Source organism: Pinus tabuliformis, chromosome 7, assembly GCF_031772625.1.
Source record: "Pinus tabuliformis cultivar Carrire ecotype Pingquan chromosome 7, CPIR1, whole genome shotgun sequence".
NCBI classification, from domain to species: domain Eukaryota; kingdom Viridiplantae; phylum Streptophyta; class Pinopsida; order Pinales; family Pinaceae; genus Pinus; species Pinus tabuliformis.
The window spans coordinates 1,869,672,248-1,869,744,336 of NC_142293.1; the positions used below are offsets into that span (position 1 = coordinate 1,869,672,248).

Here is a 72,089-nt window from a genome sequence, read left to right on the forward strand (position 1 = left end):
GAGGAAGCTTATCAGATAGCGCTGAAAGCTGAGGAAAAACTCATGAGGAAGCAGTCTGCCAAAGGGAGAGGGACTTTCAGAGGAAAAGGAAGTCAAGGTGGTAGAGGAAGATCTACAACACCTAGAGATGGAGCTAGCAGTAGCTCAACCCAGCATGCACCCAGAGAAGGTGATGCAAGAGGCAGAGGGAGTTTTTCCAGAGGAAGAGGAGGCAGAGGAAGAGGCAGAGAATTAAGATGTTACAGATGTAACAAGCTGGGACACAGAGCTTTTGAGTGCCCAGAGAATGCAGACATAAAGCAAAGGAATGCAATTTTTGCTCTAGCTGAAGAAGAAGCACCAGCGACAGCGGTAGCAGAAGAAGAAAATACACCAGAAAGAGGAGAATCTCTAGTGGTTAATAAAGTCTTACTTAAGCCAATGAAGGAGGTGGTTGTTGAACCTCCACAAAGGAAAACTTTATTCAGGACAGTGTGCAAAGTCCAAGGGAAATGTTGCCAGATGATCATTGATAGTGGCAGCACTGATAATTTGGTCTCTACAGAAGTAGTGGAGAAATTGAAGCTGAAGACAATAAAGCATCCAACACCTTATAAGGTGTCATGGTTACAAAAGGGACATCAACTGTTGGTAAGTGAACAGTGTGAAGTGGAATTTCAAATGGGCAAGTACAAAGATAAAATTGTTTGTGATGTGATGCCAATGGACGTATGTCACATATTTCTTGGAAGACCTTGGCAATATGACAAAGGAGCCATACATGATGGGAAGAGAAACACCTACAAGTTTGGAAAGGATGGTGTTAATCATACATTGTTGCCTTTGCAAGAAGAAGAGGCGCCAGGGCAGAAGACTACTCCAAAAACTCTTTTGCTTAGAGGGAAGGAATACTTGAAGCAGATTGAAGAAAATGAGGTAAACTTTGCTGTAATTTGCAAGCCCAAGGTAATATTGACTTCTACTAAAATTTCTGAATTACCCATTGAAATTCAAGAAATGTTGGAGAATTATTGTGATATTATTGTTGATGATTTTCCTAATGAATTACCGCCAATTTGAAAAATCAGTCATAATATAGATTTGTTTCCTGGAGCAAGCTTACCTAACAAAGCAGCATATAGAATAACTCCTGCAGAAAACAAAGAAGTTAAGAAATAGGTGCAAGAATTACTTGACAAGGGGTTGATCAAAGAAAGCCTGAGTCCTTGTGCAGTGCCAACAGTGCTGAGCCCGAAGAAAGATGGAGGCTGGAGAATGTGTACAGATTCAAAATATTTTTCAAAGTTAGATCTTAAAAGTGGCTATCATCAGATAAGGATAAGAGAAGGGGATGAACGGAAAACCGCTTTTAAGACCAATTAAGGATTATATGAGTGGAGAGTGATGCCTTTTGGGTTGTCCAATGCACCAAGTACATTCATGAGGCTTATGAATGAAGTTCTTAAATAATTCATTGGTAAATTTGTAATAGTATATCTGGACGATATATTAGTCTATAGCAGGTCCAAGGAGGAGCACTTGAGGCATTTACATTATGTCTTACAGAAGCTACAGCAAGAAAAATTATTGTTGAATTTGAAGAAATGTTTATTCATGAAAGAGGAGTTGGTGTACTTGGGATTTGTTATCTCAGCTGAAGGATTAAAGATGGATCCAGAAAAGATCAAAGCAATTGTGGAGTGGCCTTCACCGAAGAGTATTTTTGAGGTAAGGAGTTTTCATGGTCTTGCTAGTTTTTACAGAAAATTCATTAAGAATTTTAGTAAGATTAATGCACCTATTATTGAGACCATAAAGAAGGATAAACAACCATTTAAGTGGACTGCTGAAGCAGAGAGAAATTTTCAGCTGTTAAAGAGGAAAATAACTGAAAAGCCTGTTTTGGTTCTTCCTGATTTTAACAAAACTTTTCAAGTTAAGTGTGATGCCAGCGCAGAAGCAATTGGAGGGGTTTTAAGCCAAGAAGATAGACCAATAGCTTATTTCAGTGAAAAGCTAAATGATGCCAGAAGGAAGTATTCTTCTTATGATAAGGAGTTTTATGCAGTTGTGTAGGCACTAAAGAAGTGGAGGCATTATTTAATGTCGAAGGAATTTATCCTTTATTCAGATAACCATGCATTGCAGTTTATAATGCAGCAGCCAAAACTCAGCCAGAGACATGCTAAATGGGTAGAGTATCTTCAAGGCTTTCATTTTGTGTTGAAGCATATAACTGGACAATCAAACAAAGTCGCAGATGCCTTAAGTAGGAGAAGTGTATTGCTGCAAGAAAGTCAAATCCAAGTGTTGGGTTTTGATTTTCTTAAAGAATTATATGAGACCGATTCAGATTTTAAAGAGGCATTTGAGGCTTGTAAGAATCCTGTTTTGGCGGACAGGAGCAAGTGACTGGATTATTTTATACAAGAGGGACTGTTATTTAAAAAAATCAGTTGTGCATACCCAATTGTTCAATGAGAGAGAATTTAATCAAAGAGAAGCATAGTGGAGGACTTGCAGGACATTTTGGTAGAGAGAAAACCTTTGAACAGCTCAACAGATTTTACTTCTAGCCGAAAATGAAATCTGAAGTAGAGAAGTATGTAAGAAATTGTAAAGTCTGCCAGTATGCAAAAGGAAGGAGCCAGAACACAGGGTTGTATATTCCATTGCCAATTCCAGATAGGCCTTGGGATATGGTAAGTATGGATTTTGTGCTAGGATTGCCAAAGACTCAAAGAGGCTATGATTCAATTTTTGTGGTAGTGGACATATTTTCAAAAATGGCACACTTTATTCCATGTTATAAAACTAGTGATGCTTCTCACATTGCTAACTTGTTTTTTAAAGAAATTGTAAGATTACATGGATTGCCCAAAAGTATCGTTTCAGACAGGGACTCAAAATTCGTTGGAAATTTCTGGAGAACACTATTTAAGAAGCTGGGAACTAAATTAAATTTCAGTTCTGCCTATCATCCACAAACTGATGGACAGACTGAATTTGTAAATAGAAGTTTAGGCAATCTTTTAAGGAGCTTTACTGCAAAACATCCAAAGCAATGGGATCAAGTGTTACCACAAGTTGAATATGCATATAATGATTCACCCAACAAGAGCACAAGATAGAGCCCATTCCATATTGTTTATGGAATGCACCCAAGGGGAATATCTGAATTAAGGAATTTGGGAAAAGAAGAAGTGAGAAGTGCAGAAGGTGAAGACTTTGCTTCAAGAATGCAGACGATACATGAACAGGTGAAACAACAGCTACAAGACAGCAACATTCAATATAAAACTAGAGCAGACACGAGGAGAAGAGAAGTGAACTTTGAAGTTGGAGACTTGGTTTTAGCACACCTCAGAAAGGAGAGATTTCCAAAGGGAGAGTATAATAAGTTAAAATCCAAGAAAATTGGACCATGTAGAATACTGAGGAAATTCTCTGCAAATGCTTATGAAATTGAAGTACCACCTGGTGTGGGAATATCACCAATTTTTAATGTTGCAGACTTGTACAAATATGAGAATGAAGCTGCAGATAATACAGCACAGGATCAAACGAATCCGGAGATTGACTGGGTAAAACAGTTACCCACAGCCAAGGATTTACAGCCAGAAAGAATTCTGGATAAGAAAGTGTATAAGAAGACAAGGGCACGAGAGTATTTCCAGTATCTGGTGAAATGGAAGGGACAGCCGATCGCTGAAGCTACTTGGGTTACAAAAGACATTCTACAGAAATTGGGCAAATCTGTAGATGAGCTCATGGACAGGAGCCCATGAAGAATTTTGTCCTCAAGAGTCTGATGCAGGAGCATGTGACTCAGAGGGGAAAAGTCTTCCAAATTATTCAAAAAAATCCAAAAAATCTACAGGCAAGGGAGTGGGGTCCTTTAGCCTGCAATTTCTACGTTTTTTAGTTAAAAGATAGAATAGAATCTAGCAATAAAACATGCTATTTATGCTCAGCTGTAAGAAAGCTTTTCAAGCTTTAAATCATTCTGTAAAGCATGCTTTTCTTTGTATCGGATAAGGACCGAGAAGGCCTATCCTTAGTTATAAATAAAGAGGCAGCGAAGCTCTCAAGGAGGAGAGAAGAGAGGAGCGAGTGCCAAGCATTATTATTGAAACTTTTCTCTCGGCGTTCTTAATCCAATGGGTTCTGGTAATATGTATGCATAATTTATCACTTTGTGTATTGACAGTGTGAAATTGTTTTACTGTTTCCGCTTGATACACCTGCTGTGTAAACTGGCATTTGGTCGTTTTCCTTTTCATTTATGTGTCCACAGGCCCTTAATTACATTTTATAAGTTTCGCATATATTTCAGTTTACTTTAAAGATTCATACATTAAGCGGCACTGTAGTGGACGTCAACTACTATTCATATTGGTTCATAACCCATCGGGTCCGAACCAAATATTGTGTCGGAAGGAGAGGCCTTAACATTGCGAAAACTCCGATATCCCGGAGCCGATTTGTTATAGAGTTTTGTTTATAATCCTTTCGGGTCCGAAAGGAACCCTCGACATAGTTAAGTTGGCGAGCTCCGAAATACGGAGCCGAAATATAATATATCACAGTTAAATGGTTTCGGTGGGTCCGTAAGGTCCATTGTGTTAACAACCACTGACGGAAATCGCCAAAAAGGCCGGACTCGAAATTCCTATAGAACGGCTCAGAAAGGGGTCGTTGGGTCTGTCAATTCGGAGGTGGAAGGGCTATCAATTGTGGCGATCGCCGATAACTGGACCTGGCGAAGTTATTAAAGACTGCATATAAATTATCGGGTCTGCAAGCTTTGCTTTAGCGATCGCGATACATATCAGACCTGAATTCAATATAGAGACAGTAGAATAAGGACATCGAGTCCGTAGCATATTGAGCATTGCTCCATATAATCTGCCAATATACCAAAGGGATAGCGAGCGCCGATATAAGGAAGAGGGGAAATATAAAAGCGCGACTGTGTGTGTGTTAAAGTAATTCTTTAGAATTACTGCCCGATAGATTATATTATGTAAGGCCTCCATTTGCAAAGCGATCGCCGATAGTGTTGGGGGTATAACCCTTCTTATAAGACCTCCGATATTGTGTTGGCATAATTCTTTGAGAATTACTGCCGATACAGATAAAGCCACTGTTTTGCCAATTTGGAATTGGAGGGACAATGAGACTATCAGTTAATGACTGATACTAAAGAGGGACCAGAAATAGAAGTTGATCAAGACATAGAAGAACTTGCTGGCAGATTAGGGAGATTGTCTCTAACACCTGCAACCCAGAGCCATCCAATGACATTGAATTGAATCTCACGAGCGGAAGAAGGATGGCTTTCAGAGTTGGAAGAGGACGAGGACGTGGTGGAAGAGGGCGGCCTGTTTCAAATGCTGAACTGATGGAAACAGTAGAAGAGCTGCGAGCTAGAGTGGACGCATTAACTTCAGATAGAATTATAGATGTTGGAGATGTCAGTGAGCCCGAAATCGAAGCTACTGAAGAGGAGGAAGCTGTACAGGTTACTCCTGAGATGAGGTTCTTTCAGTCAGTGTTAAAATCTACAGCCAGGCCATGGAACCAGTTAGTACCGGTATACCAAGGAGGATTAAACCCAGAAGAATTGATCGACTGGATTAACAGCATGGAGAAATTCTTTGATTACGAAGAAACAGAAGATGAGAAGAAAGTAAAGTTTGTTGTCACCAAGTTAAAAGGCCATGCAGCACTCTGGTGGGATGGTGTACAGGCGGAAAGGAAGAGACTTGGTAAGCAGCCAATCAAGAACTGGAGCCGAATGGTAGCAAAGTTAAGAGGTAAGTTCTTGCCAAGTAATTATCAGCAAACATTGTTTAGACAAATGCAAAATCTTAGACAGAGAGCTTTAACAGTAAAAGAATATACAGAAGAGTTTTATAAAGTAAGCATAAGAGCTGGAGAAGCTCAAGACACAGATGAGAAGGTGGCTAGATATATGAATGGCTTCAGGATGGACATTCAGGATGAGATAAGTTTGTTGTCTCCTAAAACAGTAGAGGAAGCTTATCAGATAGCGCTGAAAGCTGAGGAAAAACGCATGAGGAAGTAGTCTGCCAAAGGGAGAGGGACTTTCAGAGGAAAAGGAAGTCAAGGTGGTAGAGGAAGATCTACAGCACCTAGAGATGGAGCTAGCAGTAGCTCAACCCAGCATGCACCCAGAGAAGGTGATGCAAGAGGCAGAGGGAGTTTTTCCAGAGGAAGAGGAGGCAGAGGAAGAGGCAGAGAATTAAGATGTTACAGATGTAACAAGCTGGGACATAGAGCTTTTGAGTGCCCAGAGAATGCAGACATAAAGCAGAGGAATGCAATTGTTGCTCCAGCTGAAGAAGAAGCACCAGCGACAGCGGTAACAGAAGAAGAAAATACACTAGAAAGAGGAGAATCTCTGGTGGTTAATAAAGTCTTACTTAAGCCAATGAAGGAGGTGGCTGCTGAACGCCACAAAGGAAAACTTTATTCTGGACAGTGTGCAAAGTCCAAGGAAAATGTTGCCAGATGATCATTGATAGTGGCAGCACTGATAATTTGGTCTCTACGGAAGTAGTGGAGAAATTGAAGATGAAGACAATAAAACATCCAACACCTTATAAGGTGTCATGGTTACAAAAGGGACATCAACTATTGGTAAGTGAACAGTGTGAAGTGGAATTTCAAGTGGGCAAGTACAAAGATAAAATTGTTTGTGATGTGATGCCAATGGACGTGTGCCACATATTTCCTGGAAGACCTTGGAAATATGACAGAGGAGCCATACATGATCGGAAGAGAAACACCTACAAGTTTGGAAAGGATGGTTTTAATCATACATTGTTGCCTTTGCAAGAAGAAGAGGCGCCGAGGCAGAAGACTAGTCCAAAAACTCTGTTGCTTGGAGGGAAGGAATAATTGAAGCAGATTGAAGAAAATGAGGTAAACTTTGTTGTAATTTGCAAGCCCAAGGTAATATTGACTTCTACTAAAATTTCTGAATTGCCCATTGAAATTCAAGAAATGTTGGAGAATTATTGTGATATTATTGTTGATGATTTGCCTAATGAATTACCGCCAATTCAAAAAATCAGTCATCATATAGATTTGATTCCTGGAGCAAGCTTACCTAACAAAGCAGCATATAGAATGACTCCTGCAGAAAATGAAGAAGTTAAGAAACAGGTGCAAGAATTGCTTGACAAGGGGTTGATCAAAGAAAGCCTGAGTCCTTGTGCAGTGCTAACAGTGTTGAGCCCGAAGAAAGATGGAGGATGGAGAATGTGTACAGATTCAAGAGCCATCAAAAGATTACAATCAGGTATAGATTTCCGTTACCCAGAATTAAAGATTTAATGGATTGCTTGTCTGGCGCAAAATATTTTTCAAAGTTAGATCTTAAAAGTGGCTATCATCAGATAAGGATAAGAGAAGGGGATGAATGGAAAACCGCTTTTAAGACCAATGAAGGATTATATGAGTGGAGAGTGATGCCTTTTGGGTTGTCCAATGCACCAAGTACATTCATGAGGCTTATGAATGAAGTTCTTAAAGAATTCATTGGTAAATTTGTAATAGTATATATGGACGATATATTAGTCTATAGCAGGTCCAAGGAGGAGCACTTGAGGCATTTACATTATGTCTTACAGAAGCTACAACAAGAAAAATTATTGTTGAATATGAAGAAATGTTTATTCATGAAACAGGAGCTGGTGTACTTGGGATTTGTTATCTTAGCTGAAGGATTAAAGATGGATCCAGAAAAGATCAAAGCAATTGTGGAGTGGCCTTTACCCAAGAGTATTTTTGAGGTAAGGAGTTTTCATGGTCTTGCTAGTTTTTACAGAAAATTCATTAAGAATTTTAGTAAGATTAATGCACCTATTATTGAGACCATAAAGAAGGATAAACAGCCATTTAAGTGGACTGTTGAAGCTGAGAGAAATTTTCAGCTATTAAAGAGGAAAATAACTGAAAAGCCTGTTTTGGTTCTTCCTGATTTTAACAAGACTTTTCAAGTTAAGTGTGATGCCAGCGCAGAAGCAATTGGAGGGGTTTTAAGCCAAGAAGATAGACCAATAGCTTATTTCAGTGAAAAGCTAAATGATGCCAGAAGGAAGTATTCTTCTTATGATAAGTAGTTTTATGCAGTTGTGCACGCACTAAAGAAGTGGAGGCATTATTTAATGTTGAAGGAATTTATCCTTTATTCAGATAACCATGCATTGCAGTTTATAATGCAGGAGCCAAAACTCAGCCAGAGACATGCTAAATGGGTAGAGTATCTTCAAGGCTTTCATTTTGTGTTGAAGCATATAACTGGACAATCAAACAAAGTCGCAGATGCCTTAAGTAGGAGAAGTGTATTGCTGCAATAAAGTCAAATCCAAGTGTTGGGTTTTGATTTTCTTAAAGAATTATATGAGACCGATTCAGATTTTAAAGAGGCATTTGAGGCTTGTAAGAATCCTGTTTTGGCAGACAGGAGCAAGTGGCTGGATTATTTTATACAAGAGGGACTGTTATTTTAAAAAAATCAACTGTGCATACCCAACTGTTCAATGAGAGAGAATTTAATCAAAGAGAAGCATAGTGGAGGACTTGCAGGACATTTTGGTAGAGAGAAAACCTTTGAACAGCTCAACAGATTTTACTTCTGGCTGAAAATGAAATCTCAAGTAGAGAAGTATGTAAGAAATTGTAAAGTCTGCCAGTATGAAAAAGGAAGGAGCCAGAATACACGGTTGTATATTCCATTGCCAATTCCAGATAGGCCTTGGAATATGGTAAGTACGGATTTTGTGCTAGGATTGCCAAAGACTCAAAGAGGCTATGATTCAATTTTTGTGGTAGTGGACAGATTTTCAAAAATGGCACACTTTATTCCATGTTATAAAACTAGTGATGCTTCTCACATTGCTAACTTGTTTTTTAAAGAAATTGTAAGATTACATGGATTGCCCAAAAGCATTGTTTCAGACAGGGATTCAAAATTCGTTGGACATTTTTGGAGAACACTATGGAAGAAGCTGGGAACTAAATTAAATTTCAGTTCTGCCTATCATCCACAAACTGATGGACAGACTGAAGTTGTAAATAGAAGTTTAGACAATATTTTAAGGAGCTTTACTGCAGAACATCCAAAGCAATGGGATCAAGTGTTACCACAAGTTGAATATCCATATAATGATTCACCCAACAGGAGCACAAGATAGAGCCCATTCCATATTGTTTATGGAATGCACCCAAGGGGAATATCTGAATTAAGGAATTTGGGAAAAGAAGAAATGAGAAGTGCAGAAGGTGAAGACTTTGCTTCAAGAATGCAGACGATACATGAACAGGTGAAACAACAGCTACAAGACAACAACATTCAATATAAAACTAGAGCAGACATGAGGAGAAGAGAAGTGAACTTTGAAGTTGGAGACTTAGTTTTAGCGCACCTTAGAAAGGAGAGATTTCCAAAACGAACGTATAATAAATTAAAATCCAAGAAAATTGGACCATGCAGGGTGCTGAGGAAATTCTCTGCAAATTCTTATGAAATTGAATTACCAAATGGTGTGGGAATATCACCAATTTTTAATGTTGCAGACTTATACAAATATGAGAATGAAGCTGCAGATGATACAACATAGGATAAAAAGACTCTGGAGATTGACTGGGTAAAACAGTTACCCACAGCCAAGGATTTACAGCCAGAAAGAATTCTGGATAAGAAAGTGTATAAGAAGACAAGGGCATGAGAGTATTTCCAGTATCTGGTGAAATGGAAGGGATAGCCGATCGCTGAAGCTACTTGGGTTACAGAAGACATTCTACAGAAATTGGGCAAATCTGTAGATGAGCTCATGGACAGGAGCCCATGAAGAATTTTGTCCTCAGGAGTCTGATGCAGGAGCATGTGACTCAGAGGGGAAAATCTTCCAAATTATTCAAAAAATCCAAAAAAAATCTACAGGCAAGGGAGTGGGGTCCTTTAGCCTGCAATTTCTATGTTTTTTTTAGTTAAAAGATAGAATAGAATCTAGCAATAAAACATGCTATTTATGCTCAGCTGTAACAAAGCTTTTCAAGCTTTAAATCATTCTGTAAAGCATGCTTTTCTTTGTATCGGATAAGGACCGAGAAGGCCTATCCTTAGTTATAAATAAAGAGGCAGCGAAGCTCTCAAGGAAGAGAGAAGAGAGGAGCGAGTGCCAAGCATTATTATTGAAACTTTTCTCTTGGTGTTCTTAATCCAATGGGTTCTGGTAATATGTATGCATAATTTATCACTTTGTGTATTGACAGTGTGAAATTGTTTACTGTTTCCACTTGATACACCTGTTGTGTAAACTGGCATTTGGTCATTTTCCTTTTCATTTATGTGTCCGCAGGCCCTTAATTACATTTTATAAGTTTCGCATATATTTCAGTTTACTTTAAAGATTCATACATTAAGCGGCACTGTAGCGGACGTCAACTACTATTCATATTGGTTCATAACCCATCGGGTCTGAACCAAATATTGCGTCGGAAGGAGAGGCCTTAACATTGCGAAAACTCCGATATCCCGGAGCCGATTTGTTATAGAGTTTGGTTTATAATCCTTTCGGGTCCGAAAGGAACCCTCGGCACAGTTAAGTTGGCGAGCTCCGAAATCTGGAGCCGAAATATAATATATCACAGTTAAATGGTTTCGGCGGGTCCGTAAGGTCCATTGTGTTAACAACCGCCGATGGAAATCGCCGAAAAGGCTGGACCCGAAATTCCTATAGAACGGCTCAGAAAGGGGTCATCGGGTCCGTCAATTCGGAGGTGGAAGGGCTGTCAATTGTGGCGATCGCCGATAACTGGACCCAGCGAAGTTATTAAAGACTGCATATAAAATATCGGGTCCGCAAGCTTTGCTTTAGCGATCGCGATACATATCGGACCCGAATTCAATATAGAGACAGTAGAATAAGGACATCGGGTCCGTAGCATATCGAGCATTGCTCCATATAATCCGCCGATATACCAAAGGGATAGCAAGCGCTGATATAAGGAAGAGGGGAAATATAAAAGCGCAACTGTGTGTGTGTTAAAGTAATTCTTTAAAATTACTGCCCAGTAGATTATATTATGTAAGGCCTCCATTTGCAAAGCAATCGCCGATAGTGTTGGGGGTATAACCCTTCTTATAAGACCTCCGATATTGTGTTGGCATAATTCTTTGAGAATTACTGCCGATACAGATAAAGCCACTGTTTTGCCAATTTGGAATTGGAGGGACAATGAAACTATCAGTTAATGACTGATACTAAAGAGGGACCAGAAAGGGAAGTTGATCAAGACATAGAAGAACTTGCTGGCAGATTAGGGAGATTGTCTCTAACACCTGCAACCCCTCCATCAACTCGTTGAAGAGGATGGGTACATTCATATAGAGGAGGAGGTGGATGTGTAGGAAGAAATTTTACTACAAATAAGAAAGGAAAAACAATAATATTAATGTTAGAGGTAAAATATAGAAAACACCAAGTCAAATGATTTTATTGTAAAATATTTGGTCATTATGAACTTAATTGTTGGGAAAAGAAAATTTAAATAGTTGAGTTTTCTAATGGAAAAAAAGAGGTGGTCAATTTACTCTTAGATTGTGATCCAATGAATAAAATTTATGAGGTATTTGTTTTGGATAGTGGTTGCAACAATTATATGAGTGGAAATAAAGATAATTTTGTGAAGATAAATGAATCTACAAAAAATTAAGTAATCTTGGGATATGAAAAGTTATTGGAAGTTAAAAGTAAAGTAACAATTGTAGTAAAAACAAGCAAAGAAAAATTCATACCCTTGGAAACACATTAATGATGATTTATATGTTCCTAGTTTAACCCATAATTTATTGTGTGAGACAATTTATTGAAAAGGGATATTTTTTTCTAACAACAATGAATGCATCATTTATGATAAACAAAATCATAATTATATTATAGCTAAAATTACTATGATGTAAAATAAAATCTTCACTTTCAATATTTCTTATGAAGGAAATAGAGCATTAAACGTTCGTTTTGATGATGACTTCTAGCTAAGACACATGACATATGGAAATATAAATATAAGAGGCTTAAAATTATTACATGATAAGAAAATTTTCAAAGACATGGCTCTTATTGGTTCTATTGATCAAGTTTGTGAAGGATGCATTCTTGGTAAGCACTATAGAGACTTATTTCTAATGGGAAAATATTGGAGAGAATAAATTATTGGAGATAGTACATGCAGATATATGCGGTGGTCCCATGAAAACCTTGTCTCTTAGTAAAATTAAATATTTTATTATTTTTGTGGATGATTTTGTAGAAGAACATTGGCATATTTATTTAAAGAAAAAATCTAATTCCTTTGTTATTTTTAAACAATTTAAAGTTATTGTTGAGAACTAAATGCATTATGCACATATAGAGGGGTAGAATTTAATTCTAATGAGTTTGATAATTATCACAAAAGGAATGGCATCAAAAGCCAATTGACAGTTGGTTTTACTCTCAAATAGAATAGTGGTCGAATACAAGAATAGGATAGTTATTGAGGTGGCTAGGAACATGTTCAAAGGTAAATATCTTTTAAACATTTTTCGGTCGAAACTATAGTAGTCTTTATTTCTTTTCTTAATATATATTCAAGAATATGTGTCTAGTATATTTCTTTTCCCAATATATGTTCAAGAATATGTGTGCAAAATATGAATCCATATCAGATTTGGAGCAAAGAAAACTTGATGTTATTCATTTGAGAATCTTTGATTGTTTCTTAGGATCATGTTACCATTGAAAAAAGGAAAAATATAAAAGATAAATGTTGAAATTCATTTTATTATCTATTGGGAGGAGACAGGATTATAAAATTAAAAAAAATTGTTGAATAGTCATGATGTGTTTCATGATGATAAAAGAAAACAAAACAATGATAGTGGAATCAAGATGTGCAACAAGAAAATCCTATAATTATTGTACAAGAAGATGACTGTTTTATTTATATGTATCCAACTAGTAGTTAAAATGTTTACTAGACTAAATCCTCTCCAAAATATTATCCAATGTCAAAGTTCTATTTCAATTCCAAGTCCTCTTCTAAGAAAGGTAATATTCTTAAATGACATGTATCGATACACCAATTTTTCCTCAATCTCGAATTTAAGCAAAGGAAAATTACTTTGGAAGCCACGTGAAAAACAATGGATGAAGATATTGCAACAGTGAAAAAGTATGAAATTTGGGAAATTGTGGATCCTCCTCTTGAAAAGGAATTTGTTAGGATAAAATGGGTTACAATACAAGCATAAAGAAAGGTTCATTGCTATGAGATTTTCCTAACAACCAAGTATATGATACAATGAAGCATAGTTTCATATTGTAATACTGGACATGATAAGAATTGTTTTGGCATTAATGAAACAATGTAATTGGTTGGTTTATTAGTTGGTGTATTTAAAGAATATGTCTATGTTCAACATCCCCAAGGATATTGAAAGAAATGAACAAAAAAATATACAAATTGAAAAAGGTTTTTTATGAGTTTAAATAAGCTCCAAGAGAATGGCATAGAAGAATTGATAATTATTTTCTAAAAAGAAGGGATTTAATAGAAGTGAAAAACAAGTCACATTATATGTCAAGTCAAATGCTAATGATCACTTATTGTTTACTTAAATGTATATGATTTGATATATACATCCTCAAATACTTTGTTAGTGGAAGATCCCAAACATGCTATGATAACTAAATTTGAAATGATTGAGTTCGGTTTGATGCATTATTTGCCTAGAACACAAGTGAGGAAAATGAAAGCTCGTATATTTAGTTCACAATAAAAGTATGTTATATATATTCTTCACAATGGAAAATGGAAAAATAATAAACCCATGAATACCCCATGTATACAAGAATTTTATGTATAGAAGATACAGATAAAATGGTGTATGCTAAATCGTGTAGGATTTTGGTTAGAAGTATCAGGTATATTACTTCCAGTAGACCTAACATTATTCAAGAAGTAATTTTGGTTTCTATATTGATGGAAAATCCAAGTAATATTCACTTTGGATTAGTAAAAATATATTTGAAGTATCTATGGAACAAATAGTTTTGGCATTTCATATATTTTGACAAATTGTTTTCATCTGGTTGGTTATATAGATAGATATTGGGATGGATTTCTTGATGATAGAAAAAATATTTTAGTTTATGTTTTCAACCTAGGATCAGGTGTAATATTAGTTTTCAAATAAACGATCAATTTTTTCGTTAACCTTTATAGAGGTAAAATATATCGCAACAACATTTAAGCAATATGTGAAGCAATTTGATTGAAAATAATATTAACATATAAAACAAAAGCAACATGGTGTTACAATTATTTATTGTGATAATATTCTACAATATATATCTAAACATATTTATATAAAATATCACTTGATAAGGGATCATGTGGCAAAAGGAGAAATTGAGATAAAGTTAAAAGAGTGGATCAACTACTTGATATATTCGCCTAAGAACTAACACTATGAATTTTGTATTACATAAGACCCAAACTTGGAATCACCTCATAAGGTATTAATGGGGAACCTTGAATATAATTATTCATTGTAATATGAAGCTACTAACAAATTGTCGTAGCACTTTCAACATTTTTTTAGTATTCAGAATAAAATAGCGCCATTTTGAATATTCTTCCTAATTTAGGGTTAGGAAGAGTTAGTCACAGTCAATTAGTTAAAATTAGCCTTAGATTATTAGTGATTTGTAACAATTTATAGAATTCTAAATCGTATATATGAATGTATTACTTGTTCAATGAAAATGAAGAAGAAGATTTATATTTTTATTGCTTTTCTTCATTGTTCATTGTATTTGTTTTGTATTATAATTCTATTTGCATCCACTTTAATTTTATAGGGTTTGAACTTAACATGCACTCTTAGGGCCTATTTTAATTCAATGGGAAGTCTTCAGGCTATGGGGGATAAGAGAAGGGGGATGAACTGAGTCAAATTTATAGATATTTTCAAGAGTACTAGAGATATTGAATAAAATTATGCTATACCTCTAAATCATAGTTATTCCCTTCTTTGTAGTAGATATTGATGAAACAATGGATTAGGTAAATTTTAATGGAATTAGGAATGTATAATAGCTAACAAAATTATCATGCATGATGTCTTACCAAAAATAGATGGATGGATTGACTTACACCCTTGAAGGGATTATCACGATGAAATTGTCTGTGAGGTGAATAAATGCAGTCAGGCCTTGGCTTATGCCTTGAATTTTTCACAGGGGCTTCCCTCAATGAATATATGAAATATCACATGGGTTTGTGGCATACTAAACAATACCCCTAATTTGACTACATATTGGAAAATGGCTCTATATATCACGTTATTTAAACCCCTACCAATATAAACCCAATACACCTTCCCAATTTTAAAAATGCCTGCTTTCACTAGATATTGTAGGTATATAATTTTTCATTAGCATTTTTTATACCCCTTTATATTTTTTCATTAACTTTGAGATCCTTTTTTCATATCTGTCAATATAAAACCCCATTACCCCCTAATATATACTCAATATAATATGAATGCACGTGGTATGGTATTACTCCCCTAGTGAATCGCCCATGGAATTTATTTAACTATTCTAACGTATAAAGATCAATATATATTCTTGTGATGTGTGATGTATCCCACTTAATGTTCTTGGATTATTAGATTAATCTAGGAGAGAGCGAAGAAAGTGGTGATGTGCCTTTTAATTACCTTTATATTTTCTTAGGGAGATAACCAAAAGACTGTGCATTTAATTATCACCCTGAGGTCCATATAGAACTTGTGAGTTACCATGAAATATATATGCATGGTACACTCTCTACTTCGAAGAGTTTTTTTATGGTTGTAGTAAAAATGATTTCTTTTGGAGATGGAGTATAGAGAATTCACAGGCTTGGAAAGGTTATACAAATTCAAAAGAAAAGTGACTAAAGTTACTTGAAATAAATTAAAAATACTTAAAGGAAATTAAACACACTTGTAGGAAATTAAACAAACTTGTAATGAAGTAAAAATGCTTGCAGTAAAGAAAACACATTTGAAAAAAAGGATGGGAATCTTGTGCAATTTTCAACCATTTTATAGAAAGAAACATACATGATAGAAATAAAAGAAACACACTTTTCGAATTGAAATAGAAATTTTCTATTCAATGGGCTTAGAAAGTATATCATTGTAATCCTGAACACAGGTAGAACAAACCACATAAGCAAGAAATAAATCACACAGAAAGATATGAAAGAAAATACTAGTTCTTGTCAAGATGTTCCCTGTTTTTATTGAGACCAAAAAACATAATCATTGCATTGACCACATTTATTTAACAACATAAATGAATGAAAACCAATAGAAAATGCAAGCATGTCAAACGAATAATTAACTTAGTAAATAAATTGGTAAATACATAAACATAACCACGCATGAATAATTAATTACATAAATATATAAAATCACATAGCCAAAAATTAATTACATAAGTAAATAAAATAATTATATGTGAATAAATAACTAATGAGTTGAATTACACAATTAGAAAAGAGAGCTACCTAAATTATATAACACTCTAATATATTGGAGTGTTTCTTACCTCCAAAGAATAGAGTGTTGATATTTATCAACATTTTTGTTACATTGACAACATAAATTAATTTAATTGATTAAGATAATTAAATGAAATAAAGATTTCATAACTATGGAAATTATAACTACAATTAAAATAAAAACTTAATAGCTAATTTATTTCCTTATGATTCAAACACTTCCTTAAGAGCCCTCCCAATGAAATGAAAGATAAAATATTTTTATACATATTTGTTTTAAAAAAAAAAAACATTTAAAATACAGACCACTTCATTCAATTAATCAAATAATGTTACATATAAAGACATGTAGTGTTGTCTCAAGATAGGTAGACTATCTTGGACACACAATCACTTGGTTGAAAGAATATCTCAACCACACACTAATCTAGGAAACATCTAGATCTAAACAACTCATAAGGAATAGGAATAGACTCCTTTACATAGAAAGAATCACAATTGAGACAAGTAGGAATTATATTTTCTAGGTCACCTTCTTAATGACTACTTGTCTCAATCTCAATTTGCAAATTCTAGTTGTAGTCCTGGTGTTTACAAACATGATAAAAATATATATGCTGACATCCAGATAAAGGAACAACCATCTATAGGAATGCATGGGTATGAACTGTTGCAATAGCCAATCTACTAGGATTTACTTCGTGTACATGGTTCAGTTAACCATTATCTACATGCCTATACCTATACCTGCATATACCCCTCCATCATTGTCATCATGGGTTTTCTTGAATTGCCCGTAACCATTCCCAAGGTTTTCTTGCCTCATCCTAAACTATGCCGAGGGTTTTCTCGGCTAACCTTAAACCATGCATATAGGAATACCTTTCCACTTCACTCTCACACGTGGTTTCTAGCTTACCACAAACCTACACTGCAAAGTGGTTTTTGGTTGACCACAAATATTCAATTACAAAGTGGTTTTAAGATTACCACTAAATTCATAGGTGTACACATGCTTCATGAGGTTTACATTACACACTCCAACTCTTGGAGTTACCAGATACATACTTTACAAAGACCACAATGAAACATACTAGACTTTGTTACTAATAAAGGTATTTGACACATAATACACCATCATCTTGAGTCTATTCCACAAAGTGACAAAAACTTTCAACTCGTTGTCCATCATCCCAAATATTTGTACAAAACCAATATTCTCTACACTTCAAACTTATTATCCACCACAAAGTGTATTTGGTCTCCTTTTTATTTTACTAGTTTAATTATTGTCTTGAATTCCCTTGGGTGATTGGTTAGCCTATCAATTATAACATAACCACTCCATTGAATTAGCTAAGCTCAATGTAAATACTTCTCATTCTAAAACATTTATAAACATCGATATTTATTCTTCTTTGGAGTTTCTAAACACTCAATTTAACCATTTTAATAAATTTCATTTCTACATTGAGTTGATGAGGCCCAACGCATTTATCTTTCCAAACTCGAGATAAATTGAAAATGGTGAAATAACCCTCATACCATCATCATGAGGATGTGTGCATGATGGCAATGGAATCAAAACAAAATTACATGAATTATGATTCTAATTCTTGACTTTGGCTCTGACTGATACCTAAAACGTTGATAACCCTCGCACCATCAAAAATGGTTTTTGTTTTCATCATCATTAGGTTGTGTTGTAGCCACAATGGAACAGCAAATTATTAAACATTTTTGAAATATGATGAAAATCAGAGTCATATCCTCCTACTATTCATCGTTTATGGTGTGTAAACTTCAAACCTGATCCACCGCCATGCACGGGTTGTCTTTAAACCTAACACCACAACTCACCATAAAATACACAACAATTGAAATTTCTAAGAAGATTATTCTTCATAAAGGAAAGGAAATGTCAGACATAATGATGAGAAAAAACTTCATGGATAAAAGGGATCAATGCTTCATCAAATTTTACACAATACCAACTTCTTCTAAAATCATACTTAGTGTCTTCATCTTGAATCTGCGTTAGCGATGGTGTCCATATCATAGTTATGGAACCATGTGGAGGGAATGTGCTCCATGGCGAGCACGATGTTGAGCATGAGGGACATCAGCAACAGTGGACTTGATCCCACAAATTCGAGGTGCTCGAGTAGTGGGACCCTATTGTCGATCATCATGTTGAACTCAAGCCGAGTGAGTTTCTTATAATTGTTGTAATAAGGAAACGACACAAGGTGCTCCACAATGTCTAAGAACTGGCTGAGAATGACCAGTAGTAGCTCTCCAAGAGCCCCCCGGCTTCCCCACACATGTAGATGAGCTTTGATCGCATCTCTTCCTCCACCTCATTGAGCACCCAGATGTCGATGGTGCTCGACAGTGTGCAAAGGAGCACCAGTTGGGTGAAAATATTGTTCATGACCTTCGAAGGGAAGAGGCTCTCCATATTTATTAGCTTTTTGTACATTTCTTCAACTTTTTCGAATAACTATTTCTTTTGCAGTCATGTCAGTTGGGCATGAATTCTTGTTGCGCTCCCCATTAATGGCGATGTTGATCCAATGCTCCCGTGTGTTTCATGGCATGTTCTTAAATCTAGCGATGTGTCTATTTACTAACACCTGCGGGTTTTGGTGTAACGGAAATCGTGACTCCAACAAGTGGTATCAGAGCTAGGGCCGAATATCCACTATGCAAGCTGCTTAGTGCCATTGCCTTGCTCTAGCAACGTTCGTTAAAACGTTGGCTGTTACCTCTAGAGTTGTTGAAGGATCTGTCGAGGAAATAGCTGAGGAACGCTGGAACTAAAAGACAGTTGCTGTAAGAAAAACAAGGTCATGGATCTATGTTGAAACGTGTTGCTGGAGTTTGAAACGTGGAGATCCGTGGAGTTTGGAGTTGAAACATGGTGTTCGTAAGTTTTTTTTCACATCAAGTTTGCATGCATACATGAAGTTTTTTCTCAAACCAACATATGTATTTGTGAAATGTGAAAAGGTTAAAACATTATATATGTTTTTATATTTATTATGAAACATATATAATTATATGTTGGAATTTTGAAAAGTATATTTTAAAAAGGAGCAAGAATTTTGAAAAGAGTATTTTAAAAGGAGGAAGGTCATTATTACTAAATTTTAAAGAGTAATAATTAAAGTTTTATTTTTAAGTGGAGTTTTTGTGTTTTGGGGCGTGAATTTTATTGAAAATGGAGACAACAGTTACAGATATGGAGAAGTTGAGCGGGGCTAATTTTGCCCTATGGAAATCACAGATGGAGGATATACTGATTTTAAAGGATCAGTATTTTCCGATTAAGGGCACAAAAAAGAAACCCTTATCGATGACAAATGAATAGTGGAATAAGCTAGATAGAAAGGTGATTGCAACAATCCGCCAATATTTAGCAAAGAATGTTTATTTCAATGTGTCTGGAGAAAAGACGGCAGAAGGATTATGGAAGAAGCTCCATGATCTATATGAGAAGAACACGGCATCAAACAAAGTGTTCTTGATGAAGAAGCTTTATAATCTCAAGATGAAAGAGGGTGCTTTAGTTGCTGAGCACTTGAATGCATTTAATATTATTACTAATCAACTTTCCTCTGTTAAAATCATTTTAGATGATGAAATTAGAGCCATTTTGCTAATGTGTTCTATGCCAAACAGCTGGGAAAATTTAATTGTAGCTATGAGCACTTCAGCAACTACAGGGACCCTGAAGTTTGATGATGTCAGCAGCAGTTTAATGAATGAGGAGTTGCGGCGCAAGTCAATTGCGGAAAACCAGGGAGGAGAAGCTCTAGCTCTAGTTGATCATGGTAGGAGAATGGATTGAGGCTGGCAAGGGTGATCAAGATCGAGATGCCGATAAAAATCAAGGAGAGGTAGAATCATCTACTTTCATTGTGGCAAACTTGAGCACATGAAGAAAGAATGTCGATTCTAGAAGAAAGGACAAAAGGATCAGAGATAGTCTAGTACAAATCACAAGTCATCTAGCACAAATGAAGGTGATACTACTGCTATAGCCACAAATGGTGATGTGTTGTTTACTGTTTCAGTAGAGGATGCATGTGTATATACATCTAGCATTAGCTTTGATTGGATCCTTGACTCTGGGGCATCTCACCATGTAACCCCATACAAAGATAGTTTTGTTTCATATAATCCTGGTGATTATGGTAGAGTGCATTTGGGGAATAATCATTTTTGCAGTATTGTTGGAGTGGGAGATGTCCAGATCAAGATGAAAGATGGACAAGATATATTGTTGAAACATGCCAGGCATGTACCAAAAATGCGCATGAGTTTAATCTCTTTGGGATGACTAGATGATGAAGGCTATTCGACAAGCTTTGGAAAAGGAGGCAGGAAAATTAGCAAAGGTTTATTGGTCGTGGCCAAAGGACCCAAGACAGGAACATTATACACATTGAAGACACTAATATGAAAATTAGATTTGGCTGCTATCACAAAAGAAGGAAATTCAGCAGATTTGTGGCATAAGCATTTGGGTCACATGAGCAAGAAGGGCTTAAAAATCCTTGTTGACAAAAATTTATTGCCAGGTTTGAAATCCTACAATCTTGATCTTTGTGAGCATTGTATATATGGTAGACAAAGAAGGGTTTCATTCCTTAGAGGTGGCCATGACAGAAAGAAAAATGTGTTAGAATTGGTACACTCAGATTTGTTTGGGCCTGTTAACATCAAATCATTAGGAGGAGCATCATATTTTGTAAAATTTATAGATGATGCATCCAGAAAGGTTTGGGCATATCCTATGAAAAATAAAAGTGAAGTGTTTGGACTATTTCAAAAATTCCATGTTGCTGTTGAAAGAGAGACTAATAAATTGTTGAAGTGTTTAAGAACAGATAATGGTGGAGAATATTGCTCAAATGTAATTAATGAATATTGTAACAGGTTTGGCATAAAGCATGAGAAGGTTGTGTCTAGTACTCCTCAACAGAATGGTGTCACAAAAAGGATGAATCGCACCATTATGGAAAAGGTACAAAGTATGTTGTCCAATTCTAGTTTAGAGAAGAATTTTTGGGTTGAAGAAGTCAAGACCGCTTGCTACATCATAAATAGATCTCCAACTACAGCCTTGGATGGTAGTATCCCTAAAAAAGTTTGGACTTGTAAGAATTTGAATTATTCTCACTTGAAAATCTTTGGATGTGAAGCATTTGTACATATTCCCAAAGAAAATAGAACTAAGCTAGATGATAAATCTATGAAGTGCATTTTTTTGGGATATGTGGATGAAGATTTTGGTTATCATCTATGGGATCCAGTCAATCATAAAATTATTAGAAGCAGGGATGTTATATTTAACGAGTCAGAAATGTTCAAGAGGATTATAGGTGAGTTGGAGGTCAAAAGGTTATTGACAGGTTTGAAGAGCAACAGGAAAACATACCACCAATACAAGAAAATGAACAGCAAATTCAGGAGCATGAAGAACAACAAGTGGAAAATAATGAAAAACAAGAAGAAGGCATCTTGCAAGAACCTTTACAGGAGATTCAACCTGATAATGCACCACCATAGTTGGTTCACAGATCTTCTAGGCCTCATACGCCTTCACAAAGGTATCCTCCTTCAAACTATATTTTGTTGACTGATGAAGGCGAACCTAACTGTTTTCAAGAAGCTTGTAAAGTCAAGCACAGTAAAGAATGGAAGAAAGCAATGGAAGAAGAAATGAACTCTTTGCAGGAAAATAAAACTTGGGAGTTGATAAACCTCCCAAAAGGTAGAAAGGCTCTACAAAACAATTGGGTGTATAGGATTAAGCATGAAGGTGGCGAAAAGAAGGAGAGGTATAAAGCAAGGCTGGTGGTGAAAGGTTTTTCCCAAAAAGAAGGTATTGACATCACTGAAATTTGGCTTCACACTTAACAATTGTCTCCTCCCTTTCCCATTAATGATTGACCTCTAGCAACCACCACAGTCTCTTGATCGATTCAATCTATAAGTGTGCTCCTGCAGATTTCTTGTACATATAAAATAATAGGAGAGGGTGAGGCGTGTGGGGCTTTCTTAGTCCTTTCCTTGTACACATTAAACTTATATACGCAACACACATCTATCATTGGCGTGCTACACATATCTTCTCAATGACAGCTCGCTCATGGACCATGAATGGATATTTTCTTATGAGCTGTCAAGTGCCACCGAGATTCGACAAACAACACAATGGATGCTTACAGAGAATTTATTCACTCTATAACTCACTATCCACAGGTCAACTCCAACGAAGATATCTACTCGAGTTCACCAAGACTAGGCTCATTCACCTAGTCAAAAATCTCTAACAAGTGTTGGCTTTTCAACAACACCAAAAGATCTCAAACAGATATCCAAATTCACACTCGCATTGTCTCAAATCTTCAACAAAGAACAATTTGGAACTCATCGTTACACAGAAAATCTCTTCCCTATCAACCTTGAGTTGGTAATATCGCAGCAACACAGACACTTAACAATCTGATGGATAAATATAAAGGAAATACACCCAAAATAAATACATATACTGTTATTTCCCTCGGCCCAAGAGGAGCCAAGGCCGAGGCACAAACGAGCTTTGATACTAATTTAAAATATTGATCACTGCATTAAATTAATCAAATAATGTTACATATAAATATATGTAGTGTAGTCTCAAGATAAGTAGATTATCTTGGACACACAATCACTTGGTTGAGAGAATATCTCAACCAAACATCAATTTAGGAAAAATATAGATCTAAACATCTCCTAAGGAATAGGAACATACTCCTTTACATAGAAAGAATCACAACTGAGACAAATAGGAATTATATTTTCCAAGTATAACAACCAATAAATGAGATCAACAACTTTCTCATGTGGTATGCTAACAATTAGCAAACAATAAACATGTCTCCACAAGTTTCTTATGTGGTTTGGTAATACTTAGAAAAAAATAAACAACTCTTATATAATTCCAAAATAATTATTAACAACCTAATTAATCATGTCTTAATTTGACCTAATTTGAAATAATGAAACAAAATTTGTTTAAGAGTGTCAGCTTGAGTTTCCAATCAGCTAAATGTTTCGTAGGCTCATGGTTCTGGTGTTGACCCATGGTTGCAAGAGTTGCAGCACAACATTTATAAAAGTGAGTTGCAACACCATAGTGCAAGAGAAATCTCTAATGGATTATGGTTTCAATGTCTACTTGTAGTTCTAAAAGTTGCAACAACAAATTGTGGCATCAGAGTTGTGGCTGCAAGTTATATCTTTAGAGTTGTGGCACCAGAGTTCCAACACTAAAGTTGCAGCAAAGAATTGTGACACCATATTTACAACAGGAGTTGCAACACAAGAGTTACAAAACTGGATTTTTAGCAAATGAGTAATAACAATTGTGACAAAGAAACATTCTATGGAAACATTACTATTTGTACAACAACATTTTTAACACTTTCATATTAACTCAAATATAAATAAAAATATGGTATTTTTCCAATTTTTAATCATAAATTCATGTAAAATACTAATGAAATGCAATGGAAAACATTTTATGTCTAAATACCACATATAAGCATTAGAATGGACTAATATGGGGTCATAGGAAAGTGAAGTGGAATGAAGAATAAGGAAAATAAGAAGTAAAAGAAGCCAATTATGGGCCCTTCAGGTGGATAGAGTATTTAACACTAACTAGAATAAGGTTGGATGTTGACTAGCCGAAGAATTATGATTTTTATCAATGCAAGAATAGTACGAGATGAGGGGGACATTATCTTAGAGTACGAGATGAGGGTGACATTATCTTAGAGAAGCAAGTGCTAAGGGGAATAACCAATTAAAGAAAAAACTCTTTAGCAATTAAAGAATCCATAAAAGAAGAAAAAGCTCTTTAGGCATCATACTCATAGCATGTTCTTATAGTTTTCAATATGACCATGTTCTATGATAGTCATAAAAGGTATGCCCTGGATTCCACTAAAAATAAGGCTATGGAAAGAATGCTATGAAAATTAGAGCCACTACAAGGATCTAAAAGAACAACATGGCCCATCTACATGCTCTATCTAAGGGTGGGAGGGGTTTGCTTCTTATATGCATCCAAACAACAATGGTTCAGATTATTTAGTGGCCAACTCCAACTATCTCACGACAGTATCTTGAGTATCTATCTAACTATGGGTGAGGCACCCTCCCTCATACCCTACAACAATTGTTTATGTCATTAAGTGCATTGATCCAACTAACTCACCAGTTGGTTCAAACCACTTAGTGTCAACTATATGAAGTATTAGTATTCTCGTTTTTTAGCTATGTGAGCATTATTTCCACTATGTTCATAACACAAAGTTTCCATGAATAATGTGCAAACATAATTCTCATGATTATGATATTCTATTAATTTTATTAGTTTTCGTGAATTACCCTAACATATTTCTAACATGCTCATAATAATTAACTTGAAATAATAAGAAATATCCATACTATGGGGTTTGTAACATACAACAATATTCCTCAATCTCCCTAGCAGAGTAGTTGGGTTAGAAATGGAGACATAGTCCTTCACTATAATATTATTTGGCTAAATCTATTGTTAGTTCATTGATGGAGTGATTTCATAAAGTCTCTCATGAACATAATGAACACATTGAATTCTCCTCAATGGGGATTCTCGAGAGTAGCTGGGTTAGAAATGGAGACATAGTCCGTCACTATAATATTATTTGGCTAAATCTATTGTTAGCTCATTGATGGAGTGATTTCATAAAGTCTCTCGTGAACATAATGAACATATTGAATTCTCCTCAATGGGGATTCCCGAGATTAATAACATAGTAGCCATGGCCTAAGGAAAACACTAGATTATGTTATTATCTAAAATGTACATAGATGCATAGGTTGATATCTTAGAAATCCTAGAAAACACATGTGTAAAGGGCATGCAAAACTTGGTTTCTTAACATGAGCATGAAAGGGCACTTAAAATTGGTTTTACGACAAAAGTAAAAAAGGACTAACCACATCCAAAAATACTGGAAAAAGAATATGTAAATGGCATGCAAAAGCTTGGTCTCATAACATAAATATTAAAGGGCAAAGAAAATAAATCTTCTAACAAAGTAAAAATGGAAAACCATATGAATAAGATAGCAAAAAAAACTTTATAAAAAAAAAATTATTATTAATTTGTTAAAAAAAATTATAAATTAAAATCTTATTTATATTAAAAGATAAAACCTGTAAATGTGTGATTAGTAAATATTTTAAAAAATGAAAATTTGAATAAAGTAATATTATTAAAACAAAATAATTATAAATGTTAACCCTTATATATATTAATTTTGGAAATCTCACATATTTATTAGAATTTCCCATTAAAAATGTAAAATTGCACAATCCCAACTCCACAAATTTTCATATATTTATGCATTGAAAAAATTTGAATACAAAAATGCATTTCCTAATAAAATATCTAAAACATACTATAATTAAAATATTTCTATTGAAACTTTCATTTAAAATATATTGAAATGTGTGCCACTAATGTGAATTAAAAGGTCAAATACATAATGGATGAGCAAGTAAAAGTTTAACCTATAATATTTAGTGCAATGTTTTTTCGTGTAACGAGCCTATATCCATTTTAACTCTGGATGTATCAAGCGTCAAGAGGAATCAAATCTCTCGAGGTGAAAACCTTCTTTTTGACTGAGAAACTTGAGGAAAGGTTTGCACCTCAAGAGATTTGATCCCTCTTGGCACTTGATAGATTCAGAGTTAAGATGGATCTATGATGGTTTCATTCGTGTGCGGCAAAGGAAAATCTATCGAAGATATAATTAATTTTATCAATAATATGTAAATACATCTAATATTAATATTTCAAATATGCTAAATATGTCTCAGATTAATCTGGTCATTTTAATTTTAAATTTGCTTAGTTACCTTAATTTGTTGAGATGAAAAATATTGTTAATAAATTTAATTGTGAAAAATGATGAAATAAAATTTTTGAATGCAAAGTGACAATGTAATAATGTTGAATCATAGAAAATGTGAATAATAAGAATGTAGTCAATTACAAATAGTCTTGATTGTTATTAATCTCAAACTATTTTCTTCTACTATTCTTATTATCGCCCTTGTTACTTTTGTCATCTTTTCATATCGATTATATGAAAATAACAGTTAAAATCATAAACCATTTAAATCTTTATATCGATTTGTTGTAGTAAACATCATAAGTTGTTTCTCTTGCTCTCCAATATTAATATGTTGAATTACTATAACACAAAAATCAATGTACATTGTCAATAATATTTTGTGCTTACATTGAAATCAATGCACAATGTTAATCCAATCACTTTAAAATTAATGTACCATCATACATCCAATTACATTAAATTAGAAATCAACATCTATGCTAAAATCAATGCATCTAATGCAAATAATCAAATAATATTGGAAAATGGGATTGGAAATCAACATCTATACTCAAATCAATGCATCTAGTGCAAGTAAGAAAATAGGATTAGAAACCAACATCTACACTAAAATCAATGCATATAGTGAAAGTAATGAAATAGGATTAGAAATCATCTGCATTGAAATCAATTCATTTAGTGCAAGCAATCAAATATTATTAGAAATCAACATCTACATTGAAATCAATGCATCTAGTGCAAGCAATCAAATAGGATTATAAATCACCATCTACACTGAAATCAATGCATTTATTATAAGCAATCAAATAGGAATAGAAATCATTTACGTTGAAATTAATGCATCTAATGAAAGAAATCAAATATCATTAGAATTCAACATCTACATTAAAATCAATGCCTCTAGTGCAAGCAATCAAATAGGATTAGAAATCACCATCTACACTGAAATCAATGCATCTAGTGTAAAAAAATATTCTTCCCTCTCTCCCCCCTCTATCTATATCTATATCTCCCTCCACCTCTCCTTATTTTTCTCTCTATCTCACCCCCCCAAACACATATGCTCTCTCACTCCATATCTATCAATCTCTTTGTTCCTCCCTCCCTCTCTCCATCTCTCTCTTCTTCCCTCTCTCCACCTCCCATCTATATCTCTATCTCTCTGTCTCTTTATATTACCCCCAAAACACACACTCTCTTTCTCCAATCTATATATCTATCCATCCCTCCTCCTCTCCCTCTCTCTCGGTCTCTCTCTTTCCCTTCTCTCCCTCTCCCCAACTTCTATCTCTATTCCCTCTTGTTGTCCTCTCTCCCTCTCTCTCCATCTTCCTTATCACTCCCTCTCTCTCTCTCCACCTTTCTCTCTCCATTTATTTCTTCTTACCTCCCTCTCTCTTCCCCTCCAACTCCATCTATATTTACCTCCCTCTCTCCACTCCCTCACATCCTCTCTCCCTCTCTCCACTCCCTCTCTCTCTCTCTCTCTCTCTCTCTCTCTCTCCAACTTTGTTACTATATCCCTCTCTCTCTCCTTGTCTCCCCTATTATCTCCATATTTCCTTCTTTGTCTCTTTATCTCACCTCCAAACATACACTCTCTCTCTCTATCTCTCCCGTGTCACTTCCTCTCTCTCTCCACTTCTCACTCTCTATGTACTTCTTCTTCCCTCCCTCTCTCCCCCTCCAACTCCATCTCTCTATCCCTCCCTCTCTCCTCCTCTCTCCCTCCCTCTCTCCCTCTATCTCTCCTCCTCTCTCTCATCCCTCCTCTCTCTCCCTTTCTCTCCTACCTCCCTCTCTCTTCCCCCATCTCTCTCTCTCTCCAATCCTCTATCTTCCCCCATAACTCTCCTCCTCTCTCTCAAGTCATGTCTCTTGTCCTTCCTCTCTCTCCCTTTCTCTCTTATCTCCCTCTCTCTCTCTCTCTCTCTCTCTTCCCCATCACTCTCTCTCTCTCTCTCTCTCTTTTCCCTCCAATACTCTCTCTTCTCCCATTCCTCACTCTCTCTCTCTCTCCAACTATGTTACTATATCCCTCCCTCTCTCCTCTCTCCTTATATCCCCCTTCTCTCCATCTCTACTTCTTAGTATCTTTATCTCACCCCTAAACACACACACTCTCTCTCTCCATATCTCCCTTGTCACTCCCTCTCTCTCTCCACTTCTCACTCTATATATAGTTATTCTTCCTTCCCTCTCCCCACCTCCAAATCCATCTCTCTATCCCTCCCTCTCTCCTCCTCTCTCTCAGGTCTTGTCTCTCATCCTTCCTCTCTCTCCCTTTCTCTCCTACCTCCCTCCTCTCCTTCCCTCTCCTACCTCCTCTCTCTCTCTCTCTCTCTCTCTCTCTCTCTCTCTGCCCTCTAATCCTCTCACTATCTCCCTCTCTCTCTCTCCTTATCTCTCTCACGCCTCAATCTTTGTGTCTCCCTCTTCCTCTCTTACCCTTCTCTACCTCTCTCACTCATCTCCCTCTCTCTCTTCATTCCTCCTCTCCCCTCTCTTTCAGTTTATCTCCATCTCTCCCTTGTCACTCCCCCTATCTCTCCACCTCTATCACTCTATGTCTTTGTTCTTCCCTCCCACATATATCTAGAGTTAATATATATCATGATATATATTATAATATAACAAATTTAATATTGTATTAATCCAAAGTTATTAAATTTAATAATAATAATATTAGGGTTAATAATATTTTTTTTGCATGGTATTAATAATCATTTGGCACATAGTATTTGGCCCATAGGCTTCACCTAAATAAAACCTCTTTTTTGATTGTTGGTAAATATAAAGAGTTTATGGAGTAAATATAAAAAAAAAAAAAATTTATTTATTTATCATATTTTTTTTATTACCATGGTATTTGGTCCATAATCTTGCTATATAATTAGACATTGATTTCTAATCCCATTTGATATATTTTTATTTATTTACCATACTTCATTATACCTCTTTTATATTTATGTATTTATTGTACCTCTTTTATAAATATGGTATTTGGGCCATGATATTCATAATAAGTTGTCCCATGGTATTTGGCTAGTATATTGCGTTTATACATAATAACAATTAAATTAATTTTTAAATAAAATCAACATTAAATTTAAAATATTAAATATTAACATGACATGTTAAATGTTTACCCTTAAAGTCTACCTCAGGTTATAAAATGACTGTAGGTCCAATAATGAGTAAAACATTTAACCCCTCCAAAATTAGGTATCTAAATCTCTTCCCATATACGCTAAACATCCAAATTGGCATCTATAAAAGCTTTTTATACTCAATAAACATCCAAGTTGACATGTAGACTTTTAAAATATAAAAACATTTGGTGCCAAGTTCAACCAACATTAGAATGGAATAATGAAAACTTCCCCACACTATCGGTTACAGAAACCCTAATATTTGAACGACGAAAATATATTACAAACGCGTACACGAAATTATTATCCAAAACAGTGGACATATGTTGCAATACCGACACAGTATAGGAATCAGACACACCGACCAGTTTTCATCACTGTGGCAACCGACCAGTTTTCATCACAGTGGGAAGAAAAAGTCATTCCAACAAATCTTATTCCATGAAAAACAAAGATCCCATTCATGATCTTGAGAGTTGAGAATCCAACAAATTCTCATTCCTGGTGATCAAATAGCTCTCTGTTCGTCATTAGCTCCACCAACAATAATGTAGTATTGTTAAAAACAGTAGAGAACCAAGAGAAAATAAAAGTACAGCAAAGGAAAATTAATCTCGGGGAACAATATGAACAGCATTTTTTAGGCAAGCTGATTTGTCCAAGATTTGCTCCTCGTCTGCATGACGCTGATCGTCTACTAAGATATTGTCCGGATATACTGGTTTTTCTCTGCGCTGCCCGTGGTTCCTTATTGTAGCTTTCAGCAGCTCGAAACTGGTGCGAACTGGCCCTTTTGGTTTGGTATTGGTTCGTTCAATATCATAAAACTTGAATTTGAGATTGGGAGATGAGTTGATCATATTGTTTCTCTGCTTGGTCGTTATTGCGATGGCCATGTCGTTGGGGAAGAGAGTTTTCCAAACGAAGGCGTGCAAGAGAGTTGCGACGAAGAGACTGAAGACTGTAACAGAGGCAATGGTTGAAAGAAGTACAGCCAAGACGTGTGTGGAAAGATGGGGTACTTGCTCTGAGTATCTTATTGTCGCTATTGATGTCGATGTCATTGGGTACGTGTATGCCCACCATGAAATAGAGAACCTGCAAAAAGGAAGCCATGGCGTTCATTTATATTCACCAGTTTCATCAGTGTCAATTGCTGATAGGATTAGGTTAAATTAAGAAATATGGATACAGATAACAAGTATGCAACACACCATACATTTAAATTGCAGCTCAGGAGAAGGATGGTATTGAGATTAAAACTGCAGTCTAAAAGGAATAAATGTAAGAAAAGAAAAACGAAATTTTATACAAGGCAGTAAATAGAGGGTTCATGAGACATTTAGCATTCGTTAAACTACGATACATTATGGTATAAGCAACGATTACGACTTCTAGCAGTAAGGTACATAGAAATTGGGGAAACTTAAAAAAAAAAAGTAAACTGCAGGGAAATTGAAAACTTAATAAGTGTTGCAGATATGTAGAGGAAGGGAAAAAAATGAAAAATGAAAGAGGGAGATTGGATCTCTGGGAGGCATGGTTTGAATGGTGCTCAGTTTTGGCTAAGATCCTTTTGTGAATTTGTGGGATATATGGCTTGGTAAGAATAAAGGGGAACTTTTAAGGATCGTTTTACTTTTCCAGATATCACAGCAACTCAATGGATAATTATAGTAGACTTTCTGCCCAATGACCCAACTCAAGTTTCAAACAGATCATTATAGCAACACTGTTACACAAGCTGGGATAGATAAGTCAAGGCTATGGGACTTTTTTGAGGGGCAGCCCAGTTGAGCTTAGACTTTGTTGGGCTGGTGCAATATTATTTTTGATAGTCTCATTTCTTCCCTATAAAAATGGAACTAGGTGAAAGTTCAAACAATTTAGCAGAATTAATGATATTAAGGTTTTTTTTTGCCCTGCAAAACTTTCACTCTGCAAATTTTTGAAGACTCAAATTTGATAGATTGCAAAGACGATGTCTATACTTGTAACGGTTTTTAGAATGCCTTTTTGATATTTTTAAATAAATTTACCAGATATATACATATACATATAATAATAGAATGTGATTTTATTTTATTTCCTATAATAAAATATACATATACATATGATAATAGAATGTGATTTTATTTCCTATAATAAAATTAAGCTTTTTTCCTGGAAAATTAAAAAAAAAAAAAAACATATAAAATCTGTGGGCAAAAATATATCTAAGGAGAAGGTGGTTTCAAAAGGATTGAAGTGGCGTGTTTGTGGACATTGTTTTATTTTGCTAAAGGTAGCTTGTACATTGCACGCCGGTTGGGTTGTGTTTATTTATGTTTTATTCTTTCACTTTTACAGCTCCATAGACATAATTTGGACATTATTCTTTAACTCGCTTAAAACTGAGGCAAAACTGTAAAGTCAAACCATTCTGATGGAATCTGCAGAGACAGGTAAACTAATGATAAAGCGCAAACATATTTTGAACAATATCTTTCATATCGATTGATTCTAAGAAAAAGTAGTGATAAAGCAGGCCCCATCTTTTATTCTGGAGAATACTGGAAGACAGTACCAAACATATTAAAAGTATAAATAATAATACCAAAATAATCCCGAATGTAAATTTCTATAATCATAATGTTACGAGAAAATTCTTCTAGTAAATCATATTTCAATATTTTTCTTGTAGACTAGTTTTGAACCACTCAATATGGTTTATCAATTCACACTGAGTGGTTTGAAACTGGTCCCAGAAATAATATTGAAATGTCCCAACAATATCAAGATAATTGATGCCTTTGAATATAGGAAAATCTCTGAAATAGTGGCAGCATTAAGATGATTACCTGAACCCTCGGAACAACTTGATGCGCACAACCTGCACCATAAAATAGAAAGGATCGTTTACAGTTCAAGTAGTATAAACACAAAGTGTAGTTTAAGCAACTAAAATAAAGCATCCACTTATACTTACCAGAGAAGTATAGATGAACAGTGAAACAAAATACATGATGCGTGAAACTGTATCAAATTCTCCAAAAATTGTCTCCCAGGCCCAGCTTGCAGTGGCAGGAGCAGCCAAAAATAGAAAAAATACTGGATGGAGTTCCTTGGGCAGCGTTTCACTGGTAGGCAACCTCTGGTAGAGTGTCACGAACAATACTAAGTAATGGGCCAGCCCTACGGCCCACAAGAATTTTGCAGGCTCCATCCAGCCCAAGCGAGCCGCTAATAGAGATCCTACAAAGTTTCCCACCACAGACAAGTGTGTAGACGGGTTGGCTACCTTTGATAATCTTTTCTCTCCTCCAGACAGCCATTGACCATATATTTTGAGCTCCAAAATCAGCAAAGGAGCCATGAAAATGCACCAGAATGATGGATGGACGGACTTTGCTATTGCTGGAGGTACTGCTATAGTTAGCGTCATACAGGCAACCCATGGCGCAAAGAAGAAATTCACCCTCACTGGATGGCAAAACTCCCTCTTGACAGCTTCGAAATGATAAATAATTTTGAGGAAATAAGTGCAGAAAACAAGGATTAGTATACACACTGCAAGTAACCAGAGAGCTAAATTTATCTGCGGTGGGATATGGAGAAAATTAACAGCGGGAGAGGTGGCGAGAGCCTTCCATAACGATGCTTGGCTTGCCAACCCTATGCACATTCCGAAAAATGCATTCGGAAATCTCAGAAGAAACGGCCATTTTTTATCCACGGGAGGAAGTCCAAGTTTCTCACGGTCCTGAAAGCAAAGGAAGGAAAAACATCAAAACCAAACCACCAACAAACCTCTAGGTCACATATAAATTAATGCGTAGGTCATGAGAACTTCTCAGTGCTCCAGGGATTGAGAAATTGAAGTTGGAAACCAGAACTTCTCACTGTTTAATAGATTCAGTATACTATATAAGACTTTAGTCGGCCCAAATACCTATATAATAATCTCACTCCTCTTCACAGACTCATTACAACTCGTCTGATCACCTTCGGAAGGTTATCTCATAAATTCTAATATCTATTAAATGGGTTGTTTGTGTGAACTTGAAATACACAGAATTTCTTCAAAGCTGGAGGTTATCTCATAAATTCCAATATTTGTGAAGTGGGTTATTTGTATGTTCTTGAGTTACACATGTTTTTCAAAGCTATGCTAGATTCTCAGCAGGTATTCTGTAATTAACTCTATATATTGGATAACAGTCGCAAGGAATAGAATCTTTGTCAACCCTACTCATATGGGACGAAAAGCAATGCTAAAGTCTTTATGGCTACTTTAATTTTTCTATAGATTTCATACCATGAAACTATGTATAAATTATATAATTGCTCCCTATCCCCATGTACAAGATTAACAAGATTAATTATCTGTATAAAGTTCAAACATGAGTGCTACATCCTAAATCTTCATGACTTGCAGATAGGCATGAGACAAATACTATACATAAACACACAGTGAACCAATATACAAAGAATTCATGCATCACTTACTTCATACAAAGTTATGCACTACACTTCTCTAATTTCTAAAATACAATTGTTCCTCATAAAATTTTGCTATCTCACTTCCACTATTATCTCACAGATAATTACTACTGCCAAATATTTCGAGGTCTCACCGACACTGGATATGTCTCTGGAAATTACTACCTCCAAAGAATTTGATATCTCACATCACAAACCAAAATCAAAATTAAAATAAAGATAAATATCAGAAACGTGGATCCTGAACAATTTATGCATCACTAGACACGCACATAAACAAATATAGCCTGAATTTATTGATCTACTAATAATATAGTGAAGCATATATCCATAGCCTTCTCACCCTTAGAACTTCAAGCTCGGGCCCCTCCAATGCCTGAAAGTATCTCGCTGCAGGAATTTCAAAACTGACTGATTCCAGAAATACAGATCTACCATCCCGGTGCCCCGATCCATATATTTCAACACTTCTCTCCTCATCTGTGAGAGAGTTCTGGTTTTCCATTACAGACTGCAATATTAGGTGGTATATATCGTCCTATTGATTCTTGAGTTGTTGCTCTGTCTCTTCAAACACATAATTTATAGGCTTGAGCGTCCTCTCTCGATGAATCTGGAGTAGTAGCTCTTGAGGATGGCATTGCTGTTACTTCTCTTGATGGGACAGAACTACTTTGATCTACTTACATTAACATTTTCATTTTCAAACCAATTTAAAAGTTCAAAACTTTTTGGCATGGAACGAGACTTGTTTGACTGCGGCTACGTATCATCTAAAACAGCCCTTTATCCCAGAGCCAAGCATTATCCAAAAGTCGAAGATGATAGGAAGTTCTGTAGCTGATGTAGGTGATAGAGACGTGTGGGGTCTGCACCCATGACAAAACAACAGGATCCATAATTTTAATTCCACTGTGCCTTGAAGCTCCTCCTTACTTCAAAACTATATTTTTATACCTAATGATTCGATCTTTCTGATTCTTCAAAACTATATTTTTATACCTAATGATTCGATCTTTCTGATTCTCAAGGTGGATTTATATTCAGGTGGATTTATATTTATTTATTTTTCTAATTATTGTGGTTTATCAGTGGCTTGTAAAAATTATCTGTCTCAATTTTAAGGTAAGTTCCACACCAAATACCATATTGGTCTATAAGTTTCTTTTATTCATAAAACAAGGACCCACCTTCACTCACTCAGTAATTTAACTGCTAAATCTACAAAAACATACACATTACTTCTTCATAACACATTTACAAAATTTATCATAGTGTAACAGATAATCAATTTAAACCAACCAATTCCTACTTATTACCAATTCAGGCAGAACACCCATATTTGTTTAAATATTGTAGGATAGATCTTGATTCAGTTACTAGGCATTGACAGTAAAAACTTGTTACTTGAAAACGGAGCTATCAAAAGAATAAAACAATCATAAATCATATCAAGAAGTTGAAACGAACACCAAATGCAAGTTGTGCAAGGAAAGTTCCAGTTGAAATATACATTCTCAAATGAAAAAGAGATCAAAACTGTTCCATCACCCGGTTTATGGAATCGGTTCCTATCGGGCATTGCCTGCATTATACGTATGAATGACTCAACGGGTCCCAAATCTGCAATCAGTAGTTGTTGCATTAAATGCCATCGCGAGCGCTATAGTAAGAGCAAAAGATGGGCAGCATCGCTACCACACACGATCCTAAGGTGAAATCAAGTATACAATAGAGCCAACGAACATTAAATCCTTCATTATCTCGATATGTCTTCCACGTTCCGTCTATATTCATGGTGGTCAACTGCAACAGCAGACTCTCAGCATCAACTCACGAGTATGCAAGGAATTCCACATGTTGTGACATATGATAGAACATTTAGATCACACGAAAGCACATAAATTACACTATCTGATCTCTTTTGTTTTGTCTTAATAGAATATTTATATCACCGTAGAGAACAAAATTTCGTCTTTTTAGGGTTCATACTGCTCCAGATTTACCATGCTCAGTTTTAGGTTGCATATCAATCTATTTTTGATGTTCCATGATTATAACCAGTTTGCGTTTGATGTTCCATGATTGTAACCAGTTTGCGTTTGCGCACGTCATGTTTGCATATCCGTAGAGATTATATCTATTTCTTTAATTTTTCAATTTGGCAATGTGGTTTGTGGCTAATATATCTGGATAAGTTTATATCATTTACCCTTACATTAATAATTTACAATTTACCTCTATTTTATTAAAAATCAATTATTTTTTATTATTAATAACTCTAGAAATAATAATAGCTATATTATTTTATATTTATGTAATTATATTTATTATATTAAAAATTTCATATCATTCACCTAATACATTAATAATTTACAATTTACTTTTATTTTATTAAAAGTTCATTATTTTTTATTATAAATTATATAAGAGGTTTTTTATTTTATTTTTTATATTAATATAATATTAATTGTTACATGAAATTTTGTTTATTTAAAACTTTAATATAATGCACATATAATATAATAATAATATTTAGTTTTTATTAATAATATGTATTTATTCTCACTATTATGTTATGGTCAATAATTATTATATATTTATAAATATAATTGCCAATATATTTTGTATATTTACTTAGAGTATATTAATAATATTAACTATATTAATATTATATATTATACTAATACTTTACTATATGTATATATATGATGATGATGATTAACATCCACTGAAACCAAACTTTGGTCTATTGGACCTAAAGAAACAAATTATTTAGTTTGATTTAAGATTTTATTTCTATGCTCAAAAAGCTTGGAGAGAAGCCTCCCAAGCTCACTATAATTTTGACATCGTAAAAGGCTAGGAAGGTCAGTATTGTGACAAAGATTATGAAACTGAGATCTAATGTGGTTGTATGCGGGGCACTCTAAGAGGAAGTGGTTTTCATCCTCAATGTTCCTATTATCACAGAAATAGCAGATTCTTTCCATCCATGGTGTTTTAGGAACTGTCCAACGACCTATTTCACTATGGAGCTCATGAGAATTCGTTCTAATCTTCGCTATATTAATTTTCTTCTTTGAGCTAGCTAAAGCAGAGAGATACTTTTGATCTTCTAGGGTGGGGTTGATGACCTTCTTATAATAACTTAATTTTCTTTTAGCCGCTAAATCTTTCTCACACCACATTTTTTCTTTGAACTTAGAAGTAACAATATTTTTAATGTTATTAATGTTTTGCAATGCATCATTCTCGTTGATCTCCCAATGGTTCAACCAAGCCCTCGTGTCTTTATACCACCCCCATTTGAGACTTAGTTGGTTTTGGCTGGAATTTAAAGCTAGCTTGGGAAGTCTATGATATCCTATGTTATTGAACTTGTGCTTGTACAACAGAAGCCTAATCATAGCTAGGCTTTCAATAGGGGAAATACCTACTTTTGTAAGGAGAATAGGGTAGGGTGTATTACTTTTAATTTTCAGGTTATATGTTATAAAGCGCTTCTGGATTTGCTTAATCTTTCTCCAAGATTCTCTAGAGATGCTGCAACCCCAAACCTCACATCCATATAAGATAACAGGAGTGACTAAAGTTTCAAAGAGGAACTTATTTTTATCCCACATTACGAGGTTTGCCGTTTTACAATTATTTTCAAGGCCAAAGTAAGATTTCCACCCCACATTAATCCTTTTCTCAATGTTATAGTTCCAGTTGAGCTTGTGATGAATATCAATTCCTAGGTACTTGTAAGAATACACTTCCTCCAAGTTATTATTGTCATACATAAAATTAGTGTAGGTGTCCTTCTTGGATTTGATAATCATAACTTTTGTTTTGTCAGTGTTAACAGTCATACCCATGGTGGAGCTGAAATCCTTAAGAAGCCTCAGTTGCTTATCAAGATCATATGGACACCTTGCGAGGAGAACAATATCGTCAGCATAGAGAAGAAGGATGACAACTAGCCCAGCTAAGATCGTGCCAACACATCCTACTTCCTCTAAATAACCTTCAAGTTTGTCAATGTAAATTCCAAATAGGGTAGGGGAGAGGGGACAACCTTGTTTAACTCCGATATTACACTTAATATCTTTCGACCACCCCTCATTGCTCTTTAGCTTGGCAATTACATTCTCGTATAACCTAATAGCGGCAACTCTTAATTCGAAAGGAACCTTTAGCTCTTCTAATCTATTCCAAAGGTTGTTTCTAGGAACCATATTGAAAGCCTTTCTAAAGTCCACAAAGCAACAAAAGAGATTGGATTTATCATTACGACATTCCTCCACAATGATCCTAAGCGTAACGAGGTGGTCTGTTGTTGAGTGATGCCTTCTAAAACCCGCTTGGCCTTTAGCCCACTTACCTTCACTTTCAAGCCATATGCTCAACTTCTTTTCCAAAATACTACCATATAACTTAGCTAAGAGAGGGCTGATCATAATTGTCCGATAATTAGAGGGGTTATTTGTATCCCCATTTTTAAAAATAGGGATAATGAGGCTCTCAGTCCATAGCTTAGGGAACCCTTGCTTGACTGCTTGATTGAAAAGCTTGTGGATGTGGGGGATGAGGACAGGGCCTCTAGTTTTTAAGATTTCTGCCTGGTAACCTTCAATGTCCTTAGCTTTCCCATTAGCCAAGCGTTTAACCCCAAAATTGATGTCTTCTAGAGAGAAACCTTCTTTCGTTGTGGGCAGGATTTCAAAGTTATCCATGATATTTGAAGATTCATAGAGCTTTTTAAGATAGGAATTCCAATCGTGTAAAGCAATTTTATTACTATCTTTAGTTTTCCTAGTCAGAATCTGCCTCCAAAATTTCTTAGGAGCTACCTTAGAGAGGTGTAAGAGATTCTCTTGTCTTTTACGAATGTACTGCCTCTTTTTTCTTTTAGTTAGGGTTTTTTATATTTTTATCTTGTCCATTTTAAGAGATTCATCAACAACTTCCTTAATAGCTCTCCTCGCATTTTTACAGTCTTTGTCATACCATGGGTTGGTTTTGCTATTTCTTTTATTATTTGAAACTTCAATTGAGAACTTATTAATAGAATATGAGAGGGTTGTAGTAAAATTATGGTAGAGTTCTTCTATGTTGCATATACTAGATAAAGGAAGCAAATTAGTTTTTAATTCTTTTAAAAAGAGATCATTTTTATTTCTATCAAATATTAAATTCTTTTGGCTATAAGGATTATTTTCTATGGGATCTCTATGCATGACAAAGTTGAGAGTTATAAGTAAAGGCCTATGATCAGAGTCAGGCTCGTGGTCATTTAAGATGTCAAGATTTATTATTTCGTTGTATAAATGGAGATCGGAAATAACATAGTCTACCACGTTGCTACCAAGCCCATGGATGCAGGTCATCTGGCTAGAATTGGGCCACTTCTTTAGACCATTGCAAATTATGAGATCCTCAGCACTACAGAGCTTGACTAGCTCTGACCCAAACAGATTCTCCCCGAGGTCTTCAGAGCTCCTTTTGTACCTACTAGCCAGAGTAGGGTCTTCGTCCAACCAAAGAGGATTAGAGTTTATATATATATATATATATATATATATATATATATATATATAATATATATATAATATATTATTAAATTTTGTTAATATATTAATAGTTATAATTCAAACACCCATATAATTCACATATAACATAATACTAGTATTTTATTATTATTTATAATAAATATATATCTCTTACCAATATCTTCAATGACTTTTATATATTTATTAATATAACTTTTAATATCTTTCATATATTTATTTAAAGTAAAATAAAAATACCAACTAAACCCAAAGGATTAATAAACATGATTATTAATATTATAAACCGAAAGGACTAATAAACCCAAACCCAAGGAATCAATATTAAAAACACATGGCATTAATAGACCCTAGAAATTAACATTTTAAACCCATGGGATTATTAATATTATAAACCCAACAAATTAGTAAACCCAAGGGATAAATACTATAAATCTAAGAGATTAACAAGGCTAAGGGATCAATACTTATTATTATTATTATTATTATTATTATTAATCAATATTATTATTTAAATATAATACCGTTATTAATTAATGATTAGTTAATATCATTATTATTAATAATAATAATTTAAATTTGATATCATTATTAATTAACCAATATTAAAGATAATTAATACAATTAGTGAATTAGATATTAATAATAATCAATTAATAATTTTAATTATTAATAATAATCAATTAATTCTTTTTAAATTAATAATTAATTGATTATTACTATTAAGTATTAAAAATTTAAATATTGTTTTTCATATTTTTTATTAATTATTGTTAATAATAATAATATTAATATTAACAACAATATTTCTAATTTGATAATAATTTATTAAACCATGAACCGTGAACCCAAGGGATTTATATAAAAACTAAGGATTAAAATTATAAACCCTATGAATAATATTATACCCTAGGAATATGAACCCATATATTAATAACCCCAAGGGATTGATATTATAAAACCAAGGAATAATAAACCCAATGAAACAACACTAAAAATCCAAGGGATTATAAACCCAAGGGATAAATATTATAAACACAATGTATATAAACCCTAACATAAATATTATAAAGCCTAAAATAAACATGGTTGACCATGATTATAAGTACAAGACATTTATATTAAACCCTAGTATTAATATTATAAACATTATGAATAATATTATACCCTAGGAATATGAACCCTTAGATTAATAAACCTGGGGGATTGATATTATAAACCCAATGGAATAATAAAGCCAAGGGATTAATACTAAAACCCAAGGTATTATAAACCCTAGACAATAATATTAAACCCAAGGAATATAAACTGAAAGATAAATATTATAAAACCTAAAATAAACATAGTTGACCGTGGTTGATCATGGTTCATTTTCATAATAAGAAAATATTTGTCACAACGCAATGTTCAACCATGGTTGACTATTGTTGAGCATTATTAATTTTCAAATCAAGACAATCTTTGTCACAATTTGACGTTGGACTATTGTTGATTTCCATATTGGGAAAATCTTAGTCACTAATACTAAAAAACCAACGGTTTGTAAACCCAAGGGAATAATATTAAACACAAGGGATTAATATTATAAAACCTAGGTATATAAATCCTCAGATAAATACTATAAACCCTTAAATAAACATGGTTGACCATGGTTTATCATGGTTGATTACACATTGAGATAATTTTTGTCGCAATGTGACATTGGACCAAGGATAACCATAGTTGGACATGGTTTATTTTCATATTTAGACAATATTTGTCACATGTGACATTCAACCATGGTTGACCATGATCGACCATGGTTGACGATGGTTGACAATGGTTGACCATAGTTGATTTTCATATTGAGACAATCTTTGTCATAATGTGACATTGGACCATGGTTGATATTTATATTGAGACAATATTTGTCACAATGCGACATTGGACCATGGTTCACAATGGTTGATTTTCATATTAAGACAATCTTCGTCACAATGTGAGATTGGACCATGGTTGACCATGGTTGACTAAGACTATAAATGCATTGGATTTATATTAAATCGTAGGATTAATATTATAAACCTTATGAATAATATTATACCCTAGGAATATGAACCCTTAGATTAATAAACACAAGAAATTGATATTTCACCCATCATTTTAAACCCAAGCGATTTATTAGCCCAAGGGTTTATCATCATTATAAACCCAAGGCATTTATATTGCACCCAAGGATTAATATTATAAACCCTAGGAATATGAAACCTTGGATCAATAAATGAAAGGAATTGATATTATAAACCCAAAGAAGTAATAAACCTAATAGATAAATAATAAAAAACCCAAGAGATTATAAATTGAAGGGAATAATATTAGCCCCAACGGATTAATATTATAAATCCAAGTTGTTTAAACCCCGAGATAAATATTATAAACCCAAAAATAAACATCATTGACCATGCTTAACCATCGTTGATTTTCATATTGAGGCAATCTTTGTTACAATGCAATGTTCGACCATGGTTGACCATGATTCGCCATGGTTCATTATGGTTTTCATATGAATACAATCTTCATTATAATGCAATGTTCGACAAGGGATGAAGATGGTTGGTTTTCAAAGTGAGAGAATATATGTCATATTAGATATTTTAAACCCCTTAGCCCTAAATCCCTACCAAAAATATTATAAATGTAAATAATTAAATAATACAAAACAATACTAATAAACATAAACCACAATCAATGTAAGAACGACATTGCAAACCATTAAGACATCAATACAAAACATTAATATCAATACATTAATAATAATACACTATAAACCATTAAAACATGATAAACTATCAACAAATTTATATCAATACATTATAAACAATTAATAAATTTTAAAGCATAAATACATGAATATCAACACATGAATATATCAATAGTATAAAGCTCAAGAGTATTGATATAAAGAACAAGAACATGAAGTCCCACCATTAATATTATAAACCTCAATCATATTTTCATTTATGAAAAGCATCAACACAGTAAAGAGACCCATACAAAAAACTTCAAACATTTACAAATCCAAGAGAACGAAATAAAACAATAACACTGCCATTGGAGCAAAGAATCATAAATGCAAAAAATTGAGAAATATGTATTTTGAGAGAACACAAAGTCATAACAAAAAAGGAGAAAAACACTTCTAAATTGAGCACATTGGATTTAAAGAAGAACAACACAATAAGACATTTTAAGACCAGAGATATACAATTTTCTACATAACAACAAAAATGAGAAAAAAATTCCATTTCACTGCCATTGAAACTGAAGAAAGAAAATTGAAATTAACATATATTTCTTTTTTTCTTTACATTAAATAATTCCACTACGAAACAAAAATTCAAACACTCCATCAAAATTCATTTATCGAATACCCTCTTCCAAAGCACAACCAAACCGATGAAAAAAGCAACACCAATTCAAATCAACAGGATAATGATCACGACCCTTCATGCTCTCCAACCAATCCCTTCTTGTTCTCCTCCCAGACTCCCTCTAGTGCACATGAAACAAGTATTTTACATTCGTTTTCATTTCATCTAGAACATGAATATGCTCATCAATATAAGCAAGATGGAAGCCAAGTTTTCTATCAAGCTTGTTCTCAATATACGAAAGAAAACTTATAACTCCAGAAATATTGTGCACTACTTTGGCATAATAGATGACATAATTATTCTCCATGTCTACATTTGAAAGACAAAACGACAAAATCAAAATTAATACACACACGCGCAAACACCCAAGGATCCACATATATAGATATATATACATAAACATAAATTCAATTTTTATTAATGTTAATAAATTTAATCTTATAAACCTCATGTTATAAAATATTCTAATGCTACATGAACCAAATGATATACAAATTTCTACAAATATAAACCTTATTAGCAATACATATTGTATACATGAAATGAGTGATAAAGTGTAATGAGTGATAAGAACCTTATAACAATACTCAACAAAAATTCACAATTTTGTAAACCTAATGTTTAAAATCCAATATTATTAATGTTAGTAAACCTATATTTGTATTTAAATTAATGTTTATGTTTATATTAATATTTTTCTAGAATATTAATATCAATGTTTTTGTCCAATATAAAGATTAACACTAAACTCATTTTTATTAATATTAAAAAAAATAATCTTATAAACCTCATCCTTTAAAATAACCAAATGGTACATGAACCAAATGATATAAAAAGCTCTACGGATATAAAAGTAATGTCATTGAAGCTAAATAAACTTAAAGTTATTAAACCTAATCTTAAATCAAAATATTTATATCGATGTTTAATGGTAATGTTCATAATAATGTATAGACACAATATTTGTTTAATATTAATATTAAACATCATTAATATTAATATATATTTTTTTTATCTATTAGACTAACCTAAGTACCCACGGGGGATTTGAACCGGTGACCTATCGCAAGGAGTGCCTTAACAGCACACCCATTCACCGTCAATCCAAAGCCCCGTGGGCTATCATTAATATTAATATTAATATTAATATTAATAAATAGACATACGAATTACCAATATTAATATTGGTCATTTTCGGTATGGTGGCCAAATTTTTCATTAATATTGCATATCATTGGTAATATTGATATTAATAACATCTAGCCCATAATTTTGTATTTTATGATAATATGAATTCACAAAATTAATATCAATATGAACCAATCATTAAATTTATTTTTAATAATTGCTTTATATAACTGGTTGTTTATGTTTGAATCGTCCATTCTAAACAAAAGAACAATAACCACTTTAAAAAAACAAGTAAATTAAACAACATGAAAACGATGTAAATAACTTTATCAAATATTACTATGAATATGATGATTGTATTCATCTCATGGATATATGAAAACCCTTATTATATTAAAAGAAAATAAAGAAGAAAATAAAAGAAATTCAAAAAACATTCTATAAATAGGTCACAATATTATTAGTTGCATGACATGATGATATAAGCGTTAATTACTCCTCTTCTTTCTTCCTAATTGTAACATGTGCACTATCTTTCATCTTGGCATAGCATTGAAATGAGAAAGGAGGTGAAATATGTAAACCATCTATTAATTTCACTTTTGATATGACTATCAAGGTTAGGTCTTGCTGCTCTTTATTCCCGATATCAATTGATGCTCGTTCTAAATTCAACCCATCTGACATGTGGATTATAAGAGCCCATGCCATCTCCAAAGGAATTTTTTTTCGATTTCCTCTTATCATTGGTGTGATAGGTACAATGTTTGAATTTCTTACATCAAATGGAAGACCAACATGTTTATCAAAAAGAACAGTTGTGAACATTGGAAGCTGAGGTGGCTTAGAGGTAGGTGTATAAAATATATCCTTCACATAACCAAGTGCACCATTCACCAAGCCAGCTTCAACCCACAAATTACATGTCAACATAACACGCTGACCACGACACAACAAAACTTCACGGTCCAATTAATCATCATCAATACCAATGATTTGTGTACACCTTTAATGTTGAGCAATGCATCGTGCAATTGGAAAATTTAATGATTTTAACATATGCCTCCTATGGAAGGAGACCAAATTATTTGTTGGAAACATGTGAACCACTGAATTAAATAAATCCCTTTCTCTAGGATGCAACCTCATATCAGTTTGAGACATAAGAAACTCCCAATCTTCAAGAACTAGTTCTGAATTTTCTGTGTTATTGAGGACTCTAAAAAAACAATATTGTTTGTCATTATTCCCTTGTTCACGAAATATTGTGTCAAGAGTGAAAACAATGTTGAATGTTCTCCATAAGTCTTTCCCTGTTGTATTACCTGCATACAAAGGCTTATCCCTTACAGGAGGTAGTTGGCCAAGGTCGTCCACAAGAATAATGGATCTACCACCAAAAGGAAAAAAAAAATTGTCTTGAAATGATTCTCGTAATCGATCATCTATTTTCATGAATAACCTTGATCCTAGAAATCTCATTTCATCAATCAATATTATCGAGTATGCCTCATTTCTAACTGGAATACTACTAGTGATTACCCCTATAGTGATTTCATATCTTTAATTGGAATTTTTAGAGTTGAGTGTATTTCTTTTGCATGTATATTAAAAGAAAATAATCATGTTGGGGCAAGAAGAAGCAAAAGACTTATTCCATTACTTGACAAATTAGAAAGAGCTTCAAAAATACAATGGATAAGGAAAGACTTCCCAGTGCCTATAGTGCCCTGAATAATCATAAGAAGAGCTTCACAACTCTCATATTCAGCAAAGTTCCTTAAAATGATTTCAAAAGAAATTCGATGTTTTCTGACAATGAATCTGGAGATGCAAATGTTCTATTTGAAAGGGCGGCAATATCACCCCTTGATTGTCCATTCCTTATAAAATTGATAACTTCTTCTACAACATCATTAGAAATAGTTGTACTTTTCCAAACAAGGGATATATCAAAGTCCCTTCAATCAAGGGTTTGAAGATCAGAAACATTGACATCATTTGGTGGAACCAAACGAGACAAAAGCTTCCATTCTTGAAAATCATCGTCAAGGATCATTTCCTGATTAGAAAAATCACCATCTCCTTCATATTCAATATTTTCAGCGTCTGATGGATTCTAATCAACATGCCATGCTTGATATCATAAATTCCTCTAATTTTCAATAATGATTTCAGCTGAAAGGCCAATTTCTAAGGGAATTTTACGAAATGGCTTGTACACGAGAAATTATGTCGAGCAAAAGGTTTCAAATTCATCTAAAGCCTCACTAGGAATAGAATAAAATCATGGCCAAACTCAAATAATAGCATGAACATATCTAAGCTTCCAAGGATCTTGTTTACGCTTGCTATCAATTGTCCAAGATCTTGTTATTTCTATCAAAGATAGATGTTCAAGGAAAAAAGGTCTCTTCTGATAATGTTGAACAAAAGTATTCTTAGATGAATATTGCAGGCCATCCCTTGATATTTTCTTTAAAACCTTTCTTCCAACATTTCAGGAAACAAATTTCTAACTACAAAAAATAATAGGTAGCTTAAGCAACATATGGCATGTTTCTTGTGCTCTAATGTCATGGTCAACGATTGTTTCTGCAAGAAACCTTCTGTATGCACACAAAGCATGATCCTCAGAGCCAACATAATTTGAAATTGTATTTAACATATGATGATAACTTTCAGACCTTTTTTCTGCTTTTGATGCATACTTAGCAATATATTTCAAGACAACATACCAAGAAAGCACTCATTGGAAATCAACATTTGCACGCAACATTGTTAGAAGGTCAATTTTATGTACATTGAGCCTATCATCATTTCTTGTTGGCTCATATTTATTTCTTCTTTGATCATCTATGAATAATATTGATTTATCACAAATATACCATGGATCATTGTAACGACATGTAAGAATAGTCCCCTTTTTGTGCAAACTAGAATCTACACTACACTTTGTGTGCCTTAGGAAATTATTTAATAATTCTTCATAATAAACATGAGGATTGCAAGAGAAATTATGATCAGTATTCAACAGGAAAGGTTCATCATTGAGACTGTGTGGAACCATTATGTTGTCATGATGTATGTCACGTGGATTCCATGCGGTTACATAGTTGTCAAAGAATCTATTTGCAGGATGTACATCAAAAGCATTTGACCAATCAAGTCTTTCCATGTCAGGAGTACTTTGCAACCATAGGAAACCATGGATATGTGTTGAACCTCTATGCTACCACTAATATGTGAAGAAAATTAATATATAGTGAATATAAACAAAATAAATAGAATGATAATAAACAATTCAAAAAGTATATAAAATAAATTCAAAAAAACAAACTTGTACCAAAAGTATTTAGCTTTAAGATATTTTTGGATAAATTCCTCTCAAAATATATTGAATCTATGGTGCATAAATGTGGCAACAATATAAGGGTACTAGATAACATTCTCAATTTTCATACAATGCTCATTTAAAGAATGAGAATGTGAATGTATGGGCATGAGGTTATGCAACTTTGGCCACTTTGTGTCAACTACACTCAAAGTAAAAAATAAAGATGAACATTCCAACTGAGTAATCATGTCATTCAATTCAACTCGACACTTGGTATAGTATGCCCTTGTACCTCTGAGAGAAGAACCAAACCACATAATATGCTCAACAAACTTATTATCTAGTAAATTAGAAAGTTGGTGATGCAACTTTTCAATTGTTGTAAGTGAGTTATCATGTAAATGTTTCTTTACAAAAACTACAACAATTGCTTGGCTCTGATGCCACATTATCATGTTCAATAGGTAATATTGAAAGTAAGGATGGCTTTCAAATCTCTGATCATAGTACCTAAGAATATGCAATGCATACTCATGCAGTTCAACACTACAAATATGTGGTTGCAACCAATCAGCATCACCAGTGGGGAACAATGTGGGGAATTCCATGTCTAATAACCGCTTTGTATTATATTCATTGACTCGAGAGGTTCCAATATTGGGAAAATTTGTTTCTTGAACAGTTGAAGAATCATTATTATCAAGAAATTCTCTAATTTATTCCATTTCTCTCCATTCATTTGGTAGGCGAGAAACAAAAGAATAAGGACGAGAGGGAAAATGATCAACATATAACCCTTCATTATTAGCTGCATTGATCTCAGATTCTTTAGTATCACAATCAACAAATTTAAGCCTGGAGGATACATCTGTTGATCTTTCGGGCAAAGCATTCACTGAATCATAGTCAATTACAAGATATTGATAATATTGATCATGTTGGATTTTGAAAAGAAATGAAACCATCACTCGAGATATTTTGACATAACATTCGTAGTATTTAGACTAAGCAGCATGTCTCCTCACAATTAGGAAGTCAATATCGTTAACATGTCAGGGAAGACTTTGTGCAATTGTAGAGATATCTTGAGGAAAACTAATTGTGTGGCCATTATACTTATATTTCCCACCTCGATCATGTGTCACTTGCAAAATAGGATTCACATGTGCTATTAACATTTCTTCAACTTGAGTAAGAACTCTTAAAATACGAGGTCTCTCACCAATATCCATGTTATTATATCAACAAAAATGATGGGCACCTATTTCATTCTTACATTGTCTACAAACAAGTCCTTTAGAATCTCTCAAAACCTGCCTTTTGGGCTATGATTCTTGGAAAATGTGGCACGTTTGGACAAGTGGCAAGCTATCTATCTTTGCTCGAAATCATCTATGCACAATCATGTTTTCATCAAAATGAATATGATCTCTATCAGTCGGACCATTTTCAGAATCATTTGGAAGACTAAATTTTCTTTTGAAATGTACTCCATCTTCCACAACATGAGATGCCCTTCCCAAATTTGAAACATGTGGAATGGATCTATGACAGGGCCTTTCCAAATTTATGGTCTGCATTTCTTGAACCTAAGAGGATGAAATGGTGTCTTTGTCATAAAATCTTATAAAATTCAATGGCCAACTAATTATAAATGAAAAAATGAAAAATAATCAAATGCATTCAACATTTACATTTGTTTGGTGATGTGGATGAAGGCTATGAGATGGTTCCTCTTCACTTCTAACATTAGTGGATGGAACATTTAGGGAGTTAATTTATATGCCTCTATTCAAGTGACTTGTTTCATGTTCTAACAAAATTAAATTTCCAACCAAATAACGATTCAAAAATGGAAAACAAATAAAATACATTGAAAATTTACATTAGTTTGACAATTTGATGTTTTGGATTCCATTTGTCCAACCTGATTGGATGGAATCATGTTTTTTCCATAAAATTTTATAATACAATGTCCAACTAAGAAAAAAAATCAAATGCATTGAATTTTTAAATTTGTTTGGTGATGTGGATGAATGCTATGAGATGGTTCCTCTTCACTTGTAGCATCAGTAGATGGAACATCTACAAAGTTAATTTCTATGCCTCTATTGAGATGATTTATGTCCTCTATGCCTCTATTGAGATGATTTATGTCCTATTTGAAGAAAATAAAATACGTAATAAAATTCAAAGTCCAACCAACCAAAAATTCAAAAGATGAAAAACAAATCAAATACATTCAACATTTACATTAGTCTGCCAATTTGATCATCCAGGAGAATGCACAAAATTTTTTTGACATGCTCCATATTCACTTCTGGGATTAATAAATGGAACAATTGGGGAGTTAATTTCTACACCTATATCAAAATGAGTTGTATCCTATTCCAAGAGAAGAAAATACCTTATAACTAAAGAAAAAATAATTGTAAACAGAGAAATATAATACAACAACCAGTATTGTAGCCAAAATCAAAATACCATTGGGATATCTCCATTGTTCGATGTGAAATGCTATCTAGGATGACTGATTCTCTTAGCGGGACAACATTACTTTGAGAAGGGGGATTGTAAGATCCAATGTTTATAGCGACTCGATCCAAATTATCAAACAAACGGCCAAGTAAGATATCATCCAAATCGTCACATAAAATAGCATCACTGCCTCCACTATGGATGTTTTGCAACCTTTGGCCTTGCTCGGAACTTGAATTTGCAAATGTATAAGGGTTAGGGTGAACATTTTCATCCACGTTATCGACATGAGGATCTTCCCAATTGCAAGATGCTTCCCTAATATTATGAACTTTGTCAAGAGAGCACTAACCAGGAAAATTATGTTGACCAGGAACATATTATGACTATGATCTATCAATAGGAAATTGGAAAACATTTTGAAGAGTGGTTTCACTGGCTTTTCTATGATATGTAGCTCTCCTATGCTCATTTATTGTGTCCTTAATTTGATGATATCTTAAATGACGACTTTCGTTAGACATGTCACATGATGCTCGTGAAAATTTTCGTTTTCTTGTACGCTTACGTGTGCCTTCAGACGACATGTCTACAATGAATAATAAAATATTATAATACAACCATAAACATCGAACAATAACATATTTATCCTAGAAACAAACATAGAAGCATGAAAAAGGCACAAGTTTTTCTTTCTCTTTTTTGCAACCATAAAAAAAAATTAAAAGAATATATGGTCTTTTGGAAACCATATAAACTTATGAAAATATATAATGATTTTTACAAACCATATAAACATAATTCAAAAATATTTTGATGTGCAACGACTTGAATCTAGAAAATAAAACCAAAATGGCTAAAAAAATTTCTCTCATATTAAAACCATATCAGGAAACCCATATAATTGGAACATAATACTATAAGAATTATATGACTTGGAAGTATATTTGAATATTTGGAACTATATATTATCAAGATACGAATGTAAATATTAAAATGTGCACAAAATTATAACATGTTTGAAAACTATTTAGAAAAGAGTAATAGAAATAACAAATATAACATAATTCATATTAATTATAATTATAGGTACAAAAAAAATGCAAAGCATCCAAACAATTTTACATGTAATTAGGAAAACTTAAGACAATAAAGTATGGAATATTTTCTGGGAAATTTCAATGGGATTAAATATCCAAAATCTGATATATACACATATTCCTGAAATTCCAGCAAGAGCCATATATAAAAAACTCCTAACAGGACTAATAGATAAGACTCCATATCCATATTTGTAGGTGGAATCTCATCAATAGAATCCACACAGGGAACAATTGTACACCATAGGATACCAAAGCCCAAACATCTGTTGATTAGTTGAATTATCAATATTTGTTGGAAAACATAGGTCAGTCATCATGTCATATAACAGGAAAGGAAATTCATTACACTTGCACATAAGAACCACACCATGCACTGTTTGAAATGCAAGATAACCAAGAAATTTGCTATTTATATATGTAGAAATTTCTTTCAACAACTTCCATCTAAAGCCCCAATCATCCTCAAAATAGTCAATTCTTCGTTCAATAGACTGATGATCAAATAAAAAAAAAATCTTCAATTAACCATACAGAAGTTGATCCATCATTGACAATGCATATAAATTGACTTGTATATTGCTAATGACATACAATGTATGTGAGTGATTGGAACAAATGAAAAACCCCATTCATTTTTTATGACATCAAACTAATAGATTGTATACCCATATCGAGGATAATCTTCATACTCCTTGTTCAAATATAGCCAAAATAATTTATTTTAATAAAACATTCCATTATTAGGGGGTGAAGTGCCACGAAATGGAAGCTCAGCGCTTCACCAAACCCTATCAAGACTACTGCAAACATAGAATTTAGACTCCATTCGTTCATACATATGTTTAAGAACAACCGAGTCATATTTTTTGTTGCTTATATTCTCCAATAATGAAAAGAATCCATAGTCTCCAGTTCATATTTTCCCTATGTTTTTAAAGACCTTTGTAAATTGATTCATTGCAAAATAGTTCTCTGAATTGGAGCATTCTATTTGTTAGGATAAAACCACGATTGATCTAACAACAACCTCCACTCTGTGTCTTGAATCTATGAATCACAAATGAAATTGAGATATGTGCCCATTTTGAATAATATATTCAACAAAAAAATATTTGTCTTGATTATTGAGGAAAGGGACCATAAATCCAAATTCGTTCATGGAGACATGAATGCGCCTTGAAAAGAAAGAAGGGTTTCGAAAAACATTTTTCCATTGTTTGCAAATAGTGCTAAACTTATTGCAGCTTATAAAGGGAGCGAGAGAAATACAGTTTTAAGAATTTCAAATGCAAGACAACTCCAAATGGTAGGATCCATGATTAGATAATGAAATCACCTAGCATAAAAAAAAATGCATATGAAATCAAGAAAATAATTTTTAAATAATATTGAGTAAAATTAAAATAAACTTTTCAAACTACACAAATACAAACAATGATAGATATATTATAAAATTAATGTTAGTGTAATGTTTGTCATATTTATAAACATGATAAACATTAAAAGGTTTATAATGTTGCAATAATGTTTATAATATCTATCTATGTATTCAATCTATACAATCTGTTGATGCATTCAAAAAAATTGAATGTGTTGGATTGCAACCTATTTAATGCACACATATCCAAATTTATTCAATGCATAAAATCTAATAAATGGAAAAAAATCTATTCAATGCATAAACCTAAAATAAAATAGAAATTTATCTATTAAATAAAATAGAAATCTATCTCTTGAATAAATTTTATTTTATTTAATAGATTGCAAACAATTTTATGCATTAAATAAATTGCAATTAATGCAGTATACCCAAAAAACATTAAATAGATTTCAACCTATTGAAATTAATTTTTTCAAATAAATTTATTGAAAAAAATCTATTGAATAAAATCTATTTTATTGAATAGATTTTATCTAAAATAATATGTTACATAAAAAATATAATTCATTTCACATTTTGAATGATTACATTGGACATATAAAGTGCTAATAAATAGTCATAAAAAAAACTATCAATTGAATAAAACAACATTTATTTAATAAAATTTATGGAGCCCATGAAATCTAATGCATTAAATATATTGAATCTAATAAATCTATTCAATCTAAGTGAACCAATACAAAGTAAATCTAAATGAACCTAATTCTATTGCAATCTAATGCATTCAATGTATACAATCTATTGATGCATTCAAATCTATTGAATGCATTGACTGCAGTCTATTGAATGCATAAAAAAGATTGCAATGTATAGAATAAAATCAAATTCATTTCATTAAAATTTAATGAATAAAATAAAATAAAATAGATTTTATTCAATAGATCTTATTGAAATAAATTTGATTTTATTCAATTGATTGCAGTCAATGCTTTCAATAAATTTGAATGCATCAATAAATTGTATAGATTAAATACATACATTGAATGCATAGCTTGAGTGTAATTCAATAGATTGAAATAAAATTTGGTTCATTGAGATTTAATTTTTATTAGTTCACTTAGATTTATTAGATTTCTTACATTCAATGCATTTAATGCATTAGATTTATTGATTAAAATCTATTCAATGCATAAAAATGTATTGATTAAAATAAAATCTATTCAATGCACAAAAAAATAATTAATTTAATGATAAAATTCTATTCAATACCATAAATTATGTATTTAATGCATTAGATTTATTGATTAAAATCTATTCAATGCATAAATATTGATTAAAATAAAATATATGTATCCAATCAACTTATACAATATATTAATGCATTCAAATCTATTGAGTGCATTGATAACAATCTATTTAATACATACACATATATCCAATGCATACAACCTAAAATAAAATAAAAATCAATCTATTAAATTAAACAAAACAGAAACCTATTTATTGAATAAATTTTATTTTATTCAATAAATAAAATCTATTTTATTAAATAAAATTTATCTAAACCAATAGGTTACATAAAACAATGCAAGAACATACGTTGAACTAATATCATGGGCCCATATAATAAATTCTTAAAACCATTCCCCAAACCACTGTAGGTTACATAAAACAATGCAAGAACATACGTTGAACTAATATCATGGGCCCATATAATAAATTCTTAAAACCATTCCCCAAACCACTGTGATTTATTTAGCTCTCTCTTAAAAACTATATATATATATATATTTATATTTAGCTCTCTCTTAAAATATATATATATGGGGTTGCAAATCGTTCCTATATCTATATTCGATTCTGACTAAATATTTGAGTTAGTTTTTATCCACAAAATTTTAGGGTTGCTAAGTTCTTTGCCCTAAGGATATGTTCTTTATTTCAAATTAACGTAAATATATTATAAAATGGAAAGTAATGAAAATATATTATTTTTTAATGATAATTATTTATATATTATTTAAATAAATAAATATTTAAAAAGTTAATGATAAATATTTATATATCATCTAGATAGATAAACAGCCAAGATATTGTTATATTCAATTTAAACTCTAAAATGAATTATTTATATATATAACCACCCTTGTGTAGATATATGAATTATTATCATTCTATATATTCATGTAAACATTGTAGTTTTATTTGCTTTTAAACGGGATAGAGAGAAGTTGCATTCTGAAAAGAAAGAGTTTTCGTTATAAACACCAAAATAAGCTAACAATATAATGTAGATAGATGAAAAGATATTGTTGTAGTATCAATTTGTCATTATTAATTTCATATATTTAAATAAATAAATTAATATATATATATATATATATATAAATGTTTCTCCATTAAAAAACAAAAAAGTTATATGGTTGCAAATCGTTCTTATATTTATATTCGATTCTCACTAAATATTTGAGTTAGTTTTTATCCCAAAAAATTTTTGCTCTGCTAAGTTCTTTGCCCTAAAGATATGTTCTTTATTTCAAACTAATATAAACGTATTATAAAATTAATAAAAATATATTATTTTTTCTATGATAAAGTTTAAAAGTTAATAATAAATATTCATATAGATAAATACTTCCTAATAAAAAAATATAACTATAAAAACTACACAGATATTGTTCTATTCAAATATATATATATATATATATAAAACATTTGATTTTCTTTTATTGCAAATCGTTAGTTTCTGAGTTAATTTTTATTCACAAAATTTTGCTACTGTTAAGTTCTTTGCCCTATGCCTATGTTTTTTATTTCAAATTAATGTAAAACAATGTAAATGTATTATAAAATATAAAGCAATGAAATTCTCTTTTTTATGGTGAAGTTTGAAAAGCTAACGATAAATAGTGATAGTTTCTTTTATATTATTTTAAATAATTTATTTTAAAAAATATTAATTAAAAATAATAATGATAAATAAAAAATAAAATAAAATAAAAACAATTTAAATAAAAATGAGGTAAAAAATAAAAAGTTTTGTTACAATGCCATGGCTAATATTATAATTTATCAATACCACTTGTTCAAACAATTATAATTCATTTGACTCATTTGACTTTCACTTAACATTCTAAAAAGCATGAAATGTCAAAATACTAATATTTTATTTTTATTTGATTCATTCACACAACTAACAATACCCTCTAATATCATAGAATACCATACATTATTAATTCCATATTAATTCCACATATATATATAGGCATGGTAAACTCTTCTGATCGATATTATTGCATTATATTCTAGTTTGTTCTTTTAAGTCATTTAGAATATTTTTAATTATTAATTTAGGATTTTGGTTCTGAAATAATTTTTACAATTTTACCTAAAATCCTAACTTTTTGTTTTGTTTTTTTTGTTTTTTTAATTAAGAGACTTCATATGTGTTTACTGTTTTGTTTTGTTTTCTTTTTTAATTAAGAAACTTCCTATTATTGTTGTATTTACTGTAGGCCTTATCTATGTTTTTGTATTCTAAAAGTTTACTTTAAATCCTAAATTGTATTCCATTTAAACCCTAAATTGGGTTTCTTTATGTTTTTAAAAAGTTGTGTGTTGATATCACTGCCATGTAGATTTATACATTATCATGTAACCATTTTTTCGCAACTATTACCTAACAATCATAATTAAGCTTGTATCCTGAGTCATTTTAAAAACTAAAACTCAGAGAAAAACAATATTATTTATCCTTAATCGTGACACATTTAGAATTTATTTGAACCCTAGGTGAAATTATATTTTAAATATAATACTTATTTGGAAAAAATTGTAGAACAAGGGATTGTGTACCTTTCTTAGCGGGAAGACATCCATAAAACAGTTGGAGACCCACCCTAGAAGTGAGACTGGTGCAAACTCCTTACACCCACAAATGTGCAGTAAATCTTTGGGAATTTGACCTAACTTAATTCCAAGAGTGCTAACACCCACAAATGTGCAACAAATTGTTCTAGGAATTTCAACTAACTTAATTGCATATGGCTTGGCTTCAACAATTCCAATAGCGCACCCACCAAGAAATGCACACATCCATGGAGAAATGTACACTGATTCTAATAACAATGAATCTTTGAAGGAAATAGACCAATTCTATTTGCATGCAACTTTAAACAATCTACATGTTGTTTCAACTCTTGATTGTAACATTAATGCACCATGTATTTGCACACTAAAGAATTATTTATGTTACAATAAGCCCCTTTGACAATAGATGGAGTGGTAGATGTTACAATCCACGCCACAATCCATTAAATAGAGTGGAGTCTCTTACAATCCATGTTATAATCCATTAGAATATAACACTAAGCTATCTAATCTTTTGATATTTTTATATTGAATTAAAACACTAAAATATTAGAACACTAAGCTATTAGTGGGTTCGAGAAATAAAAAAATTGAAAACTAATAAACTATGAAGACAAATGCAGTGACGCACTTCATATGCAAATGCAATCCCTTAAAACTAAAATTAATAAAAATCAAGACAAATGCAGTGCGTCACGGAGCTGCCTCAAAGTATTGGAAAAGCACAAGTAATAAAAACATAATAGTCCTAATAACAAATACAATTCCATTAATAAATATCAAGACAAATGCAGTGAGTTAGAGAGCTTAATATATTAGTGCCCTAAAGTATTGAGAAAACACAACTAATAAAAACATAATAGCCTTAATAACAAATGTAGTTCCGCTATAGCTTTGTTATAGCTACTTACTTTAACAATAGATGGAGTGGTGGCGGTTACAAACCACATCACAATCTATTAGATCTAGTGGTAATTGTTACAATCTAAGTTACAATTCATATTATTTAAGTTTTTTTAATTTATTTCTTATTAATTAACATATATGGATACCAACAACAACAAACTTTTAATTCATTTAACTTAAATGTTTTTCCAAATCGCCATATCTTGGAGGCGAGGGGGATTTCACACCACTCATTTAATGAAATGGACAAAATTGTTTAATTCATTTTACTTAAATGTTTTGCGAAATGGGCCAAAGCGATTGCACACCCCTCACTTAATGAAATGAACAAGGGTTTGATAAGTTTGAGAATGTGAAGAGTTTTAACTTTTACAATGAATGCAGGTTACAATTGATGTTGTTTAATTTGTTTTCTTTAAATTTATTTCTCACTAATTAACATAGGTGGTTATCAACAATGCTTACAATAATCTTTTAATTATGTTTCGTAAAAAAATAAAAATTAAATATGGTTTAAACATATGATTTAGATATGCAAGGAACTTAATATTTTCAACAGTATTAGTTGATGTGTGGTGACTACGAGAATGCATCTTTGAATACAAACCATCCGATCAAAATATTAATTAATAAAAGGATTATAGTGGCCAATTCCAATAGGAGGGACGCCTATGGGTATAATTAATCCCTCTAGATCCATCATAATTCTTGATATACCAAGCCTCTTGATCAAATCCCCTTTCACTCTAAAAGATGTTTGCATATAAATACATTTGATCTTTCATCCTGGATCTAGGTTAATTCCCCCCTTCAAATGGGCTATATTACACATTAATACCCAACCATGGGTTATCAATACATAGGTCAATAGTATGACCCTTTTTTTATTATTATTATTTTAATTTTATAGGATTATTTTTATTTTGTTATTTTTATTTTTATTTTTTATTTTGTTATTTTTTATTTAATTACATTACATTACATTACATTAATTATTTTATTTTATTTTATTTTATTTTTACATAATTTGACTTAGTCAAAATGTTCAATTTTACATTACAATATCTCTCCCAAATTGGACCCTCTGGCCCAAAAAAATATTTTATCACTTTTTAATAAGAAGTTGGACTTGGTGTGGGAGACACTAAATGCGCTTTTTTTGTTTATTTATATTTAGGTATGTAGAAGGAAAATGTTTTTTTTTTTTTTGGTTTCACACCCACACTTCTTTCAAACTTAAATTATAAATACATAACATACTTATTTATAATAAAATTTAAGCAATCTAACTTGCTTAAATTTTTTTAATAAATCAAAATTTAAAAAAAAACTAATAAATATGATAATATTTTAAAAAATAAAATTATATTTATATAATTGAAAAAATAAACTTATATTTATATAATTGAAGATATGAAAAAAATTAATTTTTTTAAAATTTGTGGCCCTCATTAGTATTAATTGTTATATCTTTAATCTATGGTTATTATAATTAACATAGATTCATTTTAACATTAGACCATTTATAATGTAAAATTCGAAGAAAATTTTACATATTACCATTTGGCTTACCCTCCCTTACTTAACATGGACATTAAAATATTTTAGGTACGGTATATATTATTCATATCAAAATATGTCTTAGATATTAGTAAATTTGTAAATATATTACATATTAGCAATTGAATAAAATAATTGTATTAGTAAATTTTTAAATATATTACATATTAACAATTGAATAAAATGATTTAACACAAGTTATTTTATCTCTTTATATAAATATATATGAATTTGATATTGAAAAATATTAATTAATATGGATATTGAAATATATTAATTAATATGGATGTTGAAATATTTTACTTAAAATATATTAAAATAATAAAAAATTACACATTTTCCTTATATTGGAAGTTGAAAATATAATTAATTGTTACATTCAATTACTTTACCTCTTTATATAAAGTTCATTTATGTTATTTAATATGGACATTGAAATTTTTATTTATGGATAGCACTAAAATATATTTTTGTTGTGATGATGATGATGATGATGATGATGATGGTTAGCGTCCACTAAGACCAAACTTTGGTCTATCGGACCTAAAGAAATGAATTATATTGTTTGATTTAAGATTTTATTCCTATGCTCAAAAAGCTTGGAGAGAAACCTCCAAAGTTCACTGTAATTTTGACAATGTAAAAGGCTAGGAAGGTCAGTAATGCAACAAAGATTTTGAAACTGAGATCTAATGTGGTTGTACGTGGGGCACTCTAAGAGGAAGTGATTTTCATCCTCGATGTCCGTATTCTCACAGAGACGGAAGAACCTTTCCATCCATGGTGTTTTAGGAACTGCCCAACGACCCGTTTCACTATGGAGCTCATGAGAGTTCCTTCTAATATTGGCTATATTAATTTTCTTCTTTGAGCTAGTTAAAACAGAGAGATACTTTTGATCTTCTAAGGTGGGGTTGATGACCTCCTTATAGTATCTTAATTTTCTTTTAGCTGCTAAATCTTTCTCACACCACATTTTTTCTTTGAACTTAGAAGTAACAATTTTTTAATGTTATTAATGTTTTGCAATGCAACATTCTCATCGATCTCCCAATGGTTTAACCAGGCCCTGGTGTCTTTATATCAACCGCGTTTGAGCCTTAGGTGGTTTTGGCTAGAATTTAAAGTTGGCTTAGAAAGTCTATGGTCTCCTATGTTATATGTATATATATATATATATATATATATATATATATATATATATATATATATATATATATATATATATATATATATATATAGATATAGATATATATATAATACCACATATCAACAATATGTTAGCACAAAATCGATTAAACATCTTTTTTTCATTTTGTATTGTAATATGAATATCATTTTAGATGGCATATGTCAACCTCATATTTAGTAGTGAACGAATTACACGTATCCCTGAGACAAAAAAGTAGAAAATTGTTACATACAGAGTTATAACTTTTTTCTTTCAATTGCTTTATTTCTCTATATAAGTTTAATTGTGTCGAAAGAAAATTTCTACCGTTGAACATGGATTTGGCATGTGAAATTTGAAAGAGATATTAATAACCAATGAAGATCCATCATAATCCCATATCTATCAAGAATTGAGATGAATCAAACATTTTGAGGTGTGAAAACTTCTTTTATGGTGCAAAGCCTCAAGAAAAATTTACATCTTAAGATATTTGATCCCTCTTATCACTTTATAGATATGGAGTCAAAAGGAATCTATGCCAATATTTTTCCTTTATATATAGATTGAGTAGGTCTAATAGTTAATAACATGTGTTTCCTTGTACAAGGTCACATGTTCAAATATAGAGGGGGATAGAGCATGTACTCCTTATTAGATGCAGTACTCAAATCATTGCAAAAAGGTAATGGTTCCCTCATCCCAGAAACAAGGGGGTCTCATAGAAAAATTTGATGTTTTTCTTAGTCATGACCTTAAACATAGAATATCATTGTTATTTATAAACTCCATGACGATCATGGAATAGTGACTAATTACCCTATATCTAAAAAAAATAAGAAAATAAACGCCATGATGATCATGGAAAGACTGATGCATCTCCTTCATTTTGAACAATAAACACACAAACATATATGTAGCATGTGTCAACTCTAGAAGCATGGAAGGAATTGCACATCTCCTTCACTTTGAGTAACATGCTAATAAAATGTTGTCGTAATACAATTGTTCATGACATCTTAATTTGTCGATAATTAAATTTTGTCTTTTAATGTATAATTGGATTTAGCTTCTTCAAAATCCCATTGAGCACTCACATAGTGTAGGCTACATAGCTTAAGCTTGCAATTCCAAAAAATGTTGACAGAATTCTCTGAGTGTATGTCAAAAGGGCCAAAATATAGAATACTTAAACTACATAAAATATTTTTAACCTTAAGAAATATATATATATATATATATATATATATATATATATAGATATAGATATATATATATAATCTTTTATTTTCAATTTCTAATATATATATAAAGACAATACTGAAATATGTTAGTTAAGATATATATCCAAATATTTTATTTAATATTTGCATTGAATTTTTTTTTTTTAAGTATAAGAATAATACCTCCTCCTCATAGTGGGAAGTGATAATATATAAAAAAATTGAACTCTACATTAAGAACAGAATGAATTATACATCTCTTTATATTTGGTTCAAATATTAACAATCAAATTATTGAAATCAAAATTGTTGAGGCTTTAAAATGCTTTTAATTGAAACTAATCAAATATGTATATATATATATATATTTTTAATATACTTGACATTTGTTTTTATTGAAGAAATATTTTATTCTAACTTTAAAAGTGACATGCGTTAACTCCAATTTGAGAACATAAGGAATTACACATCTCCCTCATTGTGGATTGTATAATTTGTCTCTCATCCCATTAGCATAGATATCTCTTAACCCTAGATCTATCAAGTGCCAAGAGGACCAAATCTCTCTTTTAGAGTGTAAAACTTGAAGAAAAGTTTACATTGAGTGAGAATTTATCCCCCTCACCACTTGATTTATCTAGAGTTAAGATGCATATATATATATATATATATATATATATATATATATATATATATATATATATAGATATATCCCCCTCGATATATGTGTGTGTGTGTGTGTGTGGCTACACCATATTGATGACAAATTAGTGGATTCAAACACATGTTAAGTATTTGTCAAATGAATCACATATGGGAAATGGTGTTGTATGGAGAGGATTAGAATTTCCTTGGAAGGGTGGGAGCTAATGTCATTGATCCCACCTATTGTCACCCCAATTGTGTCTTGGATTGGAAGGTATAAAACATTTACCTTGAAGTTGGATGATGTGGTGAGGGTTGGACCACATATTGAATCACTCATGAGGTTTCATTGAGGGGCATAAATCAAAGTGAATACCTTAAATCTGAGTCACCATTATCACCACAACAAGGGGAAACACAAGAGTTAATAATGTCTGCATTGTCATGCCTATGTTCCCCTCGATTATTCAAACATACTTGAAGGGAAAGTGTTATAGCACCCTTGGAACTACAGGAGGAGTTTTTCAATGGCACAATTAAAATTGGCACCCTTGGTATGAGAAACAGAAAGATAAATTAAATTTTAAAGAGAATGAGCCAAATAACTAATGTTAAAGGCTACATGTAAAAGTGAGTTAGAGAATTTTTTTATTGAAAATTAGAAAAACCTGGGAAGAGGGTATTTTTTGGGTAGGATTAATGTGTACTTTAAAAAAAATAAATGAAGTCATTTCAACTCAAAGAAATATTCTATCCATCCTAAAACATGGAGAGAAAATATTCTAAAGTTAGGAATAATGGAAATAAAATGTTAAATTGACCCTAGAATTAAAATGGAGTTGGTGTGCATGAAATAACAAGAAACAAAACTAAAATTTAACGAATATCATATTCATGAGAACTCTTCTTATGAAAGAAGCATAGAATTAGAATCTAAAATAAAAAGTATTTAAAGAAATAAATAATAAAATACATGAAGTTGAAAGGAAAAAAAATATGATAGGTTAACGGAAATAACAAAATAAGAAAAAATAGAAGAATAATAATAAAATAAGGGAAGTTAAAAGAAATAATAAAATATGGGAAGTTAAAGGAAATAGTAAAAGTAAGGAAAGTTGGATGAAAATAATGAATTAAGGCAAGTTAGAGGAGAATAATAAAAGAAAAGTGAGTTAGAAGAAAATAATAAATTAAAAGAAGTTAGAAGGAAGAAATAAAATAAAAGAATGAAGGGTTAAGAAGTAATAATAAAATAAATAGATCGGGGGACAATTAAAATATTCTATAAAAGAAGACCAAGCTATGAGAGATGTATCTCATGAACCCTAATACTAATACTAGACAGATCTTCTAATGCTTGAACTATTTTTAGTGTAGCTATATTTAAAATTTTTGTGAATTTAGCGACTAAAGCTCCTTCACATTGAATGGGAACCTCTTGAACGTAACAACTCACCTCCACACTGCTAGTGTATTCATCTATCCTACAAATCTCTTGCAACTTGAGGGTATGTGGGAAGAAGCATAGCAAAGGAGCGAGTTGGGAGGTTACTGGTAAGTAAAAAATACTTAGAAAGTATATGAGATCATTGTTGGATCTCCTTCAATTGACATTAGACTATAGGAAATTAGGTACAACTCTCTCTCAACATCTAGATGCAAAAAGAAAGGGTGAATGGTATTTTGTTGTATTCATTTAAATCACTATATATGTTTGATAATTTCATAGAGTTTAGTTGTATAACAGCTAGCCATTAGTTGGGTCCTCGCTAAAAGATAAAGTCTATTTAGAAAATAACATTTAACTAGCTTGATGAATGCCGGAAAATATTGAGTTGATTTATATTTGATGTTTTAACTTGTAAAGAGATTGACAGTAGTTGAGCCATTGGTGATGGTCTATTTGAATTTATTTCGATGAATAACTAATAGTTGTTAAATGTTAAATTGTACCTGTAAAAGAAGATAGTTGCTATTACCAAATTAAATATTGATTAATTGATAAGGGATGATTTGAATTGATAATTCGGAAAATAGTTTCTAAATTCTGAGAATAAATGTTAAAAAGTTGAAGAAGACAAGTTATATCTATAATATGAGATGGCAATTAGATTTTGAATGTGAACATTAATAATTTCCTTGAGATCAATTGTAATTGTTATTCGATACCCCAATAGTAATTATGTAACCATCTAAACCAAAATTTAATTGCAATGATTTCCATAAATCAATTGTTAATTAGGTTGTATTGTATTCTAGTATGTAAGCAAAGTGTAGGTTTGACCCTCCCTCTGTAGGGAATTTCATCCAAATTTTATGAAAAAATTAATACACGCAAGTGAATTAATCTTCGTTATCTAGAATGATTTTATGCTTTACTTGTAATCCACCTAAATGGTTTATCCAACATTATAACCTAGAATCACCTTCCCTAAACAAAGTTTGTGCCAATGTAAGATCAAAACATGTGTAGATCTCTAATATGAATCCTTTGACTACCTTCTAGTTATCCTTTAAATAAAAATGCATGATGTATTCAATTTTAGTGATTCCTCCCCTTCCTTGGTAGCAATTGTCATTTAGAGCTAGACCATAACACCCAAATAACAAGCACTAGTTTTATCATTTCACTCTTTCACTTGAGGCTTGAACCTTTACCACCTCGGAGCTACTAGACAACCCCAAAAACCAAGTGATATGTCCAAGCACTATCTATTTGGCATATAAAGAACCCATGGAAATTAATGCTTATCCCATTTTATATTAGGTCAATATAATAGATAACAATTGACGGGCCATTTTTCCGTCACTTGATAGCAACAACACTAGAGGGCCAACCCACCGAGATATTAATGGTCAATTGATATCGAACCTCGACATATCCCTCAACCTCAAACTCTAATATGGGTTTTTTATTGTCAATAGAACATTAACATATGGTAAGGTAGCATATTGGAGCTTCCCATTAGTTATCATCCAAAGGCTTGGGATAATAAACCCTTGCAAAAATGAAATACAAAAGAAAACTTGATAAATCACTAAGGCACGAGGTGGAACCTCACAATGGAACTAAGCTAAGGATGATGTCATGATGATTTTTAGTAAAGACATGGAAATTCCATGATTGGGACATGTGTCACTCATATTTGGTGTATTGTTTCTGTTAGGTAGGCATATGTGAGTGACAGGTGGCATACATAGTAGTCGCATGTCACTAGCGACACATTAGAAATGACATGTTAACATTGCCATGTGGGAAATCATGTGTTAGCATCATACATTTGTCCCAGGATGATTATAAGGTATGGGATGTGGTGGTAATCTGAGTTGGTTGGTTAAGTTGGCAAGATGAGTTTTCACCCAACCTCGACGTATGGTGAATTCGATGCTTCATTGTTATAATAAATCCTTGATAGTTCGATAATTCAGGGTGTTATATTGACATATCATAGATTATACCAAAGACTATCATTATATACCAACAATATGGTCATATCATCATATTGCCACATTAGAGGATCAGTGCAAAGGTGAGATTTCTGATATACTAATATTAACATTTTGGTAGAACAACGCCACAATGTAGTGGCACATGGATGAGTTAGAGCTACAATGTATATGCATATGTGTTACCTAGAAGAACCTGTAAAGGAAACAATAGGAAATTTTTGATATAACAATATAAAAGTAGGACAATAGATCTAGACCCTTATGGGGTACTATGTGGCATAAGGATAGTGAAGTGTCAGGCCTAGTGGGCCATATGGGTCCTAATGTGGCATGAAATCGGTAAAACATTTAGAAATACATAAATTTATGGTAAGCGTTTAGAATTAAGAAAAATATCATTGGAAATATCTTTGCAAGAAGAGGACGGTGGCAGTGTGAGATTGTAATTCTAATATGGCATAAGGAATAGGAATCTTAATACCCATCTAAAGAATGAACCTTAAGAGCCAATCTAGTTATAACTACATCATTAATCTATACTAAGGGGGTTGTGTGTGCAGAAAGGTAGAGGTTAGGTTAGAGGGATTTGTTGGCAGAATTATATGTACTCTAATTCCAACATTTAATTATCGAATCCGGGATTCTAAGACTTAGAGATGCAAGCACATGAAATTCAGGATTAGAGCCTATTCTAACCTATGCTAATAACTAATACTAGAAGTAATTAACCACTAAGGATTGTAACTTGTCACTCTACTATGGGACTCTAATGATTTTCAGGTTTCAAACCAGAAATTTTTATAATTATTTATAGACAATGTTCATGTGGTTTTATTTATGTAGCTTATTACGTCTTGAGACTTAAATGATTATAATCCTTTAGCGATGAAAACTCATTAAACACATTTTAGAAAAGTAATTGCAGAAAAGTAAATGTTGACAACTATAAGAAAAAGCATGTGAGGAAAATAAAAATAAAAACAAGACAATAAACTACAAGAAATGCATTAACAAGATATCAAATATAAATGCTAAGAAGGCTTAGAGATATATTGTAGGTTCTTATTCATTGTAGGAATCTTTTACCAAGTAGCTGCAAAGCTCCAATTAATTAAAGAATCCTAAACTGTGAATTACATATATTTTTTAATACCCTGATCTAGTACAGAACTTGGTACCGAATTAAGTATAGAAAGTCTCGAAATTGAAATTCTAAATAAGTATCGAATTAAGTACGGAAATTCTGTAAATTAAATTTCTGAATAAGTACCAAGTTAAGTACGGAAATTTTATAGATCAAACTTCTGAATATCAAAACGTGTTAAGAAACCAACTTTAAGTTTGTTTGAATCTTAAGCATGAGAAAAATCAATTTGAATTTAATCATGTTGAAATTACTATACTAATAGATTTGAAATGTAAGTCGAATATAAATTGAGATTTATGAATCTAAATATCAAACAAAATGCATGGAAATAAAATGAATACGACTAACATTCTACTCTATGAATAAAATCCAGGACATTACTTGAGTCGAGGGGTCATTCCCACCCTAGAAACGTGCCTAGAAACTAAGTTAGATCAGAATAATGCACAGAGCTTCAACAATTAAATCCTCATTACAAGAATATCGACTTCAACTTACAAACAAAAGTTCAAATCTATTACAAAATATCAACTCAAAATGATGATAAAATTCCTCTCTACATCCTCTCCTCCCCATATCTTCCCTTTGAGGCTTTATTTATACATAAAATCCATTGAGGAAGGATAAGAACCAATCCCCTTAACTCAGAAAATGAATTTACAACTTCATACAAAATCTGATTTTTTTGGAATTTTATACAAATTGGTGTTAAAGAACCAACCATACCTTCTCAACCATGACATATTTTGAGGATAGGTTTCTATAGAGCCTAATTTTTCATATTATGAACAAAAAACTCTCTTGTAATTTTCTTATTCACTTCCATAGCCTCAGAATCACACCCAAATATGACAATTTCGATACTTTTGCCAATCTGGGTTTTACAGAAATTTTGTACACAAATGCTTCGGAGAACCTAATGTAACTTTGAAACCGTATTGAATTTTGGTAAAAGGTTTGAGATCAAAGTAAATTGTTATGTTTTTCAAAACAAAAATTTCCATATTCCTTAGATTCACCACCATGTTCACAGAAATTGAGGCAAAACATGGCAGTTCCAAAATTCTTACCTATTTTTTGTTATAGCTTAAAATATGTGCTAGGATATCACACGTGTGAGATGGATATATTCCAAGGCATGTACCAGCATATTAATCCCATTTAGCACCTAATTTACCATACTTTGAGAAAGAAAATCACATTTTATAATTTTGACTTTTTTTCCTTCCATTCATGGAAGTGCAAAATTAAGTACCGAATTGTTGAACTAATACAAAGACAATTTTTTGTATTGGAACATGCTCCTTGGACACATAACCACATTATTACACCATCATTTATAAAACCATATTAAAAACCCATTTAATCATTTAAAATACAAGAAACCATTAATAATTAACCACAAGGAAAAATGAATGTATTTAGTGAAAATTGGTAATATAATAGTTACAGAATATGTTGTAAGGGTATGAATATGGCTTGTAAATGAAAGTTTTGGATATCCAATGTGATAAAATATCTAGTGCTCAACATACCCTCATGACTAAGATGTTGCATGCCCTCATGCAAACAAAATATGGACTAGGAAAGAATGATGGACAATATAAGGTGACAATGAAGATAATGGCTAAATAAATATGGACTTGGAAACTAGAATATGCATTAATGGATTTGGAAATGGTATTTTAAGGAAGATGAAGAAATAGAAAGTGGTTAATCATCAATATTCCTTAAGTTTTAATGAGCTAAAAATCCTTTAAACATGTTTTATCTCAAGTATACCTTTCAGACTTTGATTTGTACTAAAAGTTGCATTGGAAGTTGTATGGAGTTGAAGATGAAATAGAGTAGGGCTGAGAGTATGGAAGAGCTAGAATTGATAAGTTCAAATCTGATATGCTAAAGGAAGCTAGAGAGAATGAAATGAATATGTTGAAAATGTCCCAACAACCATTCCCCCATGCTTGAGGTTTTGCATGTCCTCATGCAAACAAGGTGAGGTACTCAAGAAGTGAGGAGGGCTTCTGAGATGGATCTAGTACAAAGGAGCCTGAAAAAAAAAAAAAAAAAAAAAAAAAAAATGGAGCTAATGAGATGAATACTTAACAAAAATAAGTCATCTCATATTTATTAAAATGATGCTAAACTAACACCAAGCATAAAATAAATTCCAAATCACTTATTACATATGATTTCAACAATCTTTAATAGTTTTATGCTTAAGAAAAGAAACCTTGTTATAAATTCAAGGGGCTCTCCTTCTTTGTATATAGGAGGTTTTTTTATGATCACAAGAAATGATGAACCAGTGAAAAATCAGTTATTACTAACGAAATCCCAAACTCTTACAGTTATCCAAGTCTTATAGATAAGCTTTGCAATTGAGTTTTATTAGTTCTCTCTGATCATAGGTCCCACTTCTAGGACAATTAAATCTTAGATATAGTATGAAAAACCAATGATAGAGGACTTAAGGTTACCTTAAAGCCATTCTTTAGCAACAAATTTATGGAGTTGGTTTTTACCCTTTACTTCATCCACACATGTTTCCTTTTTATTTTAACATCATAGAGTAACCATCATACGTATAGACAAAAGCCTTGATTTGGTTTACACTTCTTTAGGAAGAATCCCCCATTGTCCGTGAGCATCCATAGCCCTTGTTATCACTTAAGGAAAATCTTGGCTACAGGAAAAACCCTAACGTAACCTTAAACCTCTTTTAGGTTGAAAGTTGGCCCTTCAACCCGGAGAGGGATCTCTCCGTAAAACTCAACTACACTATGGTCACTACAGTAGTAGGTTTCGCATTTGAGTTCGGTGTCCAGATTTAGTGCATAGGATAAAATTGGTTGGGATGTTTACAAAAAACACCATTGGGCATGGAGTCCAGTTCTAAACAAGTAAATTTATAGATCCAATGAGCAAGCTATAAAAAACATGATAGCAACAAATCCTTTGACTGTTTGAGAAATTGGAAGAAAAGAACTGAAATGAGACAAAGTATATAGCTAATTGAGGTAACAAACACTAATGGTTGATAAATACAAGAAAGGAGCATCAACAAATCCCAATATTAGATACTAAAATTTTCAAACATGAAAGAAATTTTTTATAACCCAGAGGAAATTGATAAGGGAACTACAACACATGATTTTCCTATAAAATTCTCATTAAAAACTGTAATATATTCAAGATTGCTTAAATATACCAGAATGCAAATGTTTTTCAATAAATTCCAACCCTTCTTCATTCCTCATAAATTGTCTTATATAATTTACATCAAATGATTACAAAATAATAGTCTCCAGATTAATTACAATATTCTAATATATCTAAATATCTTCACATTCATGCATGTAAACAAAAACTTAAGTACATTCAGTTTTTCCTAAAATTAGATACTGGAAAAATATGTTAATATATAGGTCAAGTGAAATATCTCTCAAACTATCTTCCTTGGAAATAGAAATAGGTCCCTAACTGATAGCACAACATCCTAGCTAGAAAAATAGGTCCCTCTGTAAAATAGGATCAAGTTTCCACCGAAACTGCCTTTTTTGTTCATCCTTTCTTTCATTTGGACTTCTTGGTGAAAAAACGTTGATACTATAATTGTCAGCTTCACTAGTTTTCCGACTTGTAGCTTTCAGTGACAGATTGACTATCAACATTTCTCTTCTGCTTGTTTCAAAATCATTGATAGTGGGAAGGCGAGCATTTTCGTCTGTCTAAATTTCACGGACAATGGAGATGTTAGTGCTCCTTGTTTGCTCCAAAATCACTGACATATTGACTATTGGATTTTGTCCCTGTATAATTTTCTATCAACAGGCACACAGTTTTGTCCCAAAATAGTTGATAGTGGTTCTGTTAGTTTCACCAAAAATGTTTACGATGGGAATGCCAGCCTCCCTACTGTTCCGTTGTATGAAAAAACTATTAGGCTATAAAATGAAAACCCTTGTTTCATGAAATAGATAGACAAAATTTCAAGTTTACTCCTCCAAGCCTCTTAGCTGAGGGTACTAGCTGCCCTAAGAAGTACATCCACCTTCTCTAGTCTTTGTTTTTTTCTTTTCCTTGTCTCTATAAGACCCCTCTTCATAGTTTCTTTGTCTCTGCTCTTCTTAGAGCCTGTAGCCTTCTTCCTGTTAATGATGAGGTGTTTCAGTGGCATATTTTCAACGTTAATCACTTCTTTGACTAATTGTGGGTTATTTCTGAGTTTGATTTTGTATCTTAATTTATTTTTTGGCCTTGTATGGAGTCTCTTGCCACTCTTAAACACTTCAAATAGTGTTTCCTCCTCTTGGGTCTAAATCTCTTCTTCTTTTCCTTTAAGAACCTTTGTTTTGGATGTGTGTGCAGGTGAGAATTTAATAGGTGTAGTTACAACATGGGGAGAGCCGATACCAATAGGTAGGTTTATAAGGGATACAAGGTCTAGTTTACTGAGCCTGGAAATTTTCCTCTCATAGACTTTGGGGCTTTTAGGGCCAGAGTGTGTGGATAGAATTTATATGTTTTCATGGCTAGTATTTGGCTCAATAGGGTTTTTCCTTTGGTATTTTTCCCCTTTTTAGCAGTTTTTGATCTACCTCTTTGTCTTTTAATGGGTTGAGGCTGAAAACCTCCCCAAAAAAGGAAATGGCTCCAAGTCCTTCCTGCCTTAGCTAGCTGGTTTTTTATTAGGAATTTTAACAGGTTTTTGTGATATATGAAATGGGAGGAGGGGTCTGTGTGGGCCCTCAACCTAGATACCATATGCTTAATGCTTTCTAATAAATAAAAACAAGGATTAATTCTGATTTGACCAACAAGATGTGCAAGGAAAGAGAAGTGGCAGAGGCTTACCTGATTGAACCTCCCTCCGCAAGTGAAATATTGCTAACAGAGGCATAGAGGGACATGTCATTTGTCCTATAACCACCTGTTGTAGTGACTACAACACCCTCCAAAATTTTGACCCGTACTTAAATTTCGGAGCCTACTGTGGATCTTGTGATTGTTCATTCCTTTGTCATTGATTGGTGAGTTGATGATCTCAAGCTCCCCTCTTTGATCTTCAGAGTCGTTCACACTTTATCTTATACAATATGTGTCATCTTTGGGTATGGGGATTATCATTGTCATGAAAATGGAAGTTTGTTTTGCTTCAAGTGGAAAGATTTGTGAGGATGGGTTGTCCTCACCACATAGACATGTTTCACACTCATTTCACACACTCTTCTCACGAAGGTTGTTGCATTCACCGAAGTATGTTTTCATATGTTCTATATGGTCTACGTTGTGTCACTAATTTTTCAAGTGTGTGATCGTAGTCAAGTTCTACCATTGATCACATCAATTCCACTGATCCCACACTTAACAAAATTTTGGAGTTTCCCTAGCAACCTAGCCTCATCTAGCTTTTCTGAACTGTGCACTTCGCATATGCAACCCTCAAGCTTTTCCCTTACCTGTTAGAAATGCACAATGCACAAAGAGCCCAGCCTCCATT

At 32.6% G+C, this 72,089-nt stretch overlaps 1 protein-coding gene across 1 annotated transcript; it reads right to left on the reverse strand.

The window, feature by feature from the left end:
• Positions 1–29,930: 29,930 nt before the first annotated feature.
• LOC149255937 (guard cell S-type anion channel SLAC1-like) lies at positions 29,931–34,827 on the reverse strand. The gene is made up of 4 exons (XM_089460602.1): positions 34,560–34,827; positions 32,703–33,476; positions 32,575–32,606; positions 29,931–30,832 (listed from the first exon to the last, which is right to left on the reverse strand). Exons 1-4 carry the CDS (start codon positions 34,719–34,721, stop codon positions 30,343–30,345), a joined length of 1,458 nt encoding a protein of 485 aa, XP_089316728.1. The 5' UTR covers positions 34,722–34,827; the 3' UTR covers positions 29,931–30,342.
• Positions 34,828–72,089: the final 37,262 nt, after the last annotated feature.

Excerpts from the sequence above, each read along its gene's own strand:
- LOC149255937 (XM_089460602.1), bottom strand. The coding sequence starts at position 34,721 with ATGGAAAACCAGAACTCTCTCACAGATGAGGAGAGAAGTGTTGAAATA. Across the intron at positions 33,477-34,559 it reads CCGAGCTTGAAGTTCTAAGG|GACCGTGAGAAACTTGGACT; the intron begins GTGAGAAGGCTA and ends CTTTGCTTTCAG. Across the intron at positions 32,607-32,702 it reads TGTTCATCTATACTTCTCTG|GTTGTGCGCATCAAGTTGTT; the intron begins GTAAGTATAAGT and ends TTTATGGTGCAG.